Below are 71,742 nucleotides of genomic sequence, written 5' to 3'. Positions count from 1 at the left end.
AAAACTCTGCGGTCCAACATTCCGTATGTATGTATGTATATGTGTATGTACGGAAGATTCCGAAGAATTTCTGTCCATAACTTACAAACCCTACTCCTCCCTGAAGTTACACCAAAGCGCTACGATTTTTGTACCGCCATATTCACCATTAACGTGGGCAACTATTGTAAGTACTTTCGTTCAAATTGAAGCTACCTTTTTAAAGCTAGAGAGATATTAAAGTTTAAATTTTCATTTCTAACCCTTTTCTTGAAGGGGCTTCAGCGCGTGATGTCACAATGGCACCCGTGCACCAATGAGAGATCAGCTCGGTTTTAAATTTACATCTTCAGCTTGTGACGTCACAATGCTTGTGTGAGATTGTTGCAACATTGTTGCGAAAAGCAACTGCCAGTTTTTTAAAGTTGTGCAAGTCACTTAACATACACAGGTCAGCATGGGGCCCCTATTCCCTCCCTCCCCCCCTTCCCCCCTCAACCCCTTCCTCCCCACTCCTTCCCACCTCCATCCCCACTCCCTCCCCCCTCCTCCCCAACTCCCTCCCCACCTCCCTCACCCCTCCTCCCCTAACTCCCCCCCCTCCCTCCTTCCCTCCATCCTCCCCCCCCTCCCTCCACCCTTCCATCCCTCTCCCCCTCCCCCCTCCTTCCACCCTCCCTCCCCCCCTTCTGGTTACAAAGGAAACCCTACGGGGACGGGCCCAACGGGGAAAGAGGGGTACTGGGAAAAGGGGAGGTCCCCCTCCCTCCCCTTCCCCCCTCCCCCTCCCCCCTAACCCTCTCCCTCCCCCTTCCCCCCTCCCCTCCCCCCCTCCCCTCCTCCCTCCACACCTCCCTCCTCCCTCCCTCCCCTCCTCCCGGTTACAATGGAAACCCTACGAGGACGGGCCCAACGGGGAAAGAGGGGTACTGGGAAAAGGGGAGGTCCCCCTCCCTCCCCCTTCCCCCATCCCATCCCCCCTCCCTCCCCTCTCCCTCCCCCTTCCCCCGTTCCCCCCCTCCCCTTCCCCCCTCCCTCCACACCTCTCTCCTCCCTCCCTCCCCTTCCCTCCCTCCCATCCTCCCAATGCTTGTTTGAGATGGGTGCTACATTGTTTCGAAAAGCACCACTAACAGATCGCAGTGAGAAGCACTATGTGACCGCGAATGTTTCAAAACAAGCACTTAAAAAGCACTTATCTTTTTTTAAAGTATTTTTTTTTATTGCAAGTCACTTAACATACAGAAATCAGCATTGGGCCCCTATGCTCGTGGGCCACCGGGGCAAGTGTTTCGAAAAAAGCACTGAGAGTGTGTCTGGGGGAGAGAGAGAATGGGGGGGGTCTGAGAATGGGGACTGGGGAGGGGGACAACAGGGGTCGTTGCGGAGGGGGCTTGGTGGTGGGGGAAAGAGGGGTACTGGGAAAAGGGGAGGTTCCACTTCCCCCCTCAACCCCTTCCTCCCCCCTCCTTCCCACCTCCATCCCCACTCGCTCCCCCCCTCCCTCCCCCCTCAATCCCAACCTCCATCATCACACAGCCCCTAACTCCCCCCCTCCCTCCTTCCCTCCATCCCACCCTCCCCCACTCCCTGCCCCCTCCCTCCACCCTTCCATCCCTCTCCCCCTCCCACCTCCTTCCACCCTCCCTCCCCCCCTCCCGGTTACAATGGAAACCCTACGGGGACGAGCCCAACGGGGAAAGAGGGGTACTGGGAAAAGGGGAGATCCCCCTCCCTCCCCTCCCCCTACCCCCTTCCCCCCTCCCCTTCCCCCTCCCCTCCCCCCTCCCTCCCCCTCCCCTCCTCCCTTCACACCTCCCTCCTCCCTCCCCCCCCCCTCCCGGTTACAATGGAAACCCTATGAGGACAGGCCCAACGGGGAAAGAGGGGTACTGGGAAAAGGGGAGGTCCCCCTTCCCCCTCAACCCCTTCATCCCCCCTCCTTCCCACCTCCATCCCCACTCCCTCCCCCCCTCCTCCCCCTCCCTCCCCAACTCCCTCCCCCCTCCCCCCTAACTCCCCCCTCCCTCCTTCCCTCCCTCCCCAATCCCTCCCCCCCTCCCTCCACCCTTCCATCCCTCTCCCCCCTCCTTCCACCCTCCCTCCCCCCTCCCGGTTACAATTGAAACCCTACGAGGACGGGCCCAACGGGGAAAGAGGAGTACTGGGAAAAGGGGAGGTCCCCTCCCTCCCCCCTTCCCCCTCCCCTCCCCCCTCCCCTCTCCCTCCCCCTCCCCCCTACCCCCCTCCCTCCCCTCCCCCCTCCCTCCCCTCCCCTCCTCCCTCCACACCTCCCTCCTCCCTCCCTCCCCCTTCCCGCCCTCCCCTCCCGGTTACAATGGAAACCCTACGAGGACGGGCCCAACGGGGAAAGAGGGGTACTGGGAAAAGGGGAGGTCCCCCTCCCTCCCTCCCCCCTCCCCTCTCCCTCCCCCCCTTCCCTCCTCCCTTCCCCCCTCCCCCTCCCATTCCCCCCTCCCTCCCCCCTACCCCCCTCCCTCCCCTCTCCCTCCCCCCTCCCCCCCTCCCCTCCCTCCTCCCTCCCCCTTCCCTCCCCCAACCCTCCCCCTTTCCTCCCCTCCCGGTTACAATGGAAACCCTACGAGGACGGGCCCAACGGGCCCACTCGGTCTAGTATAATACTAAAACTCTGCGGTCCAACATTCCGTATGTATGTATGTATATGTGTATGTACGGAAGATTACTTACAAACCCTACTCCTCCTAGACGGTACACCAAAGCGCTACGATTTTTGTACCGCCGTATTCACCATTAACCTGGGCAACTATTGTAAGTACTTTCGTTCAAATTGAAGCTACCTTTTTAAAGCTAGAGAGATATTAAAGTTTAAATTTTCATTTCTAACCCTTTTCTTCAAGGGGCTACATTTGTTTCCAAAAGTTTACAGAAAAGGATTTAGTTTTCAGCAAGGATTTAGTTTTCAGCTTGTGACGGCGGCTACATTGTTTCGAAAAGCTTCCAAGAAGTCTTTTTTGTTATTGCAAGTCAAGTCAAGTCAAGTCAAGTCACTTTTATTTGTATAGCACATTTAAAAACAACCCACGTTGACCAAAGTACTGCACATCTGATTAGGAAAAAAACCCAAAACATCTGATTAGGAAAAAAAAAAAAAAAAGAAGGCTATAGTGGTCACTTGACATACACAGATCAGGAGGACAGAGTAAGAGTGGGGCTGGGGGAGGAGAGAATGGGGGGTGTGGGGACGGGCCCAACGGGCCCTCCCCAACGGGCACACTTGGAGAGTAAGAGTGGGGCTGGGGGAGGAGAGAATGGGGGGTGTGGGGACGGGCCCAACGGGCCCTCTTTTCCGGGCCCAACGGGCACACTTGGAGAGTAAGAGTGGGGCTGGGGGAGTGAGAATGGGGGGTGTGGGGACGGGCCCAACGGGCCCTCTTTTCTAGTCTATATAATACTAAAACTCTGCGGTCCAACATTCCGTATGTATGTATGTATATGTGTATGTACGGAAGATTACTTACAAACCCTACTCCTCCTAGACGGTACACCAAAGCGCTACGATTTTTGTACCGCCGTATTCACCATTAACCTGGGCAACTATTGTAAGTACTTTCGTTCAAATTGAAGCTACCTTTTTAAAGCTAGAGAGATATTAAAGTTTAAATTTTCATTTCTAACCCTTTTCTTCAAGGGGCTACATTTGTTTCCAAAAGTTTCCAGAAAAGGATTTAGTTTTCAGCAAGGATTTAGTTTTCAGCTTGTGACGGCTACATTGTTTCGAAAAGCTTCCAAGAAGTCTTTTTTGTTATTGCAAGTCAAGTCAAGTCAAGGGTGTGGGGACGGGCCCAACGGGCCCTCCCCAACGGGCACACTTGGAGAGTAAGAGTGGGGCTGGGGGAGGAGAGAATGGGGGGTGTGGGGACGGGCCCAACGGGCCCTCCCCAACGGGCACACTTGGAGAGTAAGGGTGGGGCTGGGGGAGGAGAGAATGGGGGGTGTGGGGACGGGCCCAACGGGCCCTCTTTTCTAGTATAATACTAAAACTCTGCGGTCCAACATTCCGTATGTATGTATGTATATGTGTATGTACGGAAGATTACTTACAAACCCTACTCCTCCTAGACGGTACACCAAAGCGCTACGATTTTTGTACCGCCGTATTCACCATTAACCTGGGCAACTATTGTAAGTACTTTCGTTCAAATTGAAGCTACCTTTTTAAAGCTAGAGAGATATTAAAGTTTAAATTTTTCATTTCTAACCCTTTTCTTCAAGGGGCTACATTTGTTTCCAAAAGTTTCCAGAAAAGGATTTAGTTTTCAGCAAGGATTTAGTTTTCAGCTTGTGACGGCTACATTGTTTCGAAAAGCTTCCAAGAAGTCTTTTTTGTTATTGCAAGTCAAGTCAAGTCAAGTCAGTTTTATTTGTATAGCACATTTAAAAACAACCCACGTTGACCAAAGTACTGCACATCTGATTAGGAAAAAACAAACAAACATCTGATTAGGGAAAAAAAAAAAGAATGAAGGCTATAGTGGTCACTTGACATACACAGATCAGGAGGACGGGCCCAACGGGCACACTTGGAGAGTAGAGTGGGGCTGGGGGAGGAGAGAATGGGGGGTGTGGGGACGGGCCCAACGGGCCCTCTTTTCCGGGCCCAACGGGCACACTTGGAGAGTAAGAGTGGGGCTGGGGGAGTGAGAATGGGGGGTGTGGGGACGGGCCCAACGGGCCCTCTTTTCTAGTCTATCTATCTATATACTACTAAAACTCTGCGGTCCAACATTCCGTATGTATGTATGTATATGTGTATGTACGGAAGATTCCGAAGAATTTCTGTCCATAACTTACAAACCCTACTCCTCCCTGAAGTTACACCAAAGCGCTACGATTTTTGTACCGCCATATTCACCATTAACGTGGGCAACTATTGTAAGTACTTTCGTTCAAATTGAAGCTACCTTTTTAAAGCTAGAGAGATATTAAAGTTTAAATTTTCATTTCTAACCCTTTTCTTGAAGGGGCTTCAGCGCGTGATGTCACAATGGCACCCGTGCACCAATGAGAGATCAGCTCGGTTTTAAATTTACATCTTCAGCTTGTGACGTCACAATGCTTGTGTGAGATTGTTGCAACATTGTTGCGAAAAGCAACTGCCAGTTTTTTAAAGTTGTGCAAGTCACTTAACATACACAGGTCAGCATGGGGCCCCTATTCCCTCCCTCCCCCCCTTCCCCCCTCAACCCCTTCCTCCCCACTCCTTCCCACCTCCATCCCCACTCCCTCCCCCCTCCTCCCCAACTCCCTCCCCACCTCCCTCACCCCTCCTCCCCTAACTCCCCCCCCTCCCTCCTTCCCTCCATCCTCCCCCCCCTCCCTCCACCCTTCCATCCCTCTCCCCCTCCCCCCTCCTTCCACCCTCCCTCCCCCCCTTCTGGTTACAAAGGAAACCCTACGGGGACGGGCCCAACGGGGAAAGAGGGGTACTGGGAAAAGGGGAGGTCCCCCTCCCTCCCCTTCCCCCCCTCCCCCTCCCCCCTAACCCTCTCCCTCCCCCTTCCCCCCTCCCCTCCCCCCCTCCCCTCCTCCCTCCACACCTCCCTCCTCCCTCCCTCCCCTCCTCCCGGTTACAATGGAAACCCTACGAGGACGGGCCCAACGGGGAAAGAGGGGTACTGGGAAAAGGGGAGGTCCCCCTCCCTCCCCCTTCCCCCATCCCATCCCCCCTCCCTCCCCTCTCCCTCCCCCTTCCCCCGTTCCCCCCCTCCCCTTCCCCCCTCCCTCCACACCTCTCTCCTCCCTCCCTCCCCTTCCCTCCCTCCCATCCTCCCAATGCTTGTTTGAGATGGGTGCTACATTGTTTCGAAAAGCACCACTAACAGATCGCAGTGAGAAGCACTATGTGACCGCGAATGTTTCAAAACAAGCACTTAAAAAGCACTTATCTTTTTTTAAAGTATTTTTTTTTATTGCAAGTCACTTAACATACAGAAATCAGCATTGGGCCCCTATGCTCGTGGGCCACCGGGGCAAGTGTTTCGAAAAAAGCACTGAGAGTGTGTCTGGGGGAGAGAGAGAATGGGGGGGGTCTGAGAATGGGGACTGGGGAGGGGGACAACAGGGGTCGTTGCGGAGGGGGCTTGGTGGTGGGGGAAAGAGGGGTACTGGGAAAAGGGGAGGTTCCACTTCCCCCCTCAACCCCTTCCTCCCCCCTCCTTCCCACCTCCATCCCCACTCGCTCCCCCCCTCCCTCCCCCCTCAATCCCAACCTCCATCATCACACAGCCCCTAACTCCCCCCCTCCCTCCTTCCCTCCATCCCACCCTCCCCCACTCCCTGCCCCCTCCCTCCACCCTTCCATCCCTCTCCCCCTCCCACCTCCTTCCACCCTCCCTCCCCCCCTCCCGGTTACAATGGAAACCCTACGGGGACGAGCCCAACGGGGAAAGAGGGGTACTGGGAAAAGGGGAGATCCCCCTCCCTCCCCTCCCCCTACCCCCTTCCCCCCTCCCCTTCCCCCTCCCCTCCCCCCTCCCTCCCCCTCCCCTCCTCCCTTCACACCTCCCTCCTCCCTCCCCCCCCCCTCCCGGTTACAATGGAAACCCTATGAGGACAGGCCCAACGGGGAAAGAGGGGTACTGGGAAAAGGGGAGGTCCCCCTTCCCCCTCAACCCCTTCATCCCCCCTCCTTCCCACCTCCATCCCCACTCCCTCCCCCCCTCCTCCCCCTCCCTCCCCAACTCCCTCCCCCCTCCCCCCTAACTCCCCCCTCCCTCCTTCCCTCCCTCCCCAATCCCTCCCCCCCTCCCTCCACCCTTCCATCCCTCTCCCCCCTCCTTCCACCCTCCCTCCCCCCTCCCGGTTACAATTGAAACCCTACGAGGACGGGCCCAACGGGGAAAGAGGAGTACTGGGAAAAGGGGAGGTCCCCTCCCTCCGCCCTTCCCCCCTCCCCTCCCCCCTCCCCTCTCCCTCCCCCTCCCCCCTACCCCCCTCCCTCCCCTCCCCCCTCCCTCCCCTCCCCTCCTCCCTCCACACCTCCCTCCTCCCTCCCTCCCCCTTCCCGCCCTCCCCTCCCGGTTACAATGGAAACCCTACGAGGACGGGCCCAACGGGGAAAGAGGGGTACTGGGAAAAGGGGAGGTCCCCCTCCCTCCCTCCCCCCTCCCCTCTCCCTCCCCCCCTTCCCTCCTCCCTTCCCCCCTCCCCCTCCCATTCCCCCCTCCCTCCCCCCTACCCCCCTCCCTCCCCTCTCCCTCCCCCCTCCCCCCCTCCCCTCCCTCCTCCCTCCCCCTTCCCTCCCCCAACCCTCCCCCTTTCCTCCCCTCCCGGTTACAATGGAAACCCTACGAGGACGGGCCCAACGGGCCCACTCGGTCTAGTCTATATATACTACTAAAACTCTGCGGTCCAACATTCCGTATGTATGTATGTATATGTGTATGTACGGAAGATTCCGAAGAGTTTCTGTCCATAACTTACAAACCCTACTCCTCCCAGACGGTACACCAAAGCGCTACGATTTTTGTACCGCCATATTCACCATTAACGTGGGCAACTATTGTAAGTACTTTCGTTCAAATTGAAGCTGCCTTTTTAAAGCTAGAGCGATATTAAAGTTTAAATTTTCATTTCTAACCCTTTTCTTGAAGGGGCTTCAGCGCGTGATGTCACAATGGCACCCGTGCACCAATGAGAGATCAGCTCGGTTTTAAATTTACATCTTCAGCCTGTGACGTCACAATGCTTGTGTGAGATTGTTGCAACATTGTTGCGAAAAGCAACTGCCAGTTTTTAAAGTTGTGCAAGTCACTTAACATACACAGATCAGCATGGGGCCCCTATTCCCTCCCTCCCCCCCCTCCTCCCCTCAACCCCTTCCTCCCCACTCCTTCCCACCTCCATCCCCACTCCCTCCCCCCCTCCTCCCCAACTCCCTCCCCACCTCCCTCACCCCTCCTCCCCTAACTCCCCCCCCTCCCTCCTTCCCTCCATCCTCCCCCCCATCCCTCCACCCTTCCATCCCTCTCCCCCTCCCCCCTCCTTCCACCCTCCCTCCCCCCCCTTCTGGTTACAAAGGAAACCCTACGGGGACGGGCCCAACGGGGAAAGAGGGGTACTGGGAAAAGGGGAGGTCCCCCTCCCTCCCCTTCCCCCCTCCCCTTCCCCCCTCCCCTTCCCCCTCCCCCTCCCCCCTCCACACCTCCCTCCTCCCTCCCTCCCCTCCTCCCGGTTACAATGGAAACCCTACGAGGACGGGCCCAACGGGGAAAGAGGGGTACTGGGAAAAGGGGAGGTTCCACTTCCCCCCTCAACCCCTTCCTCCCCCCTCCTTCCCACCTCCATCCCCACTCGCTCCCCCCCTCCCTCCCCCCTCAATCCCAACCTCCATCACCACTCAGCCCCTAACTCCCCCCCTCCCTCCTTCCCTCCATCCCACCCTCCCCCACTCCCTGCCCCCTCCCTCCACCCTTCCATCCCTCTCCCCCTCCCACCTCCTTCCACCCTCCCTCCCCCCCTCCCGGTTACAATGGAAACCCTACGGGGACGAGCCCAACGGGGAAAGAGGGGTACTGGGAAAAGGGGAGATCCCCCTCCCTCCCCTCCCCCTACCCCCTTCCCCCTCCCCTTCCCCCCTCCCCTCCCCCTCTCCCTCCCCCTCCCCTCCTCCCTCCACACCTCCCTCCTCCCTCCCTCCCCCCCTCCCGGTTACAATGGAAACCCTATGAGGACAGGCCCAACGGGGAAAGAGGGGTACTGGGAAAAGGGGAGGTCCCCCTTCCCCCCTCAACCCCTTCATCCCCCCTCCTTCCCACCTCCATCCCCACTCCCTCCCCCCCTCCTCCCCCTCCCTCCCCAACTCCCTCCCCCCTCCCCCCTAACTCCCCCCTCCCTCCTTCCCTCCCTCCCCAATCCCTCCCCCCCTCCCTCCACCCTTCCATCCCTCTCCCCCCTCCTTCCACCCTCCCTCCCCCCCTCCCGGTTACAATTGAAACCCTACGAGGACGGGCCCAACGGGGAAAGAGGAGTACTGGGAAAAGGGGAGGTCCCCCTCCCTCCCCTCTTCCCCCTCCCCTCCCCCCTCCCCTCTCCCTCCCCCTCCCCCCTACCCCCCTCCCTCCCCTCCCCCCTCCCTCCCCTCCCCTCCTCCCTCCACACCTCCCTCCCTCCCCCTTCCCTCCCTCCCCTCATCCCGGTTACAATGGAAACCCTACGAGGACGGGCCCAACGGGGAAAGAGGGGTACTGGGAAAAGGGGAGATCCCCCTCCCTCCCCTCCCCCTACCCCCTTCCCCCCTCCCCTTCCCCCCTCCCCTCCCCCTCTCCCTCCCCCTCCCCTCCTCCCTCCACACCTCCCTCCTCCCTCCCTCCCCCCCTCCCGGTTACAATGGAAACCCCACGAGGACGGGCCCAACGGGCACACTTGTGCTAGTCTATATACTACTAAAACTCTGCGGTCCAACATTCCGTATGTATGTATGTATATGTGTATGTACGGAAGATTCCGAAGAATTTCTGTCCATAACTTACAAACCCTACTCCTCCCTGAAGTTACACCAAAGCGCTACGATTTTTGTACCGCCATATTCACCATTAACGTGGGCAACTATTGTAAGTACTTTCGTTCAAATTGAAGCTACCTTTTTAAAGCTAGAGAGATATTAAAGTTTAAATTTTCATTTCTAACCCTTTTCTTGAAGGGGCTTCAGCGCGTGATGTCACAATGGCACCCGTGCACCAATGAGAGATCAGCTCGGTTTTAAATTTACATCTTCAGCTTGTGACGTCACAATGCTTGTGTGAGATTGTTGCAACATTGTTGCGAAAAGCAACTGCCAGTTTTTTAAAGTTGTGCAAGTCACTTAACATACACAGGTCAGCATGGGGCCCCTATTCCCTCCCTCCCCCCCTTCCCCCCTCAACCCCTTCCTCCCCACTCCTTCCCACCTCCATCCCCACTCCCTCCCCCCTCCTCCCCAACTCCCTCCCCACCTCCCTCACCCCTCCTCCCCTAACTCCCCCCCCCTCCCTCCTTCCCTCCATCCTCCCCCCCCTCCCTCCACCCTTCCATCCCTCTCCCCCTCCCCCCTCCTTCCACCCTCCCTCCCCCCCTTCTGGTTACAAAGGAAACCCTACGGGGACGGGCCCAACGGGGAAAGAGGGGTACTGGGAAAAGGGGAGGTCCCCCTCCCTCCCCTTCCCCCCTCCCCCTCCCCCCTAACCCTCTCCCTCCCCCTTCCCCCCTCCCCTCCCCCCCTCCCCTCCTCCCTCCACACCTCCCTCCTCCCTCCCTCCCCTCCTCCCGGTTACAATGGAAACCCTACGAGGACGGGCCCAACGGGGAAAGAGGGGTACTGGGAAAAGGGGAGGTCCCCCTCCCTCCCCCTTCCCCCATCCCATCCCCCCTCCCTCCCCTCTCCCTCCCCCTTCCCCCGTTCCCCCCTCCCCTTCCCCCCTCCCTCCACACCTCTCTCCTCCCTCCCTCCCCTTCCCTCCCTCCCATCCTCCCAATGCTTGTTTGAGATGGGTGCTACATTGTTTCGAAAAGCACCACTAACAGATCGCAGTGAGAAGCACTATGTGACCGCGAATGTTTCAAAACAAGCACTTAAAAAGCACTTATCTTTTTTTAAAGTATTTTTTTTTATTGCAAGTCACTTAACATACAGAAATCAGCATTGGGCCCCTATGCTCGTGGGCCACCGGGGCAAGTGTTTCGAAAAAAGCACTGAGAGTGTGTCTGGGGGAGAGAGAGAATGGGGGGGGTCTGAGAATGGGGACTGGGGAGGGGGACAACAGGGGTCGTTGCGGAGGGGGCTTGGTGGTGGGGGAAAGAGGGGTACTGGGAAAAGGGGAGGTTCCACTTCCCCCCTCAACCCCTTCCTCCCCCCTCCTTCCCACCTCCATCCCCACTCGCTCCCCCCCTCCCTCCCCCCTCAATCCCAACCTCCATCATCACACAGCCCCTAACTCCCCCCCTCCCTCCTTCCCTCCATCCCACCCTCCCCCACTCCCTGCCCCCTCCCTCCACCCTTCCATCCCTCTCCCCCTCCCACCTCCTTCCACCCTCCCTCCCCCCCTCCCGGTTACAATGGAAACCCTACGGGGACGAGCCCAACGGGGAAAGAGGGGTACTGGGAAAAGGGGAGATCCCCCTCCCTCCCCTCCCCCTACCCCCTTCCCCCCTCCCCTTCCCCCTCCCCTCCCCCCTCCCTCCCCCTCCCCTCCTCCCTTCACACCTCCCTCCTCCCTCCCCCCCCCCTCCCGGTTACAATGGAAACCCTATGAGGACAGGCCCAACGGGGAAAGAGGGGTACTGGGAAAAGGGGAGGTCCCCCTTCCCCCTCAACCCCTTCATCCCCCCTCCTTCCCACCTCCATCCCCACTCCCTCCCCCCCTCCTCCCCCTCCCTCCCCAACTCCCTCCCCCCTCCCCCCTAACTCCCCCCCTCCCTCCTTCCCTCCCTCCCCAATCCCTCCCCCCCTCCCTCCACCCTTCCATCCCTCTCCCCCCTCCTTCCACCCTCCCTCCCCCCTCCCGGTTACAATTGAAACCCTACGAGGACGGGCCCAACGGGGAAAGAGGAGTACTGGGAAAAGGGGAGGTCCCCTCCCTCCCCCCTTCCCCCTCCCCTCCCCCCTCCCCTCTCCCTCCCCCTCCCCCCTACCCCCCTCCCTCCCCTCCCCCCTCCCTCCCCTCCCCTCCTCCCTCCACACCTCCCTCCTCCCTCCCTCCCCCTTCCCGCCCTCCCCTCCCGGTTACAATGGAAACCCTACGAGGACGGGCCCAACGGGGAAAGAGGGGTACTGGGAAAAGGGGAGGTCCCCCTCCCTCCCTCCCCCCTCCCCTCTCCCTCCCCCCCTTCCCTCCTCCCTTCCCCCCTCCCCCTCCCATTCCCCCCTCCCTCCCCCCTACCCCCCTCCCTCCCCTCTCCCTCCCCCCTCCCCCCCTCCCCTCCCTCCTCCCTCCCCCTTCCCTCCCCCAACCCTCCCCCTTTCCTCCCCTCCCGGTTACAATGGAAACCCTACGAGGACGGGCCCAACGGGCCCACTCGGTCTAGTCTATATACTACTAAAACTCTGCGGTCCAACATTCCGTATGTATATACGGAAGATTCCGTATGTATATACGGAAGATTCCGAAGATTTCTGTCCATAACTTACAAACCCTGCTCCTCCCAGACGGTACACCAAAGCGCTACGATTTTTGTACCGCCGTATTCACCATTGACATGGGCAACTATTGTAAGTACTTTCGTTCAAATTGAAGCTACCTTTTTAAAGCTAGAGAGATATTAAAGTTTAAATTTTCATTTCTAACACTTTTCTTGAAGGGTCCAAACCCTACTCCTCCCAGACGGTACACCAAAGCGCTACGATTTTTGTACCGCCGTATTCACCATTAACATGGGCAACTATTGTAAGTACTTTCGTTCAAATTGAAGCTACCTTTTTAAAGCTAGAGAGATATTAAAGTATAAATTTTCATTTCTAACCCTTTTCTTGAAGGGGCTTCAGTGCGTGATGTCACAATGGCACCCGTGCACCAATGAGAGATCAGCTCGGTTTTAAATTTACATCTTCAGCTTGTGACGTCACAATGCTTGTGTGAGATTGTTGCAACATTGTTGCGAAAAGCAACTGCCAGTTTTTTAAAGTTGTGCAAGTCACTTAACATACACAGATCAGCATGGGGCCCCTATTCCCTCCCTCCCCCCCTTCCCCCCTCACCCCTTCCTCCCCACTCCTTCCCACCTCCATCCCCACTCCCTCCCCCCCTCCTCCCCAACTCCCTCCCCACCTCCCTCACCCCTCCTCCCCTAACTCCCCCCCCCTCCCTCCTTCCCTCCATCCTCCCCCCCTCCCTCCACCCTTCCATCCCTCTCCCCCTCCCCCCTCCTTCCACCCTCCCTCCCCCCCTTCTGGTTACAAAGGAAACCCTACGGGGACGGGCCCAACGGGGAAAGAGGGGTACTGGGAAAAGGGGAGGTCCCCCTCCCTCCCCTTCCCCCCTCCCCTCCCCCCTCCCCCTCCCCCCTAACCCTCTCCCTCCCCCTCCCCTCCCCCCCTCCCCTCCTCCCTCCACACCTCCTCCTCCATCCCTCCCCTCCTCCCGGTTACAATGGAAACCCTACGAGGACGGGCCCAACGGGGAAAGAGGGGTACTGGGAAAAGGGGAGGTCCCCCTCCCTCCCCCCTTCCCCCATCCCATCCCCCCTCCCTCCCCTCTCCCTCCCCCCCGTTCCCCCTCCCCTTCCCCCCTCCTTCCACACCTCTCTCCTCCCTCCCTCCCCTTCCCTCCCTCCCATCCTCCCAATGCTTATCATACACTTATCATACACAGATCAGCATTGGGCCCCTATGCTCGTGGGCCACCGGGGCAAGTGTTTCGAAAAAAGCACTGAGAGTGTGTCTGGGGGAGAGAGAGAATGGGGGGGGGGGGGGGTCTGAGAATGGGGACTGAGGAGGGGGACAACAGGGGTCGTTGCGGAGGGGGCTTGGTGGTGGGGGAAAGAGGGGTACTGGGAAAAGGGGAGGTCCCACTTCCCCCCTCAACCCCTTCCTCCCCCCTCCTTCTCACCTCCATCCCCACTCCCTCCCCCCTCCCTCCCCCCTCAATCCCAACCTCCTTCACCACTCAGCCCCTAACTCCCCCCCTCCCTCCTTCCCTCCATCCCACCCTCCCCCACTCCCTCCCCCCTCCCTCCACCATTCCATCCCTCTCCCCCTCCCCCCTCCTTCCACCCTCCCTCCCCTCCTCCCGGTTACAATGGAAACCCTACGAGGACGGGCCCAATGGGGAAAGAGGGGTACTGGGAAAATGGGAGGTTCCCCTCCCTCCCCCCTCACTCCCCCCTCCCTCCCTTCTCCCTCCCCCCCTCCCTCCCCCTCCCCTTCCCCCCTCCCTCCCCTTCCCCCCTCCCCCCTCCCTCCCCCCTACCCCCTTCCCTCCCCTCTCCCTCCCCCCCTTCCCCCCTCCCCTCCCCCCTCCCTCCCCCTCCCCTCCCCCCTCCACACCTCCCTACTCCCTCCCTCGAAAAGCAACTGACAGAAGCACTAAGTAGCCGCGAATGTTTCAAAACCAGCACTTAACCGCGAATGTTTTTTAAAAAAGCACTTAACCGCGAATGTTTCAAAACAAGCAATTAAAAAGCACTTTTTTTAAAAAAGTTTTTTTTTTATTCCAAGAGAATGGGGGGGGGGTCTGAGAATGGGGACAGGGGAGGGGGACAACAGGGGTCGTTGCGGTGGGGGCTTGGTGGTGGGAGAAAGAGGGGTACTGGGAAAAGGGGAGGTCCCACTTCCCCCTCAACCTCTTCCTCCCCCCTCCTTCCCACCTCCATCCCCACTCTCTCCCCCCTCAATCCCAACCTCCATCACCACTCAGCCCCTAACTCACCCCTCCCTCCTTCCCTCCATCCGACCCTCCCCCACTCCCTCCCCCCCCTCCCTCCACCCTTCCACCCCTCTCCCCCTCCTTCCACCCTCCCTCCCCCCCTCCCGGTTACAATGGAAACCCTACGGGGACGGGCCCAACGGGGAAAGAGGGGTACTGGGAAAAGGGGAGTTCCCCTCCCTCCCTCCCCTCCCCCCTACCCCTCTTCCCCCCTCCCCCTCCCCTCCCCCCTTCCCTCCCCCTCCCCTCCTCCCTCCACACCTCCCTCCACACCTCCCTCCTCCCTCCCTCCCCCCCTCCCGGTTACAATGGAAACCCTACGAGGACGGGCCCAACGGGGAAAGAGGGGTACTGGGAAAAGGGGAGGTCCCCCTCCCTCCCTCCCCCCTACCCACCTCCCTCCCCTCTCCCTCCCCCCCTTCCCTCCTCCCTTCCCCCCTCCCCTCCCCCCTCCCATCCCCCCCTCTCTCCCCCTCCCTTCCCCCTACCCCTCCCTCCCCTCTCCCTCCCCTCTCCCTCCCCCCTCCCCCCCTCCCCTCCCCCCCTCCCTCCCCTCCTCCCTCCCCCTTCCCTCCCCCAACCCTCCCCCTTTCCTCCCCTCCCGGTTACAATGGAAACCCTACGAGGACGGGCCCAACGGGCCCACTCGGTCTAGTCTATCTATATACTACTAAAACTCTGCGGTCCAACATTCCGTATGTATGTATGTATATGTGTATGTACGGAAGATTCCGAAGAGTTTCTGTCCATAACTTACAAACCCTACTCCTCCCTGAAGGTACACCAAAGAGCTACGATTTTTGTACCGCCATATTCACCATTAACCTGGGCAACTATTGTAAGTACTTTCGTTCAAATTGAAGCTACCTTTTTAAAGCTAGAGAGATATTAAAGTTTAAATTTTCATTTCTAACCCTTTTCTTGAAGGGGCTTCAGCGCGTGATGTCACAATGGCACCCGTGCACCAATGAGAGATCAGCTCGGTTTTAAATTTACATCTTCAGCTTGTGACGTCACAATGCTTGTGTGAGATTGTTGCAACATTGTTGCGAAAAGCAACTGCCAGTTTTTTAAAGTTGTGCAAGTCACTTAACATACACAGGTCAGCATGGGGCCCCTATTCCCTCCCTCCCCCCTTCCCCCCTCAACCCCTTCCTCCCCACTCCTTCCCACCTCCATCCCCACTCCCTCCCCCCCTCCCCAACTCCCTCCCCACCTCCCTCACCCCTCCTCCCCTAACTCCCCCCCCTCCCTCCTTCCCTCCATCCTCCCCCCCCTCCCTCCACCCTTCCATCACTCTCCCCCTCCCCCCTCCTTCCACCCTCCCTCCCCCCCTTCTGGTCACAAAGGAAACCCTATGGGGACGGGCCCAACGGGGAAAGAGGGGTACTGGGAAAAGGGGAGGTCCCCCTCCCTCCCCTTCCCCCCTCCCCTCCCCCCTCCCCCTCCCCCCTAACCCTCTCCCTCCCCCTTCCCCCCTCCCCTCCCCCCTCCCCTCCTCCCTCCACACCTCCCTCCTCCCTCCCTCCCCTCCTCCCGGTTACAATGGAAACCCTACGAGGACGGGCCCAACGGGGAAAGAGGGGTACTGGGAAAAGGGGAGGTCCCCCTCCCTCCCCCTTCCCCCATCCCATCCCCCCTCCCTCCCCTCTCCCTCCCCTTCCCCCTTTCCCCCCTCCCCTTCCCCCCTCCCTCCACACCTCTCTCCTCCCTCCCTCCCCTTCCCTCCCTCCCATCCTCCCAATGCTTGTTTGAGATGGGTGCTACATTGTTTCGAAAAGCACCACTAACAGATCGCAGTGAGAAGCACTATGTGACCGCGAATGTTTCAAAACAAGCACTTAAAAAGCACTTATCTTTTTTTAAAGTATTTTTTTTTATTGCAAGTCACTTAACATACACAGATCAGCATTGGGCCCCTATGCTCGTGGGCCACCGGGGCAAGTGTTTCGAAAAAAGCACTGAGAGTGTGTCTGGGGGAGAGAGAGAATGGGGGGGGGTCTGAGAATCGGGACTGGGGAGGGGGACAACAGGGGTCGTTGCGGAGGGGGCTTGGTGGTGGGGGAAAGAGGAGTACTGGGAAAAGGGGAGGTTCCACTTCCCCCCTCAACCCCTTCCTCCCCCCTCCTTCCCACCTCCATCCCCACTCGCTCCCCCCCTCCCTCCCCCCTCAATCCCAACCTCCATCACCACTCAGCCCCTAACTCCCTCCTTCCCTCCATCCCACCCTCCCCCACTCCCTCCCCCCTCCCTCCACCCTTCCATCCCTCTCCCCCTCCCCCCTCCTTCCACCCTCCCTCCCCCCCTCCCGGTTACAATGGAAACCCTACGGGGATGGGCCCAACGGGGAAAGAGGGGTACTGGGAAAAGGGGAGATCCCCCTCCCTCCCCCCTCCCCTCCCCCCTACCCCCTCCCCTACCCCCTCCCCCCTTCCCCCCTCCCCTTCCCCCCTCCCCTCCCCCTCCCTCCCTCTCCCCTCCTCCCTCCACACCTCCCTCCTCCCTCCCTCCCCCCCCTCCCGGTTACAATGGAAACCCTATGAGGACGGGCCCAACGGGGAAAGAGGGGTACTGGGAAAAGGGGAGGTCCCCCTTCCCCCCTCAACCCCTTTATCCCCCCTCCTTCCCACCTCCATCCCCCCCTCCCTCCCCAACTCCCTCCCCCCTCCCTCCCCCCTCCCCCCTAACTCCCCCCTCCCTCCTTCCCTCCATCCCTCCCTCCCCAAACCCTCCCCCCCTCCCTCCCCAAACCCTCCCCCCCTCCCTCCACCCTTCCATCCCTCTCCCCCCTCCTTCCACCCTCCCTCCCCCCCTCCCGGTTACAATTGAAACCCTACGAGGACGGGCCCAACGGGGAAAGAGGAGTACTGGGAAAAGGGGAGGTCCCCCTCCCTCCCCCCTTCCCCTCCCCCCTCCCCACTCCCTCCCCCTCCCCCTACCCCCCTCCCTCCCCTCCCCCCTCCCTCCCCTCGCCTCCTCCCTCCACACCTCCCTCCTCCCTCCCTCCCCCTTCCCGCCCTCCCCTCCTCCAGGTTACAATGGAAACCCTACGAGGACGGGCCCAACGGGGAAAGAGGGGTACTGGGAAAAGGGGAGGTCCCCCTCCCTCCCTCCCCCCTACCCACCTCCCTCCCCTCTCCCTCCCCCCCTTCTCTCCTCCCTTCCCCCCTCCCCTCCCCCCTCCCATCCCCCTCTCTCCCCCCTCCCTCCCCCCTACCCCCCTCCCTCCCCTCTCCCTCCCCCCTCCCCTCCCCTCTCCCTCCCCCCCCTCCCCTCCCCCCTCCCTCCCCTCCTCCCTCCCCCTTCCCTCCCCCAACCCTCCCCCTTTCCTCCCCTCCCGGTTACAATGGAAACCCTACGAGGACGGGCCCAACGGGCCCACTCGGTCTAGTATACTACTAAAACTCTGCGGTCCAACATTCCGTATGTATATGTGTATGTACGCAAAGATTCCGAAGAGTTTCTGTCCATAACTTACAAACCCTACTCCTCCCTGACGGTACACCAAAGCGCTACGATTTTTGTACCGCCATATTCACCATTAACATGGGCAACTATTGTAAGTACTTTCGTTCAAATTGAAGCTGCCTTTTTAAAGCTAGAGAGATATTAAAGTTTAATTTTCATTTCTAACCCTTTTCTTGAAGGGGCTTCAGTGCGTGATGTCACAATGGCACCCGTGCACCAATGAGAGATCAGCTCGGTTTTAAATTTACATCTTCAGCTTGTGACGTCACAATGCTTGTGTGAGATTGTTGCAACATTGTTGCGAAAGGCAACTGCCAGTTTTTTAAAGTTGTGCAAGTCACTTAACATACACAGATCAGCATGGGGCCCCTATTCCCTCCCTCCCCCCCCTTCCCCCCTCAACCCCTTCCTCCCCACTCCTTCCCACCTCCATCCCCACTCCCTCCACCCCTCCTCCCCAACTCCCTCCCCACCTCCCTCACCCCTCCTCCCCTAACTCCCCCCCCTCCCTCCTTCCCTCCATCCCTCCCCCCCTCCCTCCACCCTTCCATCCCTCTCCCCCTCCCCCCTCCTTCCACCCTCCCTCCCCCCCTTCTGGTTACAAAGGAAACCCTACGGGGACGGGCCCAACGGGGAAAGAGGGGTACTGGGAAAAGGGGAGGTCCCCCTCCCTCCCCTCCCCTCCCCCTCCCCCCTAACCCTCTCCCTCCCCCTTCCCCCTCCCCTCCTCCCTCCACACCTCCCTCCTCCCTCCCTCCCCTCCTCCCGGTTACAATGGAAACCCTACGAGGACGGGCCCAACGGGGAAAGAGGGGTACTGGGAAAAGGGGAGGTCCCCCTCCCTCCCCCCTTCCCCCATCCCATCCCCCCTCCCTCTCCTCTCCCTCCCCCTTCCCCCCGTTCCCCCCTCCCCTTCCCCCATCCCTCCACACCTCTCTCCTCCCTCCCTCCCCTTCCCTCCCTCCCATCCTCCCAATGCTTGTTTGAGATGGGTGCTACATTGTTTCGAAAAGCACCACTAACAGATCGCAGTGAGAAGCACTATGTGACCGCGAATGTTTCAAAACAAGCACTTAAAAAGCACTTATCTTTTTTTAAAGTATTTTTTTTAATTGCAAGTCACTTAACATACACAGATCAGCATTGGGCCCCTATGCTCGTGGGCCACCGGGGCAAGTGTTTCCCGGTTACAATGGAAACCCTACGGGGACGGGCCCAACGGGGAAAGAGGGGTACTGGGAAAAGGGGAGATCCCCCTCCCTCCCCTCCCCCCTACTCCCTCCCCCCTTCCCCCCTCCCCTTCCCCCCTCCCCTCCCCCCTCCCTCCCCCTCCCCTCCTCCCTCCACACCTCCCTCCCTCCCCCCTCCCGGTTACAATGGAAACCCTATGAGGACGGGCCCAACGGGGAAAGAGGGGTACTGGGAAAAGGGGAGGTCCCCCTTCCCCCCTCAACCCCTTCATCCCCCTCCTTCCCACCTCCATCCCCACTCCCTCCCCCCCTCCTCCCCCTCCCTCCCCAACTCCCTCCCCCCTCCCCCCTAACTCCCCCCTCCCTCCTTCCCTCCCTCCCCAATCCCTCCCCCCCTCCCTCCACCCTTCCATCCCTCTCCCCCCTCCTTCCACCCTCCCTCCCCCCCTCCCGGTTACAATTGAAACCCTACGAGGACCGGCCCAACGGGGAAAGAGGAGTACTGGGAAAAGGGGAGGTCCCCCTCCCTCCCCCCTTCCCCTCCCCCCTACCCCCCTCCCTCCCCTCCCCCCTCCCTCCCCTCCCCTCCTCCCTCCACACCTCCCTCCTCCCTCCCTCCCCTTCCCGCCCTCCCCTCCTCCCGGTTACAATGGAAACCCTACGAGGACGGGCCCAACGGGGAAAGAGGGGTACTGGGAAAAGGGGAGGTCCCCCTCCCTCCCCCCTACCCACCTCCCTCCCCTCTCCCTCCCCCCTTTCCCTCCTCCCTTCCCCCCTCCCCTCCCCCTCCCATCCCCCCCTCTCCCCCTCCCTCCCCCCTACCCCCTCCCTCCCCTCTCCCTCCCCCCTCCCCTCCCCCCCTCCCCTCCCCTCCTCCCTCCCCCTTCCCTCCCCCAACCCTCCCCCTTTCCTCCCCTCCCGGTTACAATGGAAACCCTACGAGGACGGGCCCAACGGGCCCACTCGGTCTAGTCTATCTATCTATATCTATATAATACTAAAACTCTGCGGTCCAACATTCCGTATGTATGTATGTATATGTGTATGTACGGAAGATTACTTACAAACCCTACTCCTCCTAGACGGTACACCAAAGCGCTACGATTTTTGTACCGCCGTATTCACCATTAACCTGGGCAACTATTGTAAGTACTTTCGTTCAAATTGAAGCTACCTTTTTAAAGCTAGAGAGATATTAAAGTTTAAATTTTTCATTTCTAACCCTTTTCTTCAAGGGGCTACATTTGTTTCCAAAAGTTTCCAGAAAAGGATTTAGTTTTCAGCAAGGATTTAGTTTTCAGCTTGTGACGGCTACATTGTTTCGAAAAGCTTCCAAGAAGTCTTTTTTGTTATTGCAAGTCAAGTCAAGTCAAGTCAGTTTTATTTGTATAGCACATTTAAAAACAACCCACGTTGACCAAAGTACTGCACATCTGATTAGGAAAAAACAAACAAACATCTGATTAGGGAAAAAAAAAAAGAATGAAGGCTATAGTGGTCACTTGACATACACAGATCAGGAGGACGGGCCCAACGGGCACACTTGGAGAGTAAGAGTGGGGCTGGGGGAGGAGAGAATGGGGGGTGTGGGGACGGGCCCAACGGGCCCTCTTTTCCGGGCCCAACGGGCACACTTGGAGAGTAAGAGTGGGGCTGGGGGAGTGAGAATGGGGGGTGTGGGGACGGGCCCAACGGGCCCTCTTTTCTAGTCTATATACTACTAAAACTCTGCGGTCCAACATTCCGTATGTATGTATGTATATGTGTATGTACGGAAGATTCCGAAGAATTTCTGTCCATAACTTACAAACCCTACTCCTCCCTGAAGTTACACCAAAGCGCTACGATTTTTGTACCGCCATATTCACCATTAACGTGGGCAACTATTGTAAGTACTTTCGTTCAAATTGAAGCTACCTTTTTAAAGCTAGAGAGATATTAAAGTTTAAATTTTCATTTCTAACCCTTTTCTTGAAGGGGCTTCAGCGCGTGATGTCACAATGGCACCCGTGCACCAATGAGAGATCAGCTCGGTTTTAAATTTACATCTTCAGCTTGTGACGTCACAATGCTTGTGTGAGATTGTTGCAACATTGTTGCGAAAAGCAACTGCCAGTTTTTTAAAGTTGTGCAAGTCACTTAACATACACAGGTCAGCATGGGGCCCCTATTCCCTCCCTCCCCCCCTTCCCCCCTCAACCCCTTCCTCCCCACTCCTTCCCACCTCCATCCCCACTCCCTCCCCCCTCCTCCCCAACTCCCTCCCCACCTCCCTCACCCCTCCTCCCCTAACTCCCCCCCCTCCCTCCTTCCCTCCATCCTCCCCCCCCTCCCTCCACCCTTCCATCCCTCTCCCCCTCCCCCCTCCTTCCACCCTCCCTCCCCCCCTTCTGGTTACAAAGGAAACCCTACGGGGACGGGCCCAACGGGGAAAGAGGGGTACTGGGAAAAGGGGAGGTCCCCCTCCCTCCCCTTCCCCCCTCCCCCTCCCCCCTAACCCTCTCCCTCCCCCTTCCCCCCTCCCCTCCCCCCCTCCCCTCCTCCCTCCACACCTCCCTCCTCCCTCCCTCCCCTCCTCCCGGTTACAATGGAAACCCTACGAGGACGGGCCCAACGGGGAAAGAGGGGTACTGGGAAAAGGGGAGGTCCCCCTCCCTCCCCCTTCCCCCATCCCATCCCCCCTCCCTCCCCTCTCCCTCCCCCTTCCCCCGTTCCCCCCTCCCCTTCCCCCCTCCCTCCACACCTCTCTCCTCCCTCCCTCCCCTTCCCTCCCTCCCATCCTCCCAATGCTTGTTTGAGATGGGTGCTACATTGTTTCGAAAAGCACCACTAACAGATCGCAGTGAGAAGCACTATGTGACCGCGAATGTTTCAAAACAAGCACTTAAAAAGCACTTATCTTTTTTTAAAGTATTTTTTTTTATTGCAAGTCACTTAACATACAGAAATCAGCATTGGGCCCCTATGCTCGTGGGCCACCGGGGCAAGTGTTTCGAAAAAAGCACTGAGAGTGTGTCTGGGGGAGAGAGAGAATGGGGGGGGTCTGAGAATGGGGACTGGGGAGGGGGACAACAGGGGTCGTTGCGGAGGGGGCTTGGTGGTGGGGGAAAGAGGGGTACTGGGAAAAGGGGAGGTTCCACTTCCCCCCTCAACCCCTTCCTCCCCCCTCCTTCCCACCTCCATCCCCACTCGCTCCCCCCCTCCCTCCCCCCTCAATCCCAACCTCCATCATCACACAGCCCTAACTCCCCCCCTCCCTCCTTCCCTCCATCCCACCCTCCCCCACTCCCTGCCCCCTCCCTCCACCCTTCCATCCCTCTCCCCCTCCCACCTCCTTCCACCCTCCCTCCCCCCCTCCCGGTTACAATGGAAACCCTACGGGGACGAGCCCAACGGGGAAAGAGGGGTACTGGAAAAGGGGAGATCCCCCTCCCTCCCCTCCCCCTACCCCCTTCCCCCCTCCCCTTCCCCCTCCCCTCCCCCCCTCCCTCCCCCTCCCCTCCTCCCTTCACACCTCCCTCCTCCCTCCCCCCCCCCTCCCGGTTACAATGGAAACCCTATGAGGACAGGCCCAACGGGGAAAGAGGGGTACTGGGAAAAGGGGAGGTCCCCCTTCCCCCTCAACCCCTTCATCCCCCCTCCTTCCCACCTCCATCCCCACTCCCTCCCCCCCTCCTCCCCCTCCCTCCCCAACTCCCTCCCCCCTCCCCCCTAACTCCCCCCTCCCTCCTTCCCTCCCTCCCCAATCCCTCCCCCCCTCCCTCCACCCTTCCATCCCTCTCCCCCCTCCTTCCACCCTCCCTCCCCCCTCCCGGTTACAATTGAAACCCTACGAGGACGGGCCCAACGGGGAAAGAGGAGTACTGGGAAAAGGGGAGGTCCCCTCCCTCCCCCCTTCCCCCTCCCCTCCCCCCTCCCCTCTCCCTCCCCCTCCCCCCTACCCCCCTCCCTCCCCTCCCCCCTCCCTCCCCTCCCCTCCTCCCTCCACACCTCCCTCCTCCCTCCCTCCCCCTTCCCGCCCTCCCCTCCCGGTTACAATGGAAACCCTACGAGGACGGGCCCAACGGGGAAAGAGGGGTACTGGGAAAAGGGGAGGTCCCCCTCCCTCCCTCCCCCCTCCCCTCTCCCTCCCCCCCTTCCCTCCTCCCTTCCCCCCTCCCCCTCCCATTCCCCCCTCCCTCCCCCCTACCCCCCTCCCTCCCCTCTCCCTCCCCCCTCCCCCCCTCCCCTCCCTCCTCCCTCCCCCTTCCCTCCCCCAACCCTCCCCCTTTCCTCCCCTCCCGGTTACAATGGAAACCCTACGAGGACGGGCCCAACGGGCCCACTCGGTCTAGTATAATACTAAAACTCTGCGGTCCAACATTCCGTATGTATATACGGAAGATTCCGTATGTATATACGGAAGATTCCGAAGATTTCTGTCCATAACTTACAAACCCTGCTCCTCCCAGACGGTACACCAAAGCGCTACGATTTTTGTACCGCCGTATTCACCATTGACATGGGCAACTATTGTAAGTACTTTCGTTCAAATTGAAGCTACCTTTTTAAAGCTAGAGAGATATTAAAGTTTAAATTTTCATTTCTAACACTTTTCTTGAAGGGTCCAAACCCTACTCCTCCCAGACGGTACACCAAAGCGCTACGATTTTTGTACCGCCGTATTCACCATTAACATGGGCAACTATTGTAAGTACTTTCGTTCAAATTGAAGCTACCTTTTTAAAGCTAGAGAGATATTAAAGTATAAATTTTCATTTCTAACCCTTTTCTTGAAGGGGCTTCAGTGCGTGATGTCACAATGGCACCCGTGCACCAATGAGAGATCAGCTCGGTTTTAAATTTACATCTTCAGCTTGTGACGTCACAATGCTTGTGTGAGATTGTTGCAACATTGTTGCGAAAAGCAACTGCCAGTTTTTTAAAGTTGTGCAAGTCACTTAACATACACAGATCAGCATGGGGCCCCTATTCCCTCCCTCCCCCCCTTCCCCCCTCACCCCTTCCTCCCCACTCCTTCCCACCTCCATCCCCACTCCCTCCCCCCCTCCTCCCCAACTCCCTCCCCACCTCCCTCACCCCTCCTCCCCTAACTCCCCCCCCCTCCCTCCTTCCCTCCATCCTCCCCCCCTCCCTCCACCCTTCCATCCCTCTCCCCCTCCCCCCTCCTTCCACCCTCCCTCCCCCCCTTCTGGTTACAAAGGAAACCCTACGGGGACGGGCCCAACGGGGAAAGAGGGGTACTGGGAAAAGGGGAGGTCCCCCTCCCTCCCCTTCCCCCCTCCCCTCCCCCCTCCCCCTCCCCCCTAACCCTCTCCCTCCCCCTCCCCTCCCCCCCTCCCCTCCTCCCTCCACACCTCCTCCTCCATCCCTCCCCTCCTCCCGGTTACAATGGAAACCCTACGAGGACGGGCCCAACGGGGAAAGAGGGGTACTGGGAAAAGGGGAGGTCCCCCTCCCTCCCCCCTTCCCCCATCCCATCCCCCCTCCCTCCCCTCTCCCTCCCCCCCGTTCCCCCTCCCCTTCCCCCCTCCTTCCACACCTCTCTCCTCCCTCCCTCCCCTTCCCTCCCTCCCATCCTCCCAATGCTTATCATACACTTATCATACACAGATCAGCATTGGGCCCCTATGCTCGTGGGCCACCGGGGCAAGTGTTTCGAAAAAAGCACTGAGAGTGTGTCTGGGGGAGAGAGAGAATGGGGGGGGGGGGGGGTCTGAGAATGGGGACTGAGGAGGGGGACAACAGGGGTCGTTGCGGAGGGGGCTTGGTGGTGGGGGAAAGAGGGGTACTGGGAAAAGGGGAGGTCCCACTTCCCCCCTCAACCCCTTCCTCCCCCCTCCTTCTCACCTCCATCCCCACTCCCTCCCCCCTCCCTCCCCCCTCAATCCCAACCTCCTTCACCACTCAGCCCCTAACTCCCCCCCTCCCTCCTTCCCTCCATCCCACCCTCCCCCACTCCCTCCCCCCTCCCTCCACCATTCCATCCCTCTCCCCCTCCCCCCTCCTTCCACCCTCCCTCCCCTCCTCCCGGTTACAATGGAAACCCTACGAGGACGGGCCCAATGGGGAAAGAGGGGTACTGGGAAAATGGGAGGTTCCCCTCCCTCCCCCCTCACTCCCCCCTCCCTCCCTTCTCCCTCCCCCCCTCCCTCCCCCTCCCCTTCCCCCCTCCCTCCCCTTCCCCCCTCCCCCCTCCCTCCCCCCTACCCCCTTCCCTCCCCTCTCCCTCCCCCCCTTCCCCCCTCCCCTCCCCCCTCCCTCCCCCTCCCCTCCCCCCTCCACACCTCCCTACTCCCTCCCTCGAAAAGCAACTGACAGAAGCACTAAGTAGCCGCGAATGTTTCAAAACCAGCACTTAACCGCGAATGTTTTTTAAAAAAGCACTTAACCGCGAATGTTTCAAAACAAGCAATTAAAAAGCACTTTTTTTAAAAAAGTTTTTTTTTTATTCCAAGAGAATGGGGGGGGGGTCTGAGAATGGGGACAGGGGAGGGGGACAACAGGGGTCGTTGCGGTGGGGGCTTGGTGGTGGGAGAAAGAGGGGTACTGGGAAAAGGGGAGGTCCCACTTCCCCCTCAACCTCTTCCTCCCCCCTCCTTCCCACCTCCATCCCCACTCTCTCCCCCCTCAATCCCAACCTCCATCACCACTCAGCCCCTAACTCACCCCTCCCTCCTTCCCTCCATCCGACCCTCCCCCACTCCCTCCCCCCCCTCCCTCCACCCTTCCACCCCTCTCCCCCTCCTTCCACCCTCCCTCCCCCCCTCCCGGTTACAATGGAAACCCTACGGGGACGGGCCCAACGGGGAAAGAGGGGTACTGGGAAAAGGGGAGTTCCCCTCCCTCCCTCCCCTCCCCCCTACCCCTCTTCCCCCCTCCCCCTCCCCTCCCCCCTTCCCTCCCCCTCCCCTCCTCCCTCCACACCTCCCTCCACACCTCCCTCCTCCCTCCCTCCCCCCCTCCCGGTTACAATGGAAACCCTACGAGGACGGGCCCAACGGGGAAAGAGGGGTACTGGGAAAAGGGGAGGTCCCCCTCCCTCCCTCCCCCCTACCCACCTCCCTCCCCTCTCCCTCCCCCCCTTCCCTCCTCCCTTCCCCCCTCCCCTCCCCCCTCCCATCCCCCCCTCTCCCCCCTCCCTTCCCCCTACCCCTCCCTCCCCTCTCCCTCCCCTCTCCCTCCCCCCTCCCCCCCTCCCCTCCCCCCCTCCCTCCCCTCCTCCCTCCCCCTTCCCTCCCCCAACCCTCCCCCTTTCCTCCCCTCCCGGTTACAATGGAAACCCTACGAGGACGGGCCCAACGGGCCCACTCGGTCTAGTCTATATAATACTAAAACTCTGCGGTCCAACATTCCGTATGTATGTATGTATATGTGTATGTACGGAAGATTACTTACAAACCCTACTCCTCCTAGACGGTACACCAAAGCGCTACGATTTTTGTACCGCCGTATTCACCATTAACCTGGGCAACTATTGTAAGTACTTTCGTTCAAATTGAAGCTACCTTTTTAAAGCTAGAGAGATATTAAAGTTTAAATTTTTCATTTCTAACCCTTTTCTTCAAGGGGCTACATTTGTTTCCAAAAGTTTCCAGAAAAGGATTTAGTTTTCAGCAAGGATTTAGTTTTCAGCTTGTGACGGCTACATTGTTTCGAAAAGCTTCCAAGAAGTCTTTTTTGTTATTGCAAGTCAAGTCAAGTCAAGTCAGTTTTATTTGTATAGCACATTTAAAAACAACCCACGTTGACCAAAGTACTGCACATCTGATTAGGAAAAAACAAACAAACATCTGATTAGGGAAAAAAAAAAAGAATGAAGGCTATAGTGGTCACTTGACATACACAGATCAGGAGGACGGGCCCAACGGGCACACTTGGAGAGTAAGAGTGGGGCTGGGGGAGGAGAGAATGGGGGGTGTGGGGACGGGCCCAACGGGCCCTCTTTTCCGGGCCCAACGGGCACACTTGGAGAGTAAGAGTGGGGCTGGGGGAGTGAGAATGGGGGGTGTGGGGACGGGCCCAACGGGCCCTCTTTTCTAGTATACTACTAAAACTCTGCGGTCCAACATTCCGTATGTATGTATGTATATGTGTATGTACGGAAGATTCCGAAGAATTTCTGTCCATAACTTACAAACCCTACTCCTCCCTGAAGGTACACCAAAGCGCTACGATTTTTGTACCGCCATATTCACCATTAACGTGGGCAACTATTGTAAGTACTTTCGTTCAAATTGAAGTTACCTTTTTAAAGCTAGAGAGATATTAAAGTTTAAATTTTCATTTCTAACCCTTTTCTTGAAGGGGCTTCAGCGCGTGATGTCACAATGGCACCCGTGCACCAATCAGAGATCAGCTCGGTTTTAAATTTACATCTTCAGCTTGTGACGTCACAATGCTTGTGTGAGATTGTTGCAACATTGTTGCGAAAGGCAACTGCCAGTTTTTTAAAGTTGTGCAAGTCACTTAACATACACAGATCAGCATGGGGCCCCTATTCCCTCCCTCCCCCCCCCTTCTCCCCTCAACCCCTTCCTCCCCACTCCTTCCCACCTCCATCCCCACTCCCTCCCCCCCTCCCTCCCCCCTCAATCCCAACCTCCATCACCACTCAGCCCCTAACTCCCCCCCTCCCTCCTTCCCTCCATCCCACCCTCCCCCACTCCCTCCCCCCTCCCTCCACCATTCCATCCCTCTCCCCCTCCCCCCTCCTTCCACCCTCCCTCCCCCCCTCCCGGTTACAATGGAAACTATACGGGGACGGGCCCAACGGGGAAAGAGGGGTACTGGGAAAAGGGGAGGTCCCACTTCCCCCCTCAACCCCTTCCTCCCCCCTCCTTCCCACCTCAATCCCCACTCCCTCCCCCCTCCCTCCCCCCTCAATCCCAACCTCCATCACCACTCAGCCCCTAACTCCCCCGCTCCCTCCTTCCCTCCATCCCACCCTCCCCCACTCCCTCCCCCCTCCCTCCACCATTCCATCCCTCTCCCCCTCCCCCCTCCTTCCACCCTCCCTCCCCCCTCCCGGTTACAATGGAAACCCTACGGGGACGGGCCCAACGGGGAAAGAGGGGTACTGGGAAAAGGGGAGGTCCCCCTTCCCCCCTCAACCCCTTCATCCCCCCTCCTTCCCACCTCCATCCCCACTCCCTCCCCCCCTCCTCCCCAACTCCCTCCCCCCTAACTCCCCCCTCCCTCCTTCCCTCCATCCCTCCCTCCCCCAATCCCTCCCCCTCCCTCCACCCTTCCATCCCTCTCCCCCTCCCCCCTCCTTCCACCCTCTCTCCCCCCTCCCGGTTACAATTGAAACCCTACGAGGACGGGCCCAACGGGGAAAGAGGGGTACTGGGAAAAGGGGAGGTCCCCCTCACTACCCCCTTCCCCCTCCCCTCCCCCCTTCCCCTCCCTCCCCCTCCCCCCTCCCTCCCCTCCCCCTCCCTCCCCTCCCCTCCTCCCTCCACCCCTCCCTCCTCCCTCCCTCCCCCTTCCCTCCCTCCCCTCCTCACGGTTACAATGGAAACCCTACGAGGACGGGCCCAACGGGGAAAGAGGGGTACTGGGAAAAGGGGAGATCCCCCTCCCTCCCCCTTCCCCCCTCTCCCCCTTACCTCCCCCCCTCCCTCCCCTCTCCCTCCCTCCTCCCCCCTTCCCCCCTCCCCCCCTCCCCTCCCCCTCCCCTCCTCCCTCCACACCTCCCTCCTCCCTCCCTCCCTCCCCCTTCCCTCCCTCCCCTCCTCCCGGTTACAATGGAAACCCTACGAGGACGGGCCCAATGGTGAAAGAGGGGTACTGGGAAAATGGGAGGTTCCCCTCCCTCCCCCCTCCCTCCCTTCTCCCTCCCCCCCTCCCTCCCCCTCCCCTTCCCCCCTCCCTCCCCTTCCCCCCTCCCCCCTCCCTACCCCTCCCCCCTACCCCCTTCCCTCCCCTCTCCCTCCTCCCTTCCCCCCTCCCCTCCCCCTCCCCTCCCCCTCCCCTCCCCCCTCCACACCTCCCTACTCCCTCCCTCGAAAAGCAACTGACAGAAGCACTAAGTAGCCGCGAATGTTTCAAAACCAGCACTTAACCGCGAATGTTTTTTTAAAAAGCACTTAACCGCGAATGTTTCAAAACAAGCAATTAAAAAGCACTTTTTTAAAAAAAGTATTTTTTTTTATTCCAAGAGAATGGGGGGGGGGTCTGAGAATGGGGACTGGGTAGGGGGACAACAGGGGTCGTTGCGGTGGGGGCTTGGTGGTGGGGGAAAGAGGGGTACTGGGAAAAGGGGAGGTCCCACTTCCCCCTCAACCTCTTCCTCCCCCCTCCTTCCCACCTCCATCCCGACTCTCTCCCCCCTCAATCCCAACCTCCATCACCACTCAGCCCCTAACTCACCCCTCCCTCCTTCCCTCCATCCGACCCTCCCCCACTCCCTCCCCCCCTCCCTCCACCCTTCCACCCCTCTCCCCCTCCTTCCACCCTCCCTCCCCCCCTCCCGGTTACAATGGAAACCCTACGGGGACGGGCCCAACGGTGAAAGAGGGGTACTGGGAAAAGGGGAGTTCCCCCTCCCTCCCCTCCTCCCTCCCCTCCCCCCTACCCCTCTTCCCCCCTCCCCCTCCCCTCCCTCACCCTCCCCTCCTCCCTCCACACCTCCCTCCTCCCTCCCTCCCCCCTCCCGGTTACAATGGAAACCCTACGAGGACGGGCCCAACGGGGAAAGAGGAGTACTGGGAAAAGGGGAGGTCCCCCTCCCTCCCCCCTTCCCGCTCCCCTCCCCCCTCCCCTCTCCCTCCCCCTCCCCCCTACCCCCCTCCCTCCCCTCCCCCCTCCCTCCCCTCCCCTCCTCCCTCCACACCTCCCTCCTCCCTCCCTCCCCCTTCCCGCCCTCCCGTCCTCCCGGTTACAATGGAAACCCTACGAGGACGGGCCCAACGGGGAAAGAGGGGTACTGGGAAAAGGGGAGGTCCCCCTCCCTCCCTCCCCCCTACCCACCTCCCTCCCCTCTCCCTCCCCCCTTCCCTCCTCCCTTCCCCCCTCCCCCCTCCCATCCCCCCCTCTCCCCCCTCCCTCCCCCCTACCCCCCTCCCTCCCCTCTCCCTCCCCCCTTCCCCCCTCCCCCCTCCCCTCCCTCCCCTCCTCCCTCCCCCTTCCCTCCCCTAACCCTCCCCCTTTCCTCCCCTCCCGGTTACAATGGAAACCCTACGAGGACGGGCCCAACGGGCCCACTCGGTCTAGTCTATATACTACTAAAACTCTGCGGTCCAACATTCCGTATGTATGTATGTATATGTGTATGTACGGAAGATTCCGAAGAGTTTCTGTCCATATAACTTACAAACCCTACTCCTCCCTGACGGTACACCAAAGCGCTACGATTTTTGTACCGCCATATTCACCATTAACATGGGCAACTATTGTAAGTACTTTCGTTCAAATTGAAGCTACCTTTTTAAAGCTAGAGAGATATTAAAGTTTAAATTTTCATTTCTAACCCTTTTCTTGAAGGGGCTTCAGCGCGTGATGTCACAATGGCACCCGTGCACCAATGAGAGATCAGCTCGGTTTTAAATTTACATCTTCAGCTTGTGACGTCACAATGCTTGTGTGAGATTGTTGCAACATTGTTGCGAAAGGCAACTGCCAGTTTTTTAAAGTTGTGCAAGTCACTTAACATACACAGATCAGCATGGGGCCCCTATTCCCTCTCTCCCCCCCTTCCCCCCTCAACCCCTTCCTCCCCACTCCTTCCCACCTCCATCCCCACTCCCTCCCCCCCTATTCCCTCCCTCCCCCCTTCCCCCTCAACCCCTTCCTCCCCACTCCTTCCCACCTCCATCCCCACTCCCTCCCCCCCTCCTCCCCAACTCCCTCCCCACCTCCCTCACCCCTCCTCCCCTAACTCCTCCCTCCCTCCCCCTTCCCTCCCTCCCCTCCTCCCGGTTACAATGGAAACCCTACGAGGACGGGCCCAACGGGGAAAGAGGGGTACTGGGAAAAGGGGAGGTCCCCCTCACTACCCCCTTCCCCCTCCCCTCCCCCTCCCTCCCCCTCCCCCCTACCCCCCTCCCTCCCCTCCCCCTCCCTCCCCTCCCCTCCTCCCTCCACACCTCCCTCCTCCCTCCCTCCCCCTTCCCTCCCTCCCCTCCTCCCGGTTACAATGGAAACCCTACGAGGACGGGCCCAACGGGGAAAGAGGGGTACTGGGAAAAGGGGAGGTCCCCCTCCCTCCCCCCTTCCCCCATCCCATCCCCCCTCCCTCCCCTCTCCCTCCCCCCCTTCCCCCCCTCCCCTTCCCCCCTTCCCTCCCCTCCTCCCTCCACACCTCCCTCCTCCCTCCCCTTCCCTCCCTCCCATCCTCCCAATGCTTGTTTGAGATGGGTGCTACAGTGAGAAGCACTATGTGACCGCGAATGTTTCGAAAAAAGCACTGTATGGGGGAGAGAGGGAATGGGGGGGGGGGTCTGTGAATGGGGACTGGGGACAACAGGGGTCGTTGCGGAGGGGGCTTGGTGGTGGGGGAAAGAGGGGTACTGGGAAAAGGGGAGGTCCCACTTCCCCCCTCAACCCCTTCCTCCCCCCTCCTTCCCACCTCCATCCCCACTCCCATCCCCACTCCCTCCCCCCCTCCCTCCCCCCTCAATCCCAACCTCCATCACCACTCAGCCCCTAACTCCCCCCCTCCCTCCTTCCCTCCATCCCACCCTCCCCCACTCCCTCCCCCCTCCCTCCACCATTCCATCCCTCTCCCCCTCCCCCCTCCTTCCACCCTCCCTCCCCCCCTCCCGGTTACAATGGAAACCCTACGGGGACGGGCCCAACGGGGAAAGAGGGGTACTGGGAAAAGGGGAGATCCCCCTCCCTCCCCTCCCCCCTACCCGCTCCCCCCTTCCCTCCCCCCTCCCCTTCCCCCCTCCCCACCCCCCTCCCTCCCCCTCCCCTCCTCCCTCCACACCTCCCTCCACACCTCCCTCCCCCCTCCCTCCCGGTTACAATGGAAACCCTACGAGGACGGGCCCAATGGGGAAAGAGGGGTACTGGGAAAAGGGGAGGTCCCCCTTCCCCCCTCAACCCCTTCATCCCCCCTCCTTCCCACCTCCATCCCCACTCCCTCCCCCCCTCCTCCCCCTCCCTCCCCAACTCCCTCCCCCCTCCCTCCCCTCTAACTCCCCCCTCCCTCCTTTCCTCCATTCCTCCCTCCCCCAATCCCTCCCCCCTCCCTCCACCCTTCCATCCCTCTCCCCCTCCCCCCTCCTTCCACCCTCCCTCCCCCCTCCCCGTTACAATGGAAACCCTACGAGGACGGGCCCAACGGGGAAAGAGGGGTACTGGGAAAAGGGGAGGTCCCCCTCACTACCCCCTTCCCCCTCCCCCCTTCCCCTCCCTCCCCCTCCCCCCTACCCCCCTCCCTCCCCTCCCCCTCCCTCCCCTCCACTCCTCCCTCCACACCTCCCTCCTCCTTCCCTCCCTCCCCTCCTCCCGGTTACAATGGATACCCTACGAGGACGGGCCCAACGGGGAAAGAGGGGTACTGGGAAAAGGGGAGATCCCCCTCCCTCCCCCTTCCCCCCTCCCCTCCCCCTCCCTCCCCCTTACCTCCCCCCTACCCCCCTCCCTCCCCTCTCCCTCCCTCCTCCCCCCTTCCCCCCTCCCCCCCTCCCCTCCCCTCCCCCTCCCCTCCCCTCCTCCCTCCACACCTACACACCTCCCTCCTCCCTCCCTCCCCTCCTCCCGGTTACAATGGAAACCCTACGAGGACGGGCCCAATGGGGAAAGAGGGGTACTGGGAAAATGGGAGGTTCCCCTCCCTCCCCCTCACTCCCCCCTCCCTCCCTTCTCCCTCCCTCCCCCCCTCCCTCCCCCTCCCTCCCCTTCCCCCCTCCCTCCCCCTCCCCCCTACCCCCCTCCCCCCCTCCCTCCCCCTCCCCTCCCCCCTCCACACCTCCCTACTCCCTCCCTCGAAAAGCAACTGACAGAAGCACTAAGTAGCCGCGAATGTTTCAAAACCAGCACTTAACCGCGAATGTTTCAAAACAAGCAATTAAAAAGCACTTTTTTTTAAAGCATTTTTTTTTATTCCAAGAGAATGCGGGGTGGTCTGAGAATGGGGACTGGGTAGGGGGACAACAGGGGTCGTTGCGGTGGGGGCTTGGTGGTGGGGGAAAGAGGGGTACTGGGAAAAGGGGAGGTCCCACTTCCCCCTCAACCTCTTCCTCCCCCCTCCTTCCCACCTCCATCCCCACTCTCTCCCCCCTCAATCTCAACCTCCATCACCACTCAGCCCCTAACTCACCCCTCCCTCCTTCCCTCCATCCGACCCTCCCCCACTCCCTCCCCCCATCCCTCCACCCTTCCACCCCTCTCCCCCTCCCCCCTCCTTCCACCCTCCCTCCCCCCCTCCCGGTTACAATGGAAACCCTACGGGGACGGGCCCAACGGGGAAAGAGGGGTACTGGGAAAAGGGGAGTTCCCCCTCCCTCCCCTCCTCCCTCCCCTCTTCAGAGCCCCACTCACGCACTCCATTCCCCCCTTCATCCCCCTTAAAACTCCCCCAAACCTGTGCTGCATTAACTTAAATTGGTTTCAGGTTTTTTTTTTACAAGCCCCACTCACCCACTCCATTCACACCCCCTCAACTCCTTATCATCCCCCCCCACAACCCACCCCCTTATCCTCTTCTCACCCACTCCATCCCCCAGCCCCATTACCCCCCTCTCTTCCACCCTCCATTCACCCAATTCATCCCCCCTGAACCCCCTTTGAAACTCCCCCAAACCTCTACTAATGCGCTCCCCCCGGACCTTTCACTAATGCGCTCCCCCGCCCCCCCCCCCCGGACCTTTCACTAATGCGCTCCCCCGCTCACCCCCCCCCCCCCCACGTGAGAGGATCGCCGACGCTCTTATTTGTACGACAGGGCGTGTCCCCCTGAAAGCTCTCGCTGCTGCTGAACTGTCTGGTTCGTGCTGAGACGTCGAGCTTTGGCTGCTGCTGTGCAATACAAGATAAGCTTCATTTCCATTGATATTTTATTTAAAGCAAATCGCTTTGTTTAAACATAAAGTCCATTTCATTTTACCTTATTTACTTTCGTTTCTTTTTAGTTTTTACCTAGGGGAGGCTTTCTTTAGTTAGGGAGGTTTGCCGTTTTGTGCTCTAAATTTTTTTTGTCTTTTTAACATTACTTGCATTTCATTTTTCCTCATTTCCGATTGTTTTATTTCTATTTCATACTTCGGGGAGGGTTTTTTAGTGAGTGAACGTTGCCTTTTTCTGTTCAGCTTCCCACTTCGCACTCGACGCCCCATTGGTTGGTGTACCACGTGAGGGAGTAAAATAAAACGTCGCCTTCATTTATATTCTTTTCATTTTCAAAGAAAAACGCTTCATTTCAAAAAGCATTGATTTCTTTTTTGTCAAAAAAGTACGTTTTCATAGGATTATTTCACTTTAAAAAACGATTTAAAGAAAAAAACGCTTTGTTTTTTAAACATAAAAATAATTTCATTTTTCCTCATTTAGATTTGTTTCATTTGAGAACTCAACTCACTCTCTCAATCCCCCCTCCACCTCCCCACATTCATCCCCCCGAACCCCCTTTAAAACTCCCCAAAAAACCTCTACTGCATTGGTCTAAAACCCTCCCCACACTCAGCCACTCCATCCCCACTCACGCACTCCATTCCCACCTCAATCTCCCGTTAACACTCCACCAAACCTCTCCTGGATTAACTGGAATTTTGTTTATGGTTTTTTCAGAGCCCCACTCTTGCACTCCATTCCCCCATCAATCCCCTTTAAAACTCCCCCAAGCCTGTGCTGCATTAACTTAAATTGGTTTCAGGTGTTTGTAAGAGACCCACTCCATTCACACCCCCTCAACCCCACTTATCATCCCACAACCCACCTCAACCTGCCTTATCGTCCCCTCACCCACTCCAACCTCCTCAGCCCCCTTATCCCCCCCTCCACTCACCCAATTCATCCCCCCTGAGCCCCCTTTAAAACTCCCCCAAGCCTTCACTGCATTGGTCTAACACCCTCCTCTTACTCAGCCACTCCATTCCCACCTCAACCCCCTTCACTCAGGCACTCCATTCCCACCTAACCCCCCCGCCCTTAAAACTCCCCCAAACCTCTCCTATATTAACTGAAATTGTGTTTAGGATTTTTTTCAGAGCCCCACTCACCTACTCCATCCATACTCCCTCAACCCCACTAATCATCCCCCCTGCAACCCACCTCAACCCTCTTATCCTCCCCTCACCCACTATCCTCCTTATCCTCTCTCCATCTCCCATTCCATTCCCCCTGAACCCCCTTTAAAACTCCCCCAAACCTCGACTGTATTGGTCTAACACCTCCCCTTACGCAGCCACCCCATCCCCCTCACTCAGGCACTCAATTCCCACCTCAACCCCCCCCCCCCCCCGCTTAAAACTCCCCCAAATCTTTCTTCAGAGCCCCATTCACGCACTCCATTCCCCCTTCAATCCCCCTTAAAACTCCCCAAACCTGTGCTGCATTAATTTAAATTGGATTCAGTTTTTTGTTTAAGAGCCCCACTCCATCCACACCCCCCTCAACCCCACTTACCATCCCCCCTGCAACCCACCTCAACCCTCTTATCCTCCCCTCACCCACTCCAGCCCCCTTATACCCCCCTCCTCCACCCCATTCACCCAATTCAGTCCCCCTGAACCCCCTTTAAAACTCCCCCAAACCTCCACTGCATTGGTCTAACACCCTCCCCTTACTCAACCACTCCATCCTTCCACTCACGCACCCCATTCCCCCCCACCCACCCCCCCATAAAACTCCCCCAAACCTCTCCTGCATTAACTGAAATTGTGTTTAGGATTTTTTTGAGAGCCCCACTCATGCTCTTCAATCCCCCTTAAAACTCCCCCAAACCTGTGCTGCATTAACTTAAATTGGTCTCAGATTTTTTTAAGAGCCCCACTTACGCACTCCATTCCCCCTTCAATCTCCCTTAAAACTCCCCCAAACCTGTGCTGCATTAACTTAAATTGGTTTCAGGGTTTTTTTAAGAGCCCCACTCACCCACTCCATCCACACCCCCCTCAACCCCACTTATCATCCCCTCCATAACCCACCTCAGCCCCCTTATCCTCTTCTCACCCACTCCAGCCCCCTTATCCCCCCCTCTTCCACACTCCATTCACCCATTTCATCGCTGCTGAACTCCCTTTGAAACTCCCCCAAACCGCTACTGCATTGGTCTAACACAGCCACTCCATCCCCCCTCTCCCCCACTCACACACTCCATTCCCACCTGAAACCCCCTTAACTCCCCCAAACCTGCATTAACTGAGATTGTGTTTAGGATTTTTTTGAGAGCCCCACTCAGGCACTCCATACCCCCTTCAATCTCCCTTAAAACTCCCCCAAACCTGTGCTGCATTTACTTAAATTGGTCTCAGGTTTTTTTTAATAGCCCCACAATCCCACTCCATCCACACACCCTCAATCCCACTTATCATCCCCCGCACAACCCACCTCATCCCCCCTTATCCTCTTCTCATCCACTCCATCCCCCTCAGCCCCCTTATCCCCCCCTCTATTCACCCAATTCATCCCCCCTGAACCCCCTTTGAAACTCCCCCAAACCTCTACTGCATTGGTCTAACACTCAGCCACTCCATCCCCCCTCCCTCCACCACTCACACACTGCATTCCCACCTGAAACCCCTTATAACTCCCCCAAACCTCTGTCGCATTAACTGAAATTGTGTTTAAGATTTTACAGAGCTCCAGTCACACACTCCATTCCCCCCTCAATCCCTCTTAAAACTCTCCCAATTCTGTGCTGCATTTACTTAAATTGGTTTCCTTTTTTTTTTTAAGAGCCCCACTCACCCACTCCATCCACACCCCCTCAACCCCACTTATCACCCCCCCACAACCCAAATCAATTCCCCTTATCCTCCAATCACACACTCCCATCTCCCTCAGCCCCCTTATCCCCCCTCCTCCACCCCATTCACCCAATTCATTCCCCCTGAACCCCGTTTAAAACTCCCCCAAACCTCCACTGCATTGGTCTACCACCCTCCCCTTACTCAACCACTCCATCCTTCCATTCACGCACCCCATTCCCCCCCACCCACCCCCCATAAAACTCCCCTAAACCTGCATTAGCTGAAATTGTGTTTAGGATTTTTTTGAGAGCCCCACTCACGAACTCCATTCCCCCCTCAATCCCCCTTAAAACTACCCCAAACCTGTGCTGCATTAACTTAAATTGGTTTCAGATTTTTTTTTAAGAGCCCCACTCTCCACTCCATTGCCCCGTCAACCCGTTATCATCCTCTCCGCCCCCCCACAACCCACCTCTCACTCTTATCCTCCATCCCCCGCAACCCCCTTTATCCCCCCTCCTTCACCCACCCACTCACCCAATCCATCCACCCCTGATCCCTCCTTGAAAGTCCCCCAAACCTCTCCTGCATTGGTCTAACACCCTTCCTCACTCACCCTCTGTATCCCTCAACTCCCACCCCCCCCCCCCCACCTGATCAATATCTGTTTGTTTTTAACATCATGCCAAGAAGAGGGAGAAAACGAGGTGCAGGATGGTCAACGAACATTAGCAGACGTCAACAGGCAGAAATTAGAAGGCAACAAGAAAAAACGGGACATCTCAAGGAAGGCCAAAAAAGAGATCGAAAGAGAGCGCAAGAGAGTAGTAGTGAAGAAATGCAACAAACGAGTACTAAACGTCTCAGGGATAACCAAAAAGGAATGCAACACAGAAGAGAAGAAGAGACGCAACAAGAAACAACTGAGCATCTTCGAAAGAGAGCGCAAGAGAGTAGTAGTGAAGAAATGCCACAAACGAGTACTAAACGTCTCAGGGATAACCAAAAAGGAATGCAACACAGAAGAGAAGAAGAGACGCAACAAGAAACGACTGAGCATCTTCAAAAGAGAGCGCAAGAGAGTAGTAGTGAAGAAACACAACAAGCAAGAACTAAACGTCTCAGGGATGAGCAAACAAGAATGCAACACAGCAGAGAACAAGAGACGCAACAAGAAACGACTGAGCGTCTCAAGCATCTCCAAAAGAGAGCACAAGATAGAAGGAGTGAAGAAACTCGACAAGTAAGAACTGAACGTCTCAGGGATAACCAAAAAAGAATTCAACACAGAAGAGAAGAAGAGACGCAACAAGAAAAGACTGAGCGTCTCAAGCATCTCCGAAAGAGAGCACAAGATACAAGGAGTGAAGAAACTCGACAAGTAAGAAATGAACGTCTCAGGGATAACCAAAAAAGAATACAACACAGAAGAGAACAAGAGATGCAACAAGAAATGACTGAGAGTGTTGAGGATCAACTTGAGAGCACGCAAAACAAAAGGAGACAAGAGATGGGAGATGAAAGAACTAGAAGAGTGGCTGAAGAGCGGGCCAGGAAAAGAAGAAGAAATGTACAAATCGCAAGGAGAAATCTATCTGCTGATGTTGGTGAAATGACCAAGATTTGCCCTCAGTGTCGAGCGTACCGTTTCTCTGGAGAAACTGCAAACTTTTGCTGCATGCAGGGTAAGGTAAACATTGCTCCTCTCTGCACACTACCTGATGAATTGATGAAATTGTACACAATTGACACACCACAAGCAAAAGAGTTCAGAAAGAATATTAGACAATACAACTGCCTCTTTCAAATGACGTCATTCGGTGCCAAGGAAGTTGTGCCACCAAGACCTGGATGGAGTCCTTCAGTCATCATTCAAGGGCAGATTCATCATTACATTGGTCCATTGATGCCTGACCTAGACCAGCCAAGTCAATTCTTGCAGATCTATTTTATGGACCCTCAAGATAGTGTTGAATTGCGAATGGGTATACTGCAAGATGCTGGTATTCAAAGGGAAATTGTTGAGATGCTTGAAAACTTGATGAGACTAAACAACCCTTACATTAATTCAATTAAAGTGGCAAAGGATAGAATTCGAGATTTACCAGAGGCATCCATCGTCATTGATCCAGATCGTCGGCCACCATTTGAACATGAAAGGAGATTTAACAGACAAATTGCCAATGAAGTTGCTGTCATAATACCAAACAATAATGAACCTGAGGCAACATCACGTCACATTATCTTGAAAGAAAGAGGAGGAGGCCTGCGGATCATTTCAGAGTCTCACAGGTCGTATGATAGTCTTCAATATGTTCTTTTCTTTCCGCTTGGAGATGATGGATGGCATTACCAACTCAAAATGCGTAACAGCAGGAAGTTGACAGCGATGCGATATTATGCCTATAAGATCATGAATCGTGATAATGAATTTAACCAACTTTTGAGAGGAGGACGACTCTTTCAACAATATGTCGTCGACATGGCTGCTAAGATTGAGAACGATAGGCTCAATTATATTCGCCTAAATCAAGCATCGTTGAGATCAACAACTTACAAAGGCCTGACGGATGCCTTAAATGATAATGACGATTTGGATAACATTGGAAAGCGCATAATCCTCTCCTCAACATTTGTCGGTGGACCGAGATACATGATGGAACGATGCCAGGACGCCATGATGTATGTTCGGAAGTACGGCACTGCTTCGTTTTTCATTACAATGACTTGCAATCCGAAGTGGAGCGAGATCCAACGCGGCCTCTTTTTGAATCAGCAGCCGTGTGATAGACCAGACTTGATTACAAGGGTCTTCGATCTGAAAAGAAAACTCTTCATCAAGTGCCTTACTGGACCGGATGGCCTCTTTGGAAATTGTATAGCTTTTGTCTTGACTGTGGAATATCAGAAGAGAGGACTGCCTCATTTGCACTGTCTGCTGTGGCTTGACGAAGCGAATAAGCCACGGCCACGAGATGTTGACAGATTTGTGCAAGCTGAAATACCAGACCCGCAGTTAGATCCCGAGCTGCATGGATTGGTACTAAAGCACATGATTCATGGACCGTACTGCAAACACACCTCTCAGTGTTGGAAGAATGGAAGATGCAATAAAAGATTCCCGAAGCCATTTATCGAGAGCACAAGGTGTGGAGATGATTCATATCCTATGTACAGGAGAAGATCTCCGGATATGGGAGGATTTCAAGGACATCAAGAACGACGCCGGCATCGACCTATTACTTCTGAATGGGTTGTGCCCTATAATGCTCAACTCTTGAAGTTGTTCCAATGTCACTTGAATGTTGAGATATGCTCCTCTGTCAAGTCGGTCAAATACGTCATCAAGTACACCTTGAAGGGGAGTGATCAAGCAGTTTTTGGACTTAACAGGGATGACGAGATTATACAGTACTTGACTGGAAGATACATTGGTCCATCAGAAGCAGTGGGATCAATCCTTGGATTTACAACTCATGAGAGACACCCTCCTGTCATTCGACTCCAGGTACATCTACCAGAAGAACAACGAGTCGTTATCACAGCCGATGCTGTTCAGCGGGTGAGAAATGATGATTTCGCGAGAACAACTTTAACTGCATTCATGGAATTGTGTTCTCGAGATCAATTTGCACGGACTTTGTATTACACTGATGTTCCCCGGTTTTACACGTGGAACAAGAAGAAATGGCAAAGAAGGAAGGTTGGAAAGATAGTGGAGGATTTTCCAGGTTTTTTTGAAGTCAACGTTCTGGGACGTGTGTATACAGTTTCTCCAAGATGTGGTGATCTGTACTACTTGAGACTGCTTCTCCATCACGTAAAAGGGCCAGTATCCTTTGATTCATTAAGGACACATGATGGACATATTCTTTCTTCATTCAAAGACGTCTGCATAGAAAGAGGTTTGTTGCAAGATGATGACCATTGGCGACAGACGATGGAAGATGCTGAGAAGACAAAGCTCCCTGGTGCAATAAGAGATTTATTTGTCGTTTTGCTGATGAACGACGAGGTCAACAATCCTCGACAACTATGGGATCGCTTCAAAAATTCCATGTCTGAGAATTTCCTTGAAAAAGAATCGACACTAAGCAGTCATCAAAATATCATGATTGATGAGAGGCATCATGATCAAGCTCTGTTGTATATTCAAGACAAGCTTGCGAATTATAACAAGACCCTGGAATACTTTCATTTGCCCAAACCAAGAAATGGAAGGATGAACATTGTTGACAATCCAGAATTGCTGCATGAGTTGCAGTATAGTGTGCCTGAACAACAGCAGTTTGTTGCAGAGAAGGAGCCGATGCTGAATGCTGAGCAAAGAGTCGTGTATGACCATGTGTGCGGCTGCTTGGATAGGAATGTTCCTTCAATGATTTTCATTGATTCCCCAGCAGGAACGGGAAAGACATTTCTCACAAATTTGATCCTCTCCAAAGTTAGAGGTAAAGGTGATGTTGCTTTTGCTGTAGCATCCTCTGGGATAGCTGCTACATTGATGCCTGGTGGAAGAACTGCACATTCTCGCTTCAAGATACCCATCGAAGTGAGCGAGAATACAATGTGCAACATTGAAAAGAATTCCTACACGGCACAGTTGATCAGGCAAGTGAGACTGATTGTTTGGGATGAGTGTCCGATGATTAGGAGGGAGAGCTTCGAAGCCGTGGATAGAACTCTTCGGGATATATGCACCAAGGATGAGCCTTTTGGCGGTATTATTACCGTTTGTTGTGGTGATTTTAGACAACTCCTTCCTGTTGTGAAAAGGGGAAACGATGCTGATATTGAAAATTCATGCATCAAGAAATCCTACTTGTGGAGGACTTTCACCATGTTCAACTTGAAGAGGAATATGCGATTGGGAGATGGAGAAGACGACTATTCTCAATTTTTGCTGAATGTTGGAGAAGACAGGATTTTGAAAAATGAAGACGATGAGATTGAAATCCCACAAGACATGGTTCTAGCTGGAAGATCACTGGAGGATTGCATGGATTTTATATATCCCACCTTCGACAATCCTGCCGAATTATTTTCTAACAATTGTATCTTGGTTCCGCTGAATGACATTATGAGGAGCATCAATTCTAGATGTATCAGATGCTTCCCAGGGATCATGAAGACATACCTTTCGTTCAATGCTGTGACTGAGGGAACTGATGCTACTCACTTCCCAACAGAATTCCTCGATTCAGTGGAGATCTCTGGATTACCACCGCACAAATTGGAGTTGAAAAAGGGATCTCCGATCATTTTAATGAGGAATTTGGCACCACCAAGACTATGCAACGGAACGAGGATGATTGTGGAACAGCTACACAATAACTTGATCGTTGCAAAAATCACCATTGGAGCCTTCAGAAATGAAATTGTGATGATTCCTAGGATACCGCTTACTTTGACAGAAGGCGAAGACATTCCCTTTCAGCGGAGACAATTCCCCGTTCAGACGTGTTTTGCTATGACAATCCACAGAGCACAAGGACAGACCATGGAAAAAGTGTTGATATACCTGGAGAAACCGGTATTTCAGCATGGTCAATTGTATGTGGCTCTTAGCCGAGGAAAGGCTAGGGAAAATGTCAAAGTTTTCCTGAAGGATACGATATCAACGAAGAATGTTGTCATTCGAAGCGTGCTTCGCTGAGCAATGACTCCCCAAGTGGGACCTGGACCAATGAGGCGTCGAGCGGGAGGTCAGAGCATATTAATCGGCCGCACGTGTGGAGGAGCGGCAGGAGCCAATCAGAATGCACCACGTGAACCCGGACCAATTAGGCGTTGAGCGTCACGCACAGAACCAGCGGCCTTTTAACGTAAGTAGTAGATCAACGGGCACCGACTTTAGAGGCGCGGATCCGTTGGGTTCACATTGTAACGTCACACACGGATGACGGGCACTGGAGATGGAAAAGTCCTTCTAACGTAAGTATTAGATCAATTGAGGAAGGATATTCTTGCTATGGAGGGCGTGCAGCGTAGGTTCACTAGGTTAATTCCCGGAATGGCGGGACTGTCGTATGTTGAAAGGCTGGAGCGATTGGGCTTGTATACACTGGAATTGTCTATTGTCTATAATTGGCCCCAACTGCACAGGCGCGGACCCGTTGGGTTCGCATTGAGTCACCAACAGCAAAGAGACATCGAGTAGCAGCAAGGGCTAGAATGAGGGGGTATGGGGAGAACGAGGAGGTATAGGGAGTAGGCAGGAACAGGGTACTGATTGAGAGTGATCAGCCATCATCGCATTGAATGGCGGTGCTGGCTCGAAGGGCTGAATGGCCTACTCCTGCACCTATTGTCTATTGTCTATTGATATTTCAATATTTTTGAGATCATGCCAAGAGGAGGGAGCAAACAATTCACAGCTTGGTCAAGGAAGGAACGACACAAAGAGACATCGAAAGACAGTGAGGAGCAGAAGGGAACAAGAGGAGCAACAACAAATAACTGGACGTGTGAGGATCTAATGCTTTTGTGCCAGGAGGAGGGAGCAAACAATTCACAGCTTGGTCAAGGAAGGAACGACGCGAGGAGACATCGAAAGGGAGTGAGTAGCAGAAGAGACATCGAGAGGCAGTGAGGGACAGAATGGAACAAGAGGAGCAACAATAAATAACGGGACGTGTGAGGATCAACGAGAACGGACGCAAAACAGAAAGTGACAGGTACTAAAGAACCTTTTTGAGGTTTATTTTATTTCAAGAAAAAGAAATTGCCATTTTGATCTAATGATTTTGTGTTCATTAATAAGTAGGTTTTTATTTAGAATTTATAAATATATACATCGTAATATTTCTATATTTTTTAGATTATGCCAAGAGGAGGGAGCAAACAATTCACAGCTTGGTCAAGGAAGGAACGACACAAAGAGACATCGAAAGACTGAGGAGCAGAAGGGAACAAGAGGAGCAACAACAAATAACTGGACGTGTGAGGATCAATGAGAAAGAAAGCAAACAGAAAGTGACAGGTACTAAAGAAACTTTTTCTTTGAGGTTTATTTTATTTCAAGAAGAAAAATGCCATTTTGATCTAATGCTTTCGTGTTCATTAGTAAGTAGGTTTTTATTTAGAATTGATAAAAATATACATCCTGATATTTCTATACTTTTTAGATCATGCCAAGGGGAGGAAGCAAACAAGTCACAGCATGGTCAAGGAAGGAATGACGCAAGGAGACATCGAGAGGGAGTGAGTAGCAGAAGAGACATCGAAAGGCAGTGAGGGACAGAATGGAACAAGAGGAGCAACAATAAATAACGGAACGTGTGAGGATCAACGATAACGAGCGCAAAACAGAAAGTGACAGGTACTAAAGAACCTTTTTGAGGTTTATTTTATTTCAAGAAAAAGAGATTGCCATTTTGATCTAATGATTTCGTGTTCATTAATAAGTAGGTTTTTATTTAGAATTTATAAATATATACATCGTGATATTTCTATATTTTTTAGATTATGCCAAGAGGAGACATCGAAAGGGAGTGAGTAGCAGAAGAGACATTGAGAGGCAGTGAGGGACAGAATGGAACAAGAGGAGCAACAATAAATGACGGAACGTGTGAGGATCAACGAGAAAGACGCAAAACGGAAAGTGACAGGCACTAAAGAACCTTTTTGATTGAGATTTATTTTATTTCAAGAAAAAAAAAGCCATTTTGAGCTAATGCTTTCATGTTCATTAGTAAGTAGGTTTTTATTTAGAATTTATAAAAATATACATCCTGATATTTCTATACTTTTTAGATCATGCCAAGGGGAGGGAGCAAACAATTCACAGCTTGGTCAAGGAATGAACGACGCGAGGAGACATCGAAAGGGAGTGAGTAGCAGAAGAGACATCGAGAGGCAGTGAGGGACAGAATGGAACAAGAGGAGCAACAATAAATGACGGAACGTGTGAGGATCAACGAGAAAGACGCAAAACAGAAAGTGACAGGCACTAAAGAACCCTTTTGATTGAGATTTATTTTATTTCAAGAAAAAAAGCCATTTTGAGCTAATGCTTTCGTGTTCATTAGTAAGTAGGTTTTTATTTAGAATTTATAAAAATATACATCCTGATATTTCTATACTTTTTAGATCATGCCAAGGGGAGGAAGCAAACAAGTCACAGCATGGTCAAGGAAGGAATGACGCAAGGAGACATCGAGAGGGAGTGAGTAGCAGAAGAGACATCGAAAGACAGTGAGGGACAGAATGGAACAAGAGGAGCAACAATAAATAACGGAACGTGTGAGGATCAACGAGAACGAACGCAAAACAGAAAGTGACAGGTACTAAAGAAACTTTTTGAGGTTTATTTTATTTCAAGAAAAAGAGATTGCCATTTTGATCTAATGATTTTGTGTTCATTAATAAGTAGGTTTTTATTTAGAATTTATAAATATATACATCGTGATATTTCTATATTTTTTAGATTATGCCAAGAGGAGGGAGCAAACAATTCACAGCTTGGTCAAGGAAGGAACGACGCAAAGAGACATCGAAAGGCAGTGAGGAGCAGAAGGGAACAAGAGGAGCAACAACAAATAACTGAACATGTGAGGATCAATGAGAAAGAAAGCAAACAGAAAGTGACAGGTAGTAAAGAAACTTTTTCTTAGAGGTTTATTTTATTTCAAGAAGAAAAAATGCCATTTTGATCTAATGCTTTCGTGTTCATTAGTAAGTAGGTTTTTATTTAGAATTTATAAAAATATACATCCTGATATTTCTATACTTTCTAGATCATGCCAGGAGGAGGGAGCAAACAATTCACAGCTTGGTCAAGGAAGGAACGACGCGAGGAGACATCGAAAGGGAGTGAGGAGCAGAAGAGACATCGAGAGGCAGTGAGTGGCAGAATGGAACAAGAGGAGCAACAATAGATAACGGAACGTGTGAGGATCAACGAGAAAGAATGCAAAACAGAAAGTGACAGGTACTAAAGAGAGCTGGATAGAGCTCTTAAGGATAGCGGAGTGAGGGGGTATGGGGAGAAGGCAGGAACGGGGTACTGATTGAGAGTGATCAGCCATCATCGCATTGAATGGCGGTGCTGGCTCGAAGGGCTGAATGGCCTACTCATGCACCTATTGTCTATTGATATTTCAATATTTTTGAGATCATGCCAAGAGGAGGGAGCAAACAATTCACAGCTTGGTCAAGGAAGGAACGACACAAAGAGACATCGAAACACAGTGAGGAGCAGAAGGGAACAAGAGGAGCAACAACAAATAACTGGACGTGTGAGGATCTAATGCTTTTGTGCCAGGAGGAGGGAGCAAACAATTCACAGCTTGGTCAAGGAAGGAATGACGCGAGGAGACATCGAAAGGGAGTGAGTAGCAGAAGAGACATCGAGAGGCAGTGAGGGACAGAATGGAACAAGAGGAGCAACAATAGATAACGGGACGTGTGAGGATCAACGAGAACGGACGCAAAACAGAAAGTGACAGGTACTAAAGAACCTTTTTGAGGTTTATTTTATTTCAAGAAAAAGAAATTGCCATTTTGATCTAATGATTTTGTGTTCATTAATAAGTAGGTTTTTATTTAGAATTTATAAATATATACATCGTAATATTTCTATATTTTTTAGATTATGCCAAGAGGAGGGAGCAAACAATTCACAGCTTGGTCAAGGAAGGAACGACACAAAGAGACATCGAAAGACTGAGGAGCAGAAGGGAACAAGAGGAGCAACAACAAATAACTGGACGTGTGAGGATCAATGAGAAAGAAAGCAAACAGAAAGTGACAGGTACTAAAGAAACTTTTTCTTTGAGGTTTATTTTATTTCAAGAAGAAAAATGCCATTTTGATCTAATGCTTTCGTGTTCATTAGTAAGTAGGTTTTTATTTAGAATTGATAAAAATATACATCCTGATATTTCTATACTTTTTAGATCATGCCAAGGGGAGGAAGCAAACAAGTCACAGCATGGTCAAGGAAGGAATGACGCAAGGAGACATCGAGAGGGAGTGAGTAGCAGAAGAGACATCGAAAGGCAGTGAGGGACAGAATGGAACAAGAGGAGCAACAATAAATAACGGAACGTGTGAGGATCAACGATAACGAGCGCAAAACAGAAAGTGACAGGTACTAAAGAACCTTTTTGAGGTTTATTTTATTTCAATTTAAAAAAAATTGCCATTTTGATCTAATGATTTCGTGTTCATTAATAAGTAGGTTTTTATTTAGATTTTATAAATATAGACATCGTGATATTTCTATATTTTTTAGATTATGCCAAGAGGAGGGAGCAAACAATTCACAGCTTGGACAAGGAAGGAACGACGCAAAGAGACATCGAAAGACAGTGAGGAGCAGAAGGGAACAAGAGGAGCAACAATAAATAACGGAACATATGAGGATCAACGAGAAAGAACGCAAAACAGAAAGTGACAGGTACTAAAGAACCTTTTTGAGGTTTATTTTATTTCAAGAAAAATAAATTGCCATTCGGATCTAATGATTTACGTGCTCATTAATAAGTAGGTTTTTATTTAGAATTTATTATAAATATATACATCCTGATATTTCTATACTTTCTAGATCATGCCAAGAGGAGGGAGCAAACAAGTCACAGCTTGGTCAAGGAAGGAACGACGCAAAGAGACATCGACAGACAGTGAGGAGCAGAAGGGAACAAGAGGAACAACAACAAATAACTGAACGTGAAGGATCATCGAGAAAGAAAGCATAACATAGAGGGACAAGGTATGCAACAACAAAAAACTGAGGGTCAACGAGAAAGTATGCATAACAGAAGGCAATAAAAGACCCAAGAAGAAAGAACTCAATGTCTCGATGATCAACGAAGAAGCAAGCAAAAGAGAAACTGACAAGTTAATAAAATAGATCTTTAATGTTCAAATTGTTATGTTTTGAGTTATTCGCATTTTTTTAACTTTAATAAATTCCTTTTCCACCTGCTTAATCGTCCTCAGCGTGTGACATCTCAATGCACGCCTTTAATTGCACTCCCTCTCCCCTTTCCCCCCTCCTCACCCACCCCTCCCCTCTCCAACCCCCCACCTCACCGTCCCCCCCAATTGAGATTCTTTTTTTTAACAGACAATTTATTTAACAGACAATTTATTTTAAAGAAAAAAGCAATTTCCCCAGGTCGCAATGGAAACCCTACGAGGACGGGCCCAACGGGCCCACTCGGTCTAGTATACTACTAAAACTCTGCGGTCCAACATTCCGTATGTATATGTGTATGTACGCAAAGATTCCGAAGAGTTTCTGTCCATAACTTACAAACCCTACTCTCCCAGACGGTACACCAAAGCGCTACGATTTTTGTACCGCCATATTCACCATTAACCTGGGCAACTATTGTAAGTACTTTCGTTCAAATTGAAGCTACCTTTTTAAAGCTAGAGAGATATTAAAGTTTAAATTTTCATTTCTAACACTTTTCTTGAAGGGGCCAAACCCTACTCCTCCCAGACGGTACACCAAAGCGCTACAATTTTTGTACCGCCGTATTCACCATTAACATGGGCAACTATTGTAAGTACTTTCGTTCAAATTGAAGCTACCTTTTTAAAGCTAGAGAGATATTAAAGTTTAAATTTTTCATTTCTAACCCTTTTCTTGAAGGGCTTCAGCGCGTGATGTCACAATGGCACCCGTGCACCAATGAGAGATCAGCTCGCGATGGACAAGCGGCTGCTATTGGGTGTTTACTACTTTAAATTTACATAATTTTTTTTCTGACCTTTTTTTTCAAGGTCTTCAGCTTGTGACGTCACAATGCTTGTGTGAGATGGTTGCAACATTGTTGCGAAAAGCAACTGCCAGTTTTTTAAAGTTGTGCGAGTCACTTAACATACACAGATCAGCATGGGGCCCCTATTCCCTCCCTCCCCCCCCCTTCCCCCCTCAACCCCTTCCTCCCCACTCCTTCCCACCTCCACCCCCCTCCCTCCCCCCCTTCCCCCCTCCCCTCCCCCCTCCCTCCCCCTCCACACCTCCCTCCCTCCCCCTTCCCTCCCTCCCCTCCTCCCGGTTACAATGGAAACCCTACGAGGACGGGCCCAACGGGGAAAGAGGGGTACTGGGAAAAGGGGAGGTCCCCCTCACTCCCCCCTTCCCCATCCCATCCCCCCTCCCTCCCCTCTCCCGCCCCCTTCCCCCCTCCCCTTCCCCCCTCCCTCCCCTCCTCCCTCCACACCTCCCTCCTCCCTCCCTCCCCTTCCCTCCCTCCCATCCTCCCAATGCTTGTGTGAGATGGTTGCAACATTGTTTTGAAAAGCAGCTGACAGAAGCACTAAGTAGCCGCGAATGTTTCAAAACCAGCACTTAACTGCGAATGTTTTTTTAAAAAGCACTTAACCGCGAATGTTTCAAAACAAGCAATTAAAAAGCACTTATTTTTTTTAAAGTATTTTTTTATTCCAAGAGAATGGGGAGGGTCTGAGAATGGGGACTGGGGAGGGGGACAACAGGGGTCGTTGCGGTGGGGGCTTGGTGGTGGGGGAAAGAGGGGTACTGGGAAAAGGGGAGGTCCCACTTCCCCCCTCAACCTCTTCATCCCCCCTCCTTCCCACCTCCATCCCCACTCTCTCCCCCTTCAATCCCAACCTCCATCACCACTCAGCCCCTAACTCACCCGTCCCTCTTTCCCTCCATCCGACCCTCCCCCACTCCCTCCCCCCCTCCCTCCAGCCTTCCACCCCTCTCCCCCTCCCCCCTCCTTCCACCCTCCCTCCCCCCCTCCCGGTTACAATGGAAACCCTACGGGGACGGGCCCAACGGGGAAAGAGGGGTACTGGGAAAAGGGGAGGTCCCCCTCCCTCCCCCCTCCCTCCCCCCTTCCCCCTCCCCTCCCCCCTCCCCTCTCCCTCCCCCTCCCTCCCCCTCCCCCCTACCCCCCTCCCTCCCCCTCCCCCCTACCCCCCTCCCTCCCCTCCCCCCTCCCTCCCCTCTCCCCTCCCTCCCCTCCCCTCCTCCCTCCACACCTCCCTCCTCCCTCCCTCCCCCTTCCCGCCCTCCCCTCCTCCCGGTTACAATGGAAACCCTACGAGGACGGGCCCAACGGGGAAAGAGGGGTACTGGGAAAAGGGGAGGTCCCCCTCCCTCCCTCCCCCCTACCCACCTCCCTCCCCTCTCCCTCCCCCCCTACCCTCCTCCCTTCCCCCCTCCCCCCTCCCATCCCCCCCTCTCCCCCCTCCCTCACCCCTACCCCCCTCCCTCCCCTCTCCCTCCCCCCTCCCCCCCTCCCCTCCCCCCTCCCTCCCCCCTCCCTCCCCTCCTCCCTCCCCCTTCCCTCCCCCAACCCTCCCCCTTTCCTCCCATCCCGGTTACAATGGAAACCCTACGAGGACGGGCCCAACGGGCCCACTCGGTCTAGTATACTACTAAAACTCTGCGGTCCAACATTCCGTATGTATATGTGTATGTACGCAAAGATTCCGAAGAGTTTCTGTCCATAACTTACAAACCCTACTCTCCCAGACGGTACACCAAAGCGCTACGATTTTTGTACCGCCATATTCACCATTAACCTGGGCAACTATTGTAAGTACTTTCGTTCAAATTGAAGCTACCTTTTTAAAGCTAGAGAGATATTAAAGTTTAAATTTTCATTTCTAACACTTTTCTTGAAGGGGCCAAACCCTACTCCTCCCAGACGGTACACCAAAGCGCTACGATTTTTGTACCGCCGTATTCACCATTAACATGGGCAACTATTGTAAGTACTTTCGTTCAAATTGAAGCTACCTTTTTAAAGCTAGAGAGATATTAAAGTTTAAATTTTTCATTTCTAACCCTTTTCTTGAAGGGCTTCAGCGCGTGATGTCACAATGGCACCCGTGCACCAATGAGAGATCAGCTCGCGATGGACAAGCGGCTGCTATTGGGTGTTTACTACTTTAAATTTACATAATTTTTTTTCTGACCTTTTTTTTCAAGGTCTTCAGCTTGTGACGTCACAATGCTTGTGTGAGATGGTTGCAACATTGTTGCGAAAAGCAACTGCCAGTTTTTTAAAGTTGTGCGAGTCACTTAACATACACAGATCAGCATGGGGCCCCTATTCCCTCCCTCCCCCCCCCTTCCCCCCTCAACCCCTTCCTCCCCACTCCTTCCCACCTCCACCCCCCTCCCTCCCCCCCTTCCCCCCTCCCCTCCCCCCTCCCTCCCCCTCCACACCTCCCTCCCTCCCCCTTCCCTCCCTCCCCTCCTCCCGGTTACAATGGAAACCCTACGAGGACGGGCCCAACGGGGAAAGAGGGGTACTGGGAAAAGGGGAGGTCCCCCTCACTCCCCCCTTCCCCATCCCATCCCCCCTCCCTCCCCTCTCCCGCCCCCTTCCCCCCTCCCCTTCCCCCCTCCCTCCCCTCCTCCCTCCACACCTCCCTCCTCCCTCCCTCCCCTTCCCTCCCTCCCATCCTCCCAATGCTTGTGTGAGATGGTTGCAACATTGTTTTGAAAAGCAGCTGACAGAAGCACTAAGTAGCCGCGAATGTTTCAAAACCAGCACTTAACTGCGAATGTTTTTTTAAAAAGCACTTAACCGCGAATGTTTCAAAACAAGCAATTAAAAAGCACTTATTTTTTTTAAAGTATTTTTTTATTCCAAGAGAATGGGGAGGGTCTGAGAATGGGGACTGGGGAGGGGGACAACAGGGGTCGTTGCGGTGGGGGCTTGGTGGTGGGGGAAAGAGGGGTACTGGGAAAAGGGGAGGTCCCACTTCCTCCCTCAACCTCTTCATCCCCCCTCCTTCCCACCTCCATCCCCACTCTCTCCCCCTTCAATCCCAACCTCCATCACCACTCAGCCCCTAACTCACCCGTCCCTCTTTCCCTCCATCCGACCCTCCCCCACTCCCTCCCCCCCTCCCTCCAGCCTTCCACCCCTCTCCCCCTCCCCCCTCCTTCCACCCTCCCTCCCCCCCTCCCGGTTACAATGGAAACCCTACGGGGACGGGCCCAACGGGGAAAGAGGGGTACTGGGAAAAGGGGAGGTCCCCCTCCCTCCCCCCTCCCTCCCCCCTTCCCCCTCCCCTCCCCCCTCCCCTCTCCCTCCCCCTCCCTCCCCCTCCCCCCTACCCCCCTCCCTCCCCCTCCCCCCTACCCCCCTCCCTCCCCTCCCCCCTCCCTCCCCTCTCCCCTCCCTCCCCTCCCCTCCTCCCTCCACACCTCCCTCCTCCCTCCCTCCCCCTTCCCGCCCTCCCCTCCTCCCGGTTACAATGGAAACCCTACGAGGACGGGCCCAACGGGGAAAGAGGGGTACTGGGAAAAGGGGAGGTCCCCCTCCCTCCCTCCCCCCTACCAACCTCCCTCCCCTCTCCCTCCCCCCCTACCCTCCTCCCTTCCCCCCTCCCCCCTCCCATCCCCCCCTCTCCCCCCTCCCTCACCCCTACCCCCCTCCCTCCCCTCTCCCTCCCCCCTCCCCCCCTCCCCTCCCCCCTCCCTCCCCCCTCCCTCCCCTCCTCCCTCCCCCTTCCCTCCCCCAACCCTCCCCCTTTCCTCCCATCCCGGTTACAATGGAAACCCTACGAGGACGGGCCCAACGGGCCCACTCGGTCTAGTATTTTATATTATCTCATGCTGTATGATTTAAGTTTGATTCATTGCATAAATAGTTAACTCTGAATAAATTGATGCTTTTTCAATAAAAACATTGAAGGATATGGACTAAACACTAGCAGGTGGGACTAGCATAGATAGGGCATTTTAATCAGCATGGGCAAGTTAGGCCGAAGGGCCAGTTTCCATGCTGTATGACTATAACTTTCTGACTAGATTTGAATATTACTAATCATATAAAATAATGTTTAGTTTAGTTTAGTTTAGTTCAGCTTAGAGATACAACGTGGAAACAGGCCCTTTGGCCAACTGAGTCCGCACACCAACACTATCCCCGCACACTAACACTATCCTGCACTGGGATGAATTTACACTTACACCAAGCCAATTAACTTACAAACCTGTATGTCTTTGGAGTGTGAGAGGAAACCGAAGATCTCAAAGAAAACCCGCAAGGTCACGGGGAGAACGTACAAACTCCGTACAGACAGCACCTATAGTCGGGATCAAACCCGGGTCACCGGCGCTCAAGCACTATAAGGCAGCAACTCTACTGCTGCGTCACCATGTCGCTTTGAAGGCCAGGAGCGATGGTGAGGCTGGACTGGAGAATTTATTGTGCGATACAGTCAAGTGCAGATCACAGTCAAGTTAGTCTATATAAAACTGGCTACCTCTGCTTACAAAATGCCAGCAATTGAATGTGCAAGAGCCCTGAAAAGGATTTTTTAGGAAGTGACAAAAATAATACAATATATTCCATGAGGAAATTAAATGAAGGTTATACTAAACTTGATATCATCATTGCTAACATATGCCCTTCCATTTCTCTCTCTCTCTCTATGCTACAAGCTGAAGGCTGTACTTTATCGACCAAAAGTCAATCAGCTAATGACCCGATGAGGCACAACATCCAATTCCTGACTGTAGTGCCTTTGTGGCTGAGAGGTTTTGCTTTAAGGTAAATACCTGCTGCTGTAAACATTAATCTCAGTTAACATTTTGTTCTGCCCTTTCCCAAATGGCTTGAACAACCAAGTTTGAGCTCTCTTCCTCTTTCCTGACTGCTATCTGTGTCAGTTGCCTGGTACAATTTTTAAGATTACAAAGGCATTTCTAAATTACATTCCAGTTGGATAAACACAATTTCACAACTTATAACAGGGTATGCTACATTTTAGTTTAATTCCAAATTCAGAGGCAGTTTCAATGTAATTATATTTCACAATGTGCTGCATTCCAAGCAGTGAAATAAAATCTTCAAAAATATCCCAGCACCCTCTCTTTATTCACAAGCCAAATTTCAAGGTTGCAGTTTAATGCTTAGTTGAAGTGCTTTTTCCAATGTTTTTTCTGCAGTTCCCATCTCAATAGCTTTTGACTATTTGGATCATATTTTATGACAGTGTTGTGATATTATGGTTCTGAATTGATCACCTTTACCTTCAAGAAAAACTGACAATATATTCTTTTAACCATGTTTTTTCTTTCAGGGCCTGATGGGAAGGAATAGTTTTGGCCCACAAACTATGTCCTGTGCAGCTGCCTTATAGCCTCCCAGTCCTGTTAATGGAGGTATCGTTAGTCACTCTTACTTCAACTGTGTCATCACCGCAACATATCTATCAATCTTCCTTGCCACAGTGCTGCACCTCATCTCCAAACAGCGTCCAACTGGAACTGAACTAATCTACTGGACAAATGGGACACTTCAGCCATTGAGCTGCTCCAGGTAGCCATGTATGTATATTTGCATGCTCAAATACCGAGCTTCAAATCAATGTTAACTCATTGACTGAGGGATGTGAGATAGCAGGCCTGAGAATTAACAAAGCAAAGTTCCGTTATTTGCAGTGCTCTGTGCCTTCTTCGCCCATCTTTAACAATGGTACAGCGCTATTCTCTGACAGCAAAGGTTTATTGAAAAGTTATAGAGATGTATAAAATCATGAGTGGAATAGATACGGTGAATGCATAGAGTCTTTTATGCAGAGTAGGGAAATCAAGAACCAGAGGACATAGGTTATAGATGAGAGGGGAAATTTAATAGGAACCTGGGGTGCAATTTTTTTACACAGATGGTGGTGGGTAGATGGAATGACCTGCCAAAGGAGGTAGTTGACCAAATACTATAACAACATTTAAAGAGATTTGGACAGATACGTGGATAAGAAAGGTTTAGAAGGATGTGGTCCAAATGCATGTGGGACGTGTATAGATAGGGCATTTTGTGAGTATGGGCAAGTTGGGCCGAAGGGCCTGTGTTTGTTCTGTATAACTCTATGAATATAACCAAGGATCTACTTCATATTACAAGCGGAATTGTCCCACAATACCATGTTATTCTACAGAAGACTGTGCAAGTGGGACACCGACCTTTTTGGAGAAGATGGGGTAAGTTTCTGGATCATCTGGCATATTGGATTAAGCAAGCACTTGAATGACATGTTACTAATCCAAAAAGCTTTGGCATTGGCCACCTTGAATATATGTTATTTTAGCAGAGTTCAAGAGTCAAAAGACTGTTGAGGTCAATCAGGTCCACAGTAGATTGATGCTAATGTAGGACTGTGGCTAAGGTTGTGCATGGTGTTTCAGGAGCCTGATGGTTGATGTGAAGAAGCTATGTTGAAAAAATTACTGATAAAATGTGACATTGGCTTCTCTTCAAACTGTTGGTTTTGTTGTGAATAAGAAAGTTTACAAATGAAATTGGGTTTTGAAACAATTAAAATAGTTTAGGTAGGATCCTCCTCTTCTGAAGTGTGGATGTCAGTGCAAAAGGACTCATTTGCATCTATCCAAAATTGTCTGGTGTACTCCAGTCTGGGTAAGGACGGCAGAATCTCTGCCCTGAACCAGATTGAAATTTTACAACAACCAGTAATTTAATGCTCACTACTATTGATAGATGTTATAATTTCAAGATATATCAAATCAAAAATCAAATGACTCCAGATGCTCAAATCTGAAACAAAAAGTGCTGGAAACACTCAACAGATCAGGCAGTATTGTTAGAAAGAGAAACAAAGTTAATGTTTCAGGTCAACGACCCATCATCAGTCTGTAATCACAGGATTTTAAATTCCCAAGCTCTTATGGTGAGATTCAAACTTATAGGTGAATAGTCCACACGTCAGTCCTGTAACTTAACGTTATTGGAACGGTGCACTTGTGATATCATTAAACAGTAAGCTTCCTGGTTTGCTCCTGGCAACTGATCCTGGAATGGGAGTAAGCCAACAAATGACCTTTGGAACTGCTAAACCTCTCATACACGTATGGTTAGTTTGGAGACCATGAGAGAAATCCTAATGTACCTCACCTTGTAACCAAATTGTTCAGAAAACCAGAATCCATTGTGATATTCCTCAGGAGCTGTGCCATGTTTTATCACCATATCAAGAAAAAGTGACAGCATAGAATAAAAATTCAAGAGTTAAAGGTTCAGTTTACCGTGATTAAAAAAAAATAACACTGAGAAAAATAAATTATTCTCAGTGTTACATCTTTGACAAGGCAAATTATTAGTTGTTGAAGCAATAAACAAGTTGAAGTACAATTTTCTGTAATGCAATGTTTTTTTCCCCTGAAGCTTCCAAATGACAGTGCTATTTATAAATTTCGGTGCAACAAACATAGCTTGAAATGTGAAATTCAAGTCGTCAAAGGCTAATCAATAAAAGCCTTTCTTTTGTTTAATGATGGCTTTCAATGTATATATGGGAGAATGTCCCATGATTATATTATTAGTGTGTTTCCAAAGATTAAGGGTCTAGGTAGGGTATTGTGAACCTGGAAGGTATTTTACATTGTGACATACAAGCAGAAAACTGCTTATAATTTAAAGTGTGTTGTTTAATGACATGGACAGAAATCTTCACGTTTGCTGATTACTTCAGTTGTAAACTTGATTAGTTGAAGCTGAAACCAACAATTCACCCAGCCCTAACTGCGATATACCTAAAGACTATAACATACAACTGAAGGATTATATTGACAACGAATGGTAAGGTGGAATTTAAGAGTGAAATTATTAGTTGGCAAAATGCATATAAAGGGAAAAGCAATCCATTTGTATGTGGCATGGGATGATGCGATGGTTTAACAATTAGGTTAATAACTGAGTTAAAAAACAGAGTCTAAAACTGATTTTAAAGACAATATACGAAAGCAAAAAAACCCAGCAGAGGCTGGGAATCTGAACAAAAAAATAGAAACTGCTGGAAATACCCCCTTCTTTAACAAAGGAGCTCCACTGGCTACTCCCCATTGCTCCAGGACCTTGGTTGTGGTGAGAGAAGATACAAACATCTCCATCAAGGTCACTGCAATCTAGTCTCTTGCCCCTCTTAAAAACCTGGGATAGATCTTATCACGCATCATAATGGTCTTCAAAACCCCCAACACCACCACCACTCTCTTGATCTCAAACTGGCTTTGCATTTCTGTATTCTCCACACTGATCTCACTGTCCTTCATATCCTTCTCCTTGGCGAATACAGATACACAGCACACGTTTAGTATTTTGCCTACATCCTCTGACCCCAAGCACAAATTCCCTCCTTTATCTGTGTTTCCTATCATCTTTATGGTTGTCCTTTTGTTTTTAATGCATGTATAAAAAGCCTTGAGATTTTCTTTAACACGACTCGCCAAAGATATTTCATGGGCCCCTTTTGGCCCCCTTCTAATTACTCACTTGAGTTCTTTCCTATTTGCTTTATATTCCTCAAATGCCCTGTTTGATTACATCTTCTTAAACCTTACCTACGCTTCATTTTCTTTTTTGATCTCTTCGCACACAGTAATTGGACAATCTATGGTGAAGTGATGATGTCAAACAGCAGGACTGCAAAAAAATGAAAACACAGGGCCATTTTGAATAAAGGCTACTACTTTCAGCCTTTTGCAGCAGTCTTCTGCTATGCACAGGTTGATAGCATTATAATGTCTCCTTGGTTAGTACAAAATTGCAGAGGCCTACTTTAATTAGAACTGCACAGATGATCAGCTGTGTTAATTGTAGAATTATTGAAATTTTAAATACAGTAGAAAAATAGCCTCAGCCTTTGCTGTCACAAATGTACAGCAATGTTGCAGACCTGATTCCAGAAAGCCGAATCCTTACAATGAGTTTTTTTAATGCACTTATTTTAATTTCCTCTTTAATAATGTGGTAGTGATCTCTGGAGATCTTAGGTGGACAACATCCTCTATGGTGTATACTTCATCCCCCTGTCCCTCTTATGCAGCTGCTGGTTCCGCTTTGTTTGGCCTCATCGTCTCCTCCAATTCCTCATCAATCAGGGACATCCCAGACACCGCCCTTTTCCTGTGAACTCCTGTAATGTGATTAATAGGAGGAGTAGCAGAGCATTCACATGCGTTGAATGAAGTCATCAGAGAATTTCAAGGATAATTGTTGATGGAGCATTGATGATGTCTTGTCAAAATCTCTTAGAAAATCTCCCCTTCAACACACAATAATCACTCTTAAACAGCAAGTGAGTGTTGAAAGATGAGTATGGCTTTAAGTAATGCTCAAAATCACGAACAATGACATGTTCATTTTTAATCAACAGGTATCTGTTTGGAGAAGATATGAAATCAAGCATACCTATCAAATTGCAATGCAGCTTCTTTAATGAAGTGATGATTTATTTATCAATCAGCCTCTTAACAATTTTTCTAGGTGCCTGTTCCCAGTGCATGTTTCTATTCATCTACCAAAATAAGCTTGGGGTGAGCTACAGTAAAATTTAAAATCAAAATGTGGTGAACCAGAGCCCCTTTAGCATCTAAAACATCGAATGAAAATTTGTTTTTTATCGTAGTCAGTGGAAATAATGCTGAGACATTGCAGTGTCATAAGGTCATGTCATAAGGAATAGGAGCAGAATTAGGCCATTTGGCCCATCAAGTCTGCTCTGCCATTCAATCATGGCTGATCTATCTCTCCCTCCTAACCCCATTCTGCTGCCTTCTTCCCATAACTTCTGACACCTGTACTAATCAAGAATCTATCTATCTAGTAACTGCTTCATTGATGAAAGTGTTCAGTTCGATCAGATTTCAGTTTAGTTTACAGTGCATACACTGAGTTGCAATGGAATTCCATGTTTGCACAAAACTCATAGAATACACAGTATACCTGATAATGAAAGAAAAACACAACAACACAGTGTTATATTTGCGTTGGACATTGAATTTGGACAATTGTTTATAAACTGCATATATGTATGTTTGTGTATGTGCATACATGTGTATATATGTATGTATGGTGGCATATGTATGGATATATATATGTATGGGTACATATATATACACATGTAGATGAGAAAGTTTGTGAATTTATTGATGAGTAACGGAGAAGGGGTAGGAATAAATGTGTATACTTCCTCCTACTCTTTTTCGAACATGTAAGATTTAATTTGTGTTGTTTATGAGAATTTATTCTTTGAGTTGTGTGTAGGTTTATTGTTCATTTCATTTTATTGGTATTTTGTTTTGTTTTTATCTTTTTTTCTTTTACATGTTCGAAATAAAATATAAACAAACAAACAATGAATGAAAAACAACAGAATGGTGCAAAGATTTTAGTGCGATCTGAAGTAGCGCAACATAAAAGTGGTAAAATATAATAGTGGAATAACCAAATTAGATAGATTCATCTCTCTACATCATTGTCTATATCTCTCATTTCCCTTTCCCGTGACTTTCAGTCGAAAGGAGGATCTCGACCCGAAATGTCACCCATTCCTTGTCTCCAGAGATGCTGCCTGTCCCGCTGAGTTACTCCAGCTTTTTGTGTCTACCTTCAAGATAGATGTTAAGTGTGAATGTGCATGGCAGCACCTCTGGGAAGTAGGTGAGAAAGTGGTGATTGGTTCAGTAGTCTGATAGCAGCAGAGAAGAAGCAATTTTTAGGTCTGGATGCTCAGGCTTTCAAGCTCTTGCATCTTTTCCGAGAAGATAGAAGAGAGAAAGGGAATGGCCGTGATGATGGGTATCCTTGTTGATACTTCTAGCCTTCCTGATACAAGACACTGCTTGGAAGATGGTGATATTTTAATGATGATAATGCATGGAATGCATGGGTAGATGGTCAAATTCTCTATTGGTGGAGATGGCTGTTGCCTGGTATATTTTGTGTAAATGTTTATTGTCTCACTAATCATCTCAAGTCTGAATGTTGTCTAAATGTTGCTATAAGAGAGCCTTAACTGTTTCATTTTCTGACCTGGCTTAAGCATGGGGCATCAGTTCCACATGAATGTACAGCAGAAAGGAGCTCAAAGCATCTTCCCACTTCTCATGCTTTCTCCTCTTCCTCATCACTACAACAATCTTTCAAAGTTTAAATTAGTTTTAATTTAGTTTAGTTTATTGTCAAGTGTACCACGGTACAGTTTAAAGATTTTAAAGAAGAGACTGTACATAACTGACTAGGCTACATTGGTATTTCCAGCAAAGGGGTTACAACAAAAAAAATTCCTTCAGAATATAAAACATAGAAACGTAGAAAAATAGGTGCAGGAGTAGGCCATTCGGCCCTTCAAGCCAGCACCGCCATTTAATATAATCATGGCTGATCATCTAAATTCAGTACCCTGTTCCTGTTTTTTCCCCATATTCTTTGATTCCTTTAGCTCTCAGAGCTAAATCTAACTCTCTCTGGAAACATCCAGTGAATTGGCCTCCACCACTTTTTGTGGCAGAGAATTCCACAGATTCACAACTCTCTGGGTGAAGAAGTTTCTTTTCATCTCAGTCCTAAATGGCCTACCCCTTATTCTTAAATTGTGACAGACACAAAAAGCTGGAGTAACTCAGCAGTACAGGCAGAATCTCTGGAGAGAAGGAATGGGTGACGTTTCGGGACGAGACCCTTCTTCAGACTTAAACTGTGATCCCTGGTTCTGGACTCCCCCAACATCGGAACATTTTTCCTGCATCTAGCCTGTCCAATCCTTTAAGAATATGATCAATATGATCATAATGACAATTACAACCCCCTTAGCTGAGTCTGCTTCTTAAAATAAAGCAATCAAACTATTACTACCAATTCCATTCTCAGTTAATTGCCAACATCCTGGAATAGATTGGGTAGATGCACAGAGTCTCTTGTCCAGAGTAGGGGAATCGAAAACCAGGGGACATAGGTTTAAGGTGAGTGGGAGGGGGGGGGGGGGGGGGGGGGGGGGGGGGGAGGGGAGGGGGGCGGGGAGATTTAATAGGAACTGAGGGGTAGTGGGTGTCTAAATAAGCTGCCAGAGGAGGTAGTTGAGGCAGGTGCTGTCATAATGTTTAAGAAACATATATGGATAGGACAGGTTTAGAGGGCTATGGGCCAAACACAGGCAGGTGGGATGAGTACAGATGGGACATGTTGGTCGGTGTGGGCAAGTTGGGCCAATGGGCCCGTTTCCACACTGTATGACTCTACGACTCTATAACATTGAAAATCCCTTTAAATAGTGCAAATGTTTATGAGATGGCAGGCATATGGTAGATGTGCATGATTAACACGTTGCGTTGGTTGGATCAGCATGGGCCAATTTGTCTCAGCTGGCATCAAGTCAACATTTCTATGATGATTAATGTAATCAAACTGGCTAATCTACGGACTTTGTGCCGTTCTGAGGGACACACATGCTACTGCATTGCCCAATTTATTGGATAACTTCAGTCATGTCAATTTGTGCAGCAAATTGGAAGCAAATCAACTTCCATAGCACAGAAAATATATCATTACCAAGCTCAATTTCATGGACTCTGAGTTTCTGTTTCTACGGTCCTTTACGGTGGAACACATAGCAAATGCCATCTGGGAGAATTTGGATATTATTCTTAAATGTCAGGGCTCATACTGTCAATTACAATTCAATCTGAAATGGCATTATGATTAATAATTCCTAGATTTTCTTAACCACGGTAAGGTTATTTATCAAGGTTTTTTTTTCCTTCTATATCTTTTCAAGCCTCAGTACCTCTGTGATTTCTGATAGGTTCTCAAACAGGCAGTTGCCATGGTGCAGTATGGATTGCGAGATCAAAGAATATCATGTGATTCCCTCAGCACCAAGTCTACACAGCTTTACAAATTTACCCTAGAACGTTTAAACACATCACTGCAATTCCATCTTGGATGCACCAGTTTAAAACACAACATTTAAATTTTAAAAAATGCGCATTAAAATAATAATTGTCTATAAGAAATAAAATTGCACACTATCTATAAAATATATGGTGTTTTACAGATGTAAATTTTTAAGCAATGACAATGTTTGAGACCAGACGTTTATTTTATTATACGTTTATTTTGATGAAATAAATTATTTAAAAATGTTCCTTTTCATTAAAATAACTACCCAATGTGATTTTATTTCTGATAGTTCTTACGAATTTTTTTTATGTCTATGGAAATTTTAAAAAGGACTAGCCCGAGTGGACCCGTTGGGTCCAAACCTCTCCAGCACCCTCTCCTCCCCCACTCCCCCTCTCCCTCCCCTCCCTCCCCTCCCCTCCCCCACTCCCCTCCCCCACTCCCCTCCCCCACTCCCCTCCCCCACTCCCCTCCCCCACTCCCCTCCCCCACTCCCCTCCACTCCCCCTCTCCTCCACTCCCCCTTCCCTCCACTCCCCCCTCCCCTCCACTCCCCCTCCCCTCCACTCCCCCTCCCCTCCACTCCCCCTCTCCTCCCCCCCACTCCTCCCCCCCACACTCCTCCCCCCCCCACTCCTCCCCCCCACTCCTCCCCCCACTCCTCCCCCCACTCCTCCCCCCACTCCTCCCCCCCACTCCTCCCCCCCACTCCTCCCCCCCACTCCTCCCCCCCACTCCTCCCCTCCACTCCTCCTCCCCCACTCCCCCCCACACTCCTCCCCCCCCACTCCTTCCCCCGCCCCACTCCTCCCCCCCACTCCTTCCCCCCACGCCTTCCCCCACCCCATTCCTTCCTCCCCCACTCTCCTCCCCCCCACCCTCCCCCCCCCACTCCCCCCACTGTCCGTCCCCCCCACTCTCCCCCCCACTCTCCCTAGCACCCTCCCCCTTCCCCCTCAACCCCCCATTCCCCTCAACCCCCCTGCCCCCTCAACCCCCTCTTCCTCCCCAACCCCCCTTCCCCTCTACCACTGGCCTGCAAGCTGCCCAGACGATATATGAGGCATATCACTGGGCTGCAAGCTCCAGATGTCAACTTATTTACATCGGCGAAACCAAACGTAGGCTCGGCGATCGCTTCGCTCAACACCTGCGCTCGGTCCGCGTTAACCAATCTGATCTCCCGGTGGCTGAGCACTTCAACTCCCCCTCCCAATCCCAGACTGACCTTTCTGTCATGGGCCTCCTCCAGTGCCGTAGTAAGGCCCACCGGAAATTGGAGGAACAGCACCTCATATTTCGCCTGGGTAGCTTGCAGCCCAGTGCTATGAACATTGACTTCTCCAACTTTAGATAGTTCCTCTGTCCCTCCCTTCCCCCTCCCCTTCCCAGATCTCCCACTGTCTTCCTGTCTCCACCTATATCCTTCCTTTGTCCCGCCCCCCTGACATCAGTCTGAAGAAGGGTCTCGAGCCGAAACGTCGCCCATTCTTTCTCTCCTGAGATGCTGCCTGACCTGCTGAGTTACTCCAGCATTTTGTGAATAAATACCTTGGGGAAATTAGATGATCAGAGATTTCAGGAGTGGATTATTTGTTTAAATTCGTTGTTCTGTGGATGCCTTTTTCAATTAAGACGCATTAAGATAATCAGGATACTCAGCAGTTATACTGCAACTATATGAGCAAGCATAATGTTTACTTTAAAATCGGCATCCATTGCAGATGTTAGATGTTTAGATGCAAATAAATCCAAAATGACTTCATATTAAAGCAGTTTTGATAGATTGGCTTCCATTTGATCACTCTAGAATCAAATGCACTTTTGTCTTTAGAAACACACTTGGACAAACCCTTTTACCAGCCTGAGACATTAGCAATGTATTTAATTGGAAAGACTTTCACCTAAGCTTTTGTGTCATCAATTTTGTGATTTTTGGCTTTGGATCCCATAAATTGAATTCCCCAGCAATGAAGGAATATGTTTGTGTTTGCCACTGATCTGCTGAGACCTTTTGCGTGAGTTAAATACTGCACAAGCATGCCTTTAAATACTTGGAGGTATATTATAGCCTCCATTACTCCACCATGATGGAGTTACATGTTTGATTAGACATAGCAATGCTTTGGAGTTTAGTGCAGTGTAATATGTGAAAATACTTGTGCCAGTACTTCCCCACTTACTCTCACCACATCAATTCTTCAATCCTCTTGTGCGGTATTAGTTTCTTCTTCTGCCACCCTTCCAGTTGTGCGTCACTCACTGAATGAATGTGGAAGAATATACTTAGAATCCGAGCCTGGAATCTCTCAAATTCAGCCGAACAGAGAGAACAGATAATTCGATACATGGACATTGCTACAATAATATTCTAATGCATTTTCTATATTGTACAGGTATCCGATGAGGAAAATTGATATCACTTCCAATGTTGGGTTTAGTTTGCCCGTTTGATTTCAGTGGTTTATCCTGCCTCTTCCTTCCCATGTACACTATGCCATCACACTTTATGAGAACATACCCGAAGCTGTTAAAAATCTCAAGATTTCACATGGGGATTTCAGTGACTTCGCTTGATTGGGAATGTCAAAGCAAAAGGAAGTTTGTGAAGGTGAATGAACCACTTTGCCTCTTTTTTTCATATCCATGATCTCCATTGCTTCATCCTAGAATAGACATTGCCAAACGTTGGATGAATAGTGTGAAAATTAGATCATTGTGCTTTGACTGCGAATGCCAAATGATGCTAAATCATCCACTGACAATAAGTTTTTATTCACAACTGTCTTGTAAAAGATAAAACTCTTACAACCTAGGTAATATTTCCCTTCTGCATTGAAGCTGGATTTGGCCCAATGCTTGTATTTTTTTGCACTGCCAGAGTCATTTGATTTTGATCCATCTTAAACTGGTAGCCTGCTTGAAATTCAGAAGAAAACTGCTGATGCTTTAAAAAAAAGAGGAGTCCCGTTTACAGAAATACCTCTGACTTTCTTACAATTTCATTAGTCAGTTTGAGCAAAGAGGATTACATTTCTCTTATAAAGGCTGAGGTTAAATGTTGTTATGTTCTGTGTTCTGAATTACCTCATCAATGTTTGTCAAGATCAAGATAAATGTTTGTCTCTGTATCGCCTACTAGCTTGCAAGATGGTACGGAAGCCAGGTGACACTTTGCCAGCAGTTCCCAGAGTGCTATCATTCATTACAATCGCTCCACTCTTTTAAATCTTTATTTCAACAGCTCCCCTTTATCATGTACCTGTACACTGTGGAGGGCTTGATTGTAATCAGGTATAGTCTTTCTGCTGATTGGATAGCAGGCAACAAAAAGCTTTTCATTGTACCTCTCTGTACATTTAGTTGAGTTTAGTTTAAAGATTCTGACAGTCTACCGTATCTATGCATCTCATAATTTTATATACTTCAGAGATCAAGAGCCATGCTGTTCACAACCCGCATTTACATAGTACAATTTTGTTAAACAATTGTGTGTACCAAGCAATCGGTCCATGCTGACACCACATGAATGGTGGATATATGACAACAGGTTGTGAACGATGGAGCAATCTTGCAATCATTTCATCTCTTTGCCTGCACAGTGATCTTTAAAGTCTTTCCTATAACTTTTAGCACTATATGAACTTTTGCAATGATTATATTTCCTGCAACATCAGTTTGACATGGGCCTCACAGTACATTCACAATGCCATTTTTTCAATCCTTACAAAATCATGAGAGGAATAGGTCAGGTAGATGCACAAAGTCTCTTGCCCAGAGTAGGCGAATCATGGACCAGAGGACATAGGTTTAAAGTGAAGGGGAAAAGATTTAATAGGAATCTGAGGGGTAACTTTCTCACACAAAGGGTGGTGGGTGTATGAAACAAGTTGCCAGAGGAGGTAGTTGTGGCAGGGCCCATCCCAACATTTAAGAAACAGTTAGACAGGTTCATGGATAGGACAGGTTTGGAGGGATATGGACCAAATGCTGGCAGGTGGGACTAGTGTAGCTGGGACATGTTAGCCGGTGTGGGCAAGTTGGGCCAAAGGGCCTGTTTCCACACTGTATCAATCCATGACTATGACTCTATGACTCTAAGCTGTTTAATATATTAAGTAATCTTTAACATTTTCAAATTGCCATTTGCTTCAATATAAAATGATGAAAGTTCTCACATAGTGTGTAGGTGTGTTGGTGCACGACAGTGCATGTGACAGTGGGTGTGTGTGTGTGACAGTTTGCATGCGTGTGAGCAGTGTGAGCACCTTAATTGTGTGGACAAACCCTATACCTATCCTATGCCATCAATGTTCCATCATGGTATTAGCTTAAAATAATTTGCTTTATTTATAACCAGAGCTCCTTTGGCAACAATATCACCACCAAGATTCCCTCATAGACCTATTTTTAAAATCCAAGAACGTTTTGCTTGAACATTATGGATAGAACTTGGCTACACGGGCTGCAAACAAGGTTTCAACTCCAGGAAATTTTCCTTGTAGCCTCATCATATCACTTCCTGCCTCCAACTATTTCACTTCGCATTCCCACCCATGGTGACATAACATCACCACCTCATGTTACATCAGCTTCCAAGGTTAATTGGTAGGAAAATATCCCTGAACGCTTTAGCACAGCAAATCAGAAGGGCCTCTGTGAGATTAGGAGGAATTGGGAAAACAAGAGGTTTGAAGACACATCAAAGGGGGTCAGTGATGTTAATCTAAATTTCCCTACAATGGTCCAAAATGAATGTTGCTATTCTGTGCATGATGGACACACGAATTGGAATAACAACATATTGTTAATTCATTGGTGGCATCTCCCTGTCAAATTTCCAGGGCACCCCAAAACAAGTCTGAAATGGTCATTATCAAATTTCACTCCAAATAAAGTTGACTTTCATTATCATCCAATCAATCAATAATTGATTATATCAATTATTATTCATTATATACTAAAACTCTTGTTAATTCGCTTGTTCCTGAACTACAGCCAAAACAGTACACGATAGCACATCAATTTTAGGCCCACCTTACTCATCGTCATCCCGTGGTCCTACGGAAGAAGTTTCATTGAAATTGGTGTAAAATGTTAAAAGTTATTCACATTTTAAAGTTTAAAATACCGCGCATGCACAGTTGGGGCTCCGTTGATCTGGTACTTACGTAAGATGGCCACCGCATCTGCGCGTGTGCAGAACAAACACGTCCGCGCCTGCGCATTTGGGGCCCGCTTGAGCAGGGCTCGGCTGCCTGTCTCGGGGGCAGGAGAGCCAGTCCTAGTGCTGGGGTAAGCAGCCGGAGCCTGGGGCTGGGCCTGGGCCTGGACGTGTCCAGGGAACCGCGAGCCTGAGGTGGGCCAAGGGGAAAGGCGGCAGCAGCAGCAGCGGCGGTGAGGCCTTGCGTTGGTGGAGGCTAAGGTTTAGGCCTGGCGCTGGACCTGCCCTCAGCACCCCCGTCCCCCCTTCTCTACTCGGCCGGCTCGGCGCCTTCCCCATGCTGCCCAGAGTCCAGCAGCTCAGCAACAGTGGGAGAGCCACTGCCTTATACCACAGAACGTCCCCGCACCAGGACGGGACAGGACTCTATCCCCCCCCACCCCCGCTCCGCCAATGGCAGCTGCCCCGGCCGAGAGGCGGGTTGCCATGGCAACCGCGTGTTGCTCCCGGGAGGAGACAGGGAGGGGGTGAGGGAGGGGGGAAGGGGGGGAGGTAGGGGGAGGGGGAGGTAGGGGGAGGTAGGGGGAGGTAGGGGAGGGGAGGGAGGGGGACGGAGTGGGGAGGGGGAGCGAGGTAGGAATGGGGGGGAGGCAGGGGGTGGAGGGAGGGAGAGTGGGAGAGGGGGGTGGTGGAGGAGGGGAGGGGGGGGCAGGGAGGGGGGAGGAGGGGTTTGAAGGAGAGGGGGGGAGAGGGGAGGGGGAGTGGGAGGGGGGGGGGGTGGGGGAGTATGCTGCATCAATGGAGGAGTGGTTTGGGCCCAACCAAACTTGCTCTAGTTACTCTTAAAATCAACCACATGTGATTGTAGGTGGTAGGCTTTTAATTACGCATTAGGCAGGTAGTCAAGCAATCTTTTCATTTTGCTGCCAATTTTTAACAACTTGTAAACCCTCTATTGACACCATATACACTTTACACTGCCTCAGGGAAGCCGCCAACATAATCAGGAACTATTTTCACCTCGTCATGCTAACTTCCCCTATTTCCTGTTAGGAAGATGATATTAAAGTTTGAAAGCACACTAGATTCAGAAACAGCTTATTCCCTGCTTTTATCAGATTACTGAACAGTCTTCTCATTAGCTAGTACTCCCGATCTTCAAACCTACCCCTTTGCGGACCATACACTATTTTTCTTTGCACCTTCGGTGTAACTGTAACACTTTTACGTTGGATCACTATATTCAGAACTCGGGTACATATTCTCTTTGCACTTCCTATTGTACGTGTGCGTGGCTTGCTATGTACTTATGTACAGGATGACTGACTAGATAGCACGCAACAAAACTTTTCACTGTATCTAAGGTACACATGACCAGTCCCAATACCAAATGTTGAAAGAATGTTAAAAAAATTATGCCATAGATTTTTAAAGTCCCAATTTTTCCTGGTTTTGCAATAAATAGACGATGATGCTCTAAGAACTGAAGGCCCTATTTATGCCTCAGAAAGTAAGCAACCTTATCTATACCACTTCAAGGGGAAGACTCATTACAACCACTCAAGAGAAACACAGGATGGCCCCAATATCAATACCGTGAAAAATTATGAAGCAAAAACACTCTCTAATTCCTTAGGTCTGCAGCTCAATGAAGTTCTGCAATATGTCAATTGATTGCAATGTGTTGATTTTTTGTGTAATATCTCACAGCTTCCAATGGATAGCCGCCTTTTTTAATTTCTCATTTGATAAGGAAATGTAAAGCTTATTACAATTCCTGTGTGGCTTCATTTGTTAGTTTGCTTGAGAGGAATGATTCCTCTGTTGATAGACTAAAGTCAGTTTCAATTCGGGTTGTTTGGAGTTGAAGCTGGGAAGGCTGCCAACAATGAATAAAATACAAGGTCCGTACTTTGTCTCTTTCACAAATGAGCTCAAATATTAACACATTCATCACCAAAGATTTTATTCCACAAAAATTAGGCTGATTACAAACAGCTGTTATCTTTTGCTTAAACATCTTTCCAGGACTAATTATATCGTCCATGAGATAGTTTATAGTACAGGAATGCTGCAGCCATTCTACCTGTTAGCAGCAGCAAGTTTTGTTTCTTTACTCATGAAAATGAATTTGTCTTTTACAATAACTGGATGTAGATCTGGAGATCTTTCAATGCTAAAAGGTGCCTCATGACTTTAATACGATTTATTCTCAACATGTGATAACCTTCAAATCTAAACAAGACAGAGTTCTAAAACTTGAAAAACTCGATTAACTCTTCTTTTATTTGGCCTTAATGTTTGCTAAATATTTGCTTTGAAATTTGACCTGAATTATGGGTACATTATTATTGTCAATTTGCCCTCACAGAGAACTGGATTAATTTCATTTGAATACATATTTTTAAGGAATGTTTATAGACTATAAAGAAAATACATTTTTAACTTAGCAACTTAGAACTGAACCAAGTCCCTGTTCCAGTTTTTAAATTATTTTTCCAGAGCATTGAATTAGACATCCTAACTTAGACTAACTTAACTTAGCCCCATATAGACTACTAGAAACACTAAGCCATTCCACATCTTTTAAAGAGGATTGTTATATCAGAATGGAAAAATAAAATGATTGATATTGTTTTGGACATTTTGGAAGGAAAAATAATAGAATGATGCAAATAATAACCAAATGGTGGAGGTCAAACTATACATGACATGTTTGGGATCAACTCTGTCCAAGACTGTAGGAAACTGCTGAGTAATGGATGTAGCCCAGTCCATCACACAGACCAGCCTCTCCAGCATCAACTCAATCTACACCACACAGCCTCAGGAATGCAGCTAGTATAATCAAGGACCTTTTTCACCTGGTCATTTTCACTTTTCCCCTCTTCCAACAGGCAGAAGATACAAAAACTTGAAATCATGCAACACCAGATTCAGAAACAGCTTCATCCCCTTTATTATTGGACAGCTGAATGATCCTCCCATAATCTCAGATGTAATCTCGATCTTTCAACCTTCCTCATAGCATCTTGCACCTTATCTCTGTCACTTTAACACTATAATGCTGTAAACCAATATTCTGCATTCTGGTATTTTTTTCTGCTGCAATTGTGTGTGGCTTGATTGAACTTATGTACAGTATGATTTACTTTGACTGGATAGCACATAAATGCTTTTCACTGTATCCCAATACATGTGATAATAATACACCAATCTGTTCAATTATACCGAGAGTACTATTTCACCAATGGATCATCTAAATACCTTATTCACAAGTGCGAATGGATAATGGTTAATCAGTAAATTTGCATGTGCCAAAATGGTTTACTGAAGAATTTTGGATTATCACCAACTTAGAATATAGGAAAACATAGTTGAAGTCAAATTTTCAGACCAGCAGAACTGATCAGATTTATTTGTAGATGACTCGTGTAGATGCAACATGATAAGAAATAAGTGCGATAATCAAATGAGTTTAGTATTTTGTCACATGTACCAAGGTACAGTGAAAAGTTTTTGTTGCATGCTAACCAGTCAGCAGAAAGACAATACATGACTACAATTGAGTTATCCACAGTGAACAGATACTTGATAATGGGAATAATGTGAATAATGTTTAGTGCAAGATAAAGCCCGTAAAGTCCGATCAAAGATAGTCCAAGGGTTTTGAATCAGGTCGATAATAGTTCAGGACTGCTCGCTAGTTGTTGATAGGATGGTTCAGTTGCCTGATAACAGATGGGGAAAAAAACTGTCCCTGAATCTGGAGGTATGTGTTTTCATAATTCTATACCATTTGTCCGATGGGAGAGGGGAGAAGAGGAATAGGCCAGGGTGTGACTCGTCTGTGATTATGCTGGTGGCCTTGCCGAGACAGTGTGATGTGTAAATAGAGTCAATGGAAGGGAGGTTGGTTTGTGTGATGGTCTGGGCTGTGTCCAGTTCTTGTGGTCCTGTTCCAAACCATGCTATGATGCATCCTGATAAAATGCTTTCTTCGATGCATCTGTAAAAGCTGATGAAAGTTGTTGGGGGCATACTGAACTTCTTCGGCCTTCTAAGGAAGTTGAATATTCACAAATATTCACAATAGATTAGCTAGATAGTCCATTTTGAAGAAATGTAATATAATTAAATCTATTTTCCAATTATTTTATTTCATTTTCTTTGAGCCAGAGTACTTGGGATTAACATTGTGATGCTATTTAATTGAACTGTGGGAAATATATATTGTAATCGTGTAAGTATTATGCAAGGAGATTTCAAGGTCTATTAGATCAAAAAGTTTAATATATGCTGTCCAGAACAATGTCACTGATAGCTGTTTCAACATGTTAATTTCCTGCTAATCGTGGGTGGCTCAAAAGCGATTGAATAAAATCTGTAAGCACAAGATTAGATTTGATTTTGCCATCGTACGCACACTCTCCACTTCTCACCAGCGTATGGGTTACTGACATTCACTGTCTGAGTCCATTCTAATATTTATTATCTAAATTACTGAAGTAATAGCACATCATTAAAACCTTCACTTTTTAATGCCACAACTTCATAAAAGGCACAATATAATTAGATGTCTATCCTTCTAGGATGTTAGTTAAGTGAGGCTCAGGAGGACAGAGATTATACTGTACCATCAGTAACTTCCTTCAAAAGGGCAGGAAATGGAAGAAAAGAAAACAACAAATATTTTTCACAGATCAATGCACACTTTCAGTGAATATTGTTAAACATGCAGGGGGTGCCATGCTATGGTATTGTGTAATCTAAATACAGATCTAAATACAGATGAGATGTGTAGGAGGGAACTACTGATGCTGGTTTAAACTGAAGATAGACACAAAAAGCTGGAGTAACTCAACGGGCCAGACAGCATCTCTGGAGAAAAAGAATAGGTGACATTTCGTGTTAAGACCCTTCTTCAGATATATTCATTTAAGACCTTGTCTATCCATCTCACACTTGACTCCCCATGTAGATGACCACGCTGATCCATAAGGGGATTTATTCTCTTCCAAGTTACCCTTTTGATTTTAATATATACATAGA

General features: G+C 51.4%; 1 protein-coding gene across 1 annotated transcript; it reads left to right on the top strand.

Moving 5' to 3' along the window:
• The first annotated feature begins 23,633 nt into the window (after positions 1-23,633).
• LOC144590710 (uncharacterized) lies at positions 23,634-43,547 on the top strand. Its single transcript, XM_078395133.1, has 3 exons — positions 23,634-23,704; positions 33,912-34,418; positions 37,570-43,547. The coding sequence occupies exon 3, from the start codon at positions 37,715-37,717 to the stop codon at positions 42,530-42,532; it is 4,818 nt and encodes a 1,605-aa protein (XP_078251259.1). The 5' UTR covers positions 23,634-23,704; positions 33,912-34,418; positions 37,570-37,714; the 3' UTR covers positions 42,533-43,547.
• Positions 43,548-71,742: the final 28,195 nt, after the last annotated feature.

The sequence above is a fragment of the Rhinoraja longicauda genome, unplaced genomic scaffold (genome assembly GCF_053455715.1).
Source record: "Rhinoraja longicauda isolate Sanriku21f unplaced genomic scaffold, sRhiLon1.1 Scf000262, whole genome shotgun sequence".
Taxonomy (NCBI): Eukaryota; Metazoa; Chordata; class Chondrichthyes; order Rajiformes; family Arhynchobatidae; genus Rhinoraja; species Rhinoraja longicauda.
The sequence above is the reverse complement of the archived record's forward strand: the minus strand, read 5'-3'. Positions and strand labels throughout refer to the sequence as shown.

Bases quoted from the DNA above. Each gene is read 5' to 3' on its own strand.
- LOC144590710 (XM_078395133.1), top strand. From the start codon at position 37,715: ATGCAACAAACGAGTACTAAACGTCTCAGGGATAACCAAAAAGGAATG.